This window comes from Hyperoodon ampullatus (genome assembly GCF_949752795.1).
Source record: "Hyperoodon ampullatus genome assembly, chromosome: 4".
In the NCBI taxonomy this organism is placed as follows: Eukaryota; Metazoa; Chordata; class Mammalia; order Artiodactyla; family Ziphiidae; genus Hyperoodon; species Hyperoodon ampullatus.
The window spans coordinates 170,919,270-170,991,358 of record NC_136917.1 but is presented as its reverse complement, the minus strand read 5'-3'; the positions used below and the strand labels follow the sequence as shown (position 1 = coordinate 170,991,358).

Below are 72,089 nucleotides of genomic sequence, written 5' to 3'. Positions count from 1 at the left end.
CGTCCCCGCCAGCCCTGCGGATCCCAGGCATCGGATGCTCACCCTCGTCCATCATCGAAGGAGCCTCGGAATGCACCCACCCACCCCTCCCCAGGCAAAGGGAACCAACATGCTCCTGGCGCATCCCTCTGTCCCCAGGAACAGCCCGAGGTATCTGGGCGCCCGGGTCCCTCCTCCAATCCAGCCCATCCACAGCGACTCAGAGCTGCCCCCTGCTGTCCCCTTGGCTGACAGCCCGGGAGCCCAGCAAGCCTGGGAAAGCCGAGCCATGCGGGGACCGGAGTCGGCAGCGCGTTCGCCTGTGCGGTGTGGGCAGCCTCTGCAGCTCCTGGGGCCGGTGCGTCGTTTGTCCCCAGAGATCCGAGGTTTGAAGATGCACCAGTTACAGCTGCACAGACATGCTCATCAGCGGGGTGAGGCAGTGGGTCTTTGCACGTCAGTTACAGGGAGGGACCACCCCCCCGCCAGGGCAGCACGTTTCACAGAAACGTGGAAGCGTTTGCCCTCGAGGTATGCACTCCCTTTTGCCCCTTCCTGATGGCAAAGAGGGAGAGGAGAACAAGGGCTCAGGGACGTCTGAGACCCACCCGGCCTTCTGGTCCTGCAGCTCCAGGGGAGCTTTTAAAATCCTGTGGCTGAAACTTGGCATCTCTCCTCTCACTCCCCCTCCCGGAGACTCTGATACTATGCCTACATGGGGGGAGGTGCTGGGAGGACCCCAGGCTGGGAAGGGGGTCTTCTACATAGCTCCACCTGCCACGATTCAGATGAGCTTAATTTTCTGCAGTTAATGATTTTTTAATGCTGTTGGTGTCATGTTCCAAGTGTAAAATTCATATTCATAATGCTGAATAGATATGCTTTTTAAGCTCCATCCACACAAGACTGCACGAGGGGTCTCTCCTCCCTCCGCAGGCTGCCCTGCGAGGCAGGAGAGAAACCCCAGCTTTGTCCCTGGGTAGAGCCCTCTGAGAGCTTCCTCCCGTTTCCTCGTCCTGAAACGTGCCAGGCAATGACACCCACCCACCAGGCAGCGTGTGTCCATGTGGGAACAAGGCACAAGCATCCAGCAGGTGTTGGCTTAGGAGATGAATCGGAGATCACGTGGCAGTCGCCCACCAGGTAGATGCTTCCCAAGCACCTGCTGGTTCAGGTTCGGCTCCTTGAATCTCACAATACGCTGGTGTCCCAGGGGTGGGGGGATGGCGGCTTGTTTAGCCCCTTCCCTGAGTCCTGTGACCAGCTGGGCAAAGCAGACACACACACACACACACACACACACACACAGGTGACCAGAGGGCCAGTCTCACTTCCTCCCAAACCGTAAGCCTGAGGGAGGGACAGAAAAGCCAGTGTCCCCTCGAGAGGCTGGCATCCATCACGCAGGACGCCTGCCGCTGGGATTTGCTCACCAACACCAGGCCCTGCCAAGAGTGGCAAACCTTCCCGTCCTGGTGGAGCTTGCTGTCTAGAGGGAGGGAAGCAGACAGAGAGCGAAGCACACTAGCTGCTAGAGGCCATGTGGAAGCGCAGGTGCCAACGCGACCGTGAGGGTTTATGACAACAGGTGAGCATCTGGGCGGGGCCCGCGGCTTCAGATGATGAGAGAGAGGGCTTGGGAGACATCTCAGCTCCCAGACTCTGGGTGACACCTGACGCCACCGCTGTGGCTTTTATGCACATCATGCCAGTGAAGACCTCTACTAGGACTGTCACCCCTGGAGGGTCACAGCCAGCCAGGCAGAGGCTAAACACCCACACAGACACACCTGGCCACCCTTCAGCCCCGTGAGAGAATAGGGAAGAGCCTCATCCGCCTGACTCCAGGGACGCAAGTCCTAGAGCAACAGAGATCCACGGAGATCCCCGCCCCTAACCCAGACCTACTTAACCCGAGGTCACGTCAGTGGTGCCAGCAACACAGCCTCTCCTGAAATCTAACCGGAAGCACAGGGAAAGCCCACCTCCCAAGATGATGGCGCTAACCTGAAGGCACCCACTTGCCCACCACCATCACCCCTTCAACTTTGGTCCCTCTGAGGAGTGAATAATCAAAACTCCTTGACACTTATCATTTCTCATTTCTTAAGTCTGCGTGGGGCTGTCTAGTGGTCTCTTGCACATCTTTTTCTGCAAATTACCTGCGTCTCTCCTTTGCCTACTTTTCTCTCAAACTGTTCATCTTTCTCTTAGTGATTTGAAGAAGCTATTTACATAGCATGGAGGTGATGTGTTATCTGTTATACATACAGCAAATATTTTCTCTCAGTGTGTCACTTTGTAAAAATCTTTGTTTATGATGTCTTTTATCTTTATCAAATCACTGAACTATTTAAATAAAAGTTTTTTATATACCTGTCCAGTTCACTCTCTTGGATTTTCATACATAGATAATTATCTGACCTACAAATGATGGCAGTGTTGATCCCTTCTTTCCCTCATTTCTTCTCTTGTTCTCACTGTACTGACCAGGACTGTCGATGTGGACTAATTGAGACAATAGTGGACAATATCTGTTAGTCAGTTCTGGTTTCTAATATTTTTACCGCTAAGTATGATGTTTGATACAGGATTTCTGATAAATACCCTTCATGAAGTTAAAAAAGTTCCCTTCTATTCTTAGCTTATTTTTACTTTTAAGGTAAGGAATGAGTCTTGAATTTCATTAAGTCAATATTTTAATTTTTCTCCTTTGATTTTAATTTTTCTCCTTATGATTCCTTATGTAGCTGTATTAAATGTATACATTCATAGTTTATTTTATAATGTAAATATATAATAAATAATATCTACAGTATATATAATAAAATATATAATTATATAGAGAATGTAATTCCTTATGCCCCGTGAATACATCATAGCACATCCCTTATTTTAATTCCCGGCTTGTCTTGTCTCACTAATGTTTTACTCAGGTCTTTTCACATCTGTGGTAGTGATGTGTCAGCAGCAGGGTTTCCTTTTTTGTATGTGTCCTTGACCACTTGGGGCCTCCTGGGTACGCCCACATAGAATGATGGGGGAAATGTCCTAACTTTTTCTATAAAGTGAATTTAACATAGGAAAGAGGTGTTCCCTGAAAATTTGGCAAAGCTCACCTGGAAATCCCCCTGGGCCTCGTGCCTGTTTGGGGCGAGGAGGTGGGTGCGTCTCCAACCGCCCTTTCCCTTTGTTTCTCTCCATGTCTTGGAACAAATCTGGTGATTTCCTGTATGTTTTCATTTCACCCATGCCTTCCAGCCCATTGTCACGAAGAGGGATGGATGTGTCCTTGCACACTTACGAGTCTCTCCAGTAGCGCAGGTGCCTTCTCTCACTGTCTCTTTCTTCCTTGAGCAGTTACCAGAGATGTGCCTGTTTTACTTGTCTTTCCAAAAGCTTCTGAATGATCGGTCACCCCTAATGAGTATGTGTTCTATGTCATTACTTTGTGTTTGCTCAGGCTTGTTAATTGATACTCAAATCCCTATATTCTACTTTGCTTGTCAATTTCTGATAGATGTTATTATTAAAATTTCTTAATATGACTGTGGATTTGTCAATTTCTTCTTCTACTGGTAATATTTTTTGCTTTTTTAGTATTTTGTTGTAAGGTGTTTTAAGGTTAAAGGCTGTTATATGTTCTTGGTAGATTATTTCTTTTACGAATATAAAATATATAAAATATTCCTGTTTTTCCCATTTAATGTGTCTTACAATGAATTCTGTTTTATTTGATATTAATATCAACACGCCTGATATCTGTCCTAATTTAAAATGCACATATTCCCTGACCAATAAATGTCACTGCTAGGAATTTATTCTAGCCCACATGCCACGTGCAGTATTTGAAATGAAAGGTACAAGGTTATTCTTGCAGGCTTCTGGGGTAGTAACAAAGGACCGGAAACAACCCAAGTATCTATTCACAAGGTTTTGGCTAAATGGGGGATCCTCTGCCCGCTAAGAAAGAACGAAGCTCCAGATGTACTGATATGAAATCATTTCCAAGCTGCATTATTAAATAAAAGCAAATGCTAGGAGCAGAACACTCTGTATAGAAGTCATATGTGTGTAAAAGGGAGAAAATACCTGCATGGAATATCTCTGGAAGAACATGCAGGAAATGACTGATGCTCGTGGCTGCCATGGAGGAGACAGGGGGCCGGGCGAAGGTGGGGGGAGGCATCTTGCTGATCTGAACCCCTCAAATACTGAACGCTGTAAATGTTGGACTCTTCCCAATCACATTAAAGTAAAACACCCACACCTCCATCTTTGGTTAGTGTTTGCCTGTGTCCGTCTCGTTTCAATTGTTTGAGCTGTTTTGTGTTTCTTGTGTTTTCTTGTTATTTCTATCCGTTTCCCCCATTCTTTGCTCCCCTTAGCTGATAAAATTTTGTTACCTTTTTCCTCTAGTGGATGGGAAGTCATAATTCCTATTTTTATGTCTCTACCACGTTGACAAACACGTGTCAGTTGTGTAGGGGATGCACCATGCTTGGGCACACAGCCCAGCCCTGCTTCCTTCCCTGGGCCTAGCGTTCTGATCCAAACTTCCTGCATGCAGATCTCCAGCCCGGGGCTGTTTCCCAGGGAACCTAACTAAAACATGCATTGCTGAATCAGCCTTAGAGAACTGTCACCTCCCTCCCAAGCAGGACAGGCCCTCAGCACACCTCAACCTTCCCTCACCCACTGGACTTGACTTGCTGATATCACTGGGAAGCAGACCGCTGCCCACTTCTATATTTATATGTACTTTACGTCTCTGCCTTTCCAAAGATTGGGCCGCGCAAACGGTCCAACGCTACTAATGAGAGATCGGTTATTAAAAGGCGTATCTGAACGTCGGCGCTGGTTGCATCCCATTAGTGCATGCTCTGGACCCTTTATACCGTTTGTACTTCTCATTGTTTAAAACTGGCTTAAATATTTAGACATTTTGTTACTGGGAAATGCTATCTGTTGCAACCAAAATCCACCTGGAAAAACAAACCACAGATATTTATTTTTATTTTAAAAAGTGTAGCCATTCTCCTGACACCAATGACAATCTTATAAATAATCTAATTGGAACACAAATTTCCCAGGTGCTTGGATACTTTTAATGCAAGGCCGATGTTTTCCAGGTTTTATGAGTTTCTCATTCGCTACTTTAAAACTATCTTCAATACTGAAGTTTGACTTTAAGGATGGAAGGAGCTGGTGATGGAAACTGGTGCTTGAAAATCAAAGAATGGGGTCCACTACACAGTTCCGTATTTCCTGCCGAGACCAGTTCCTGACCTGCTACTCTTGGCGTGAAACACCCCCTCCCCGAGCCCATGAAAAGAAGTGAGAGCAGAAGCATATGAACCAGGTGGTGCTCTGTGGTTCCCGGGCTTTCCCTCCGTGTCTGACTGCCTTAGTCACTCCTGAGACTGAGGACCTTTGCAGCAACAGAACCTGTGAGCAAGACCACAGTTTAAGCTGCATGTACTTCACCCAGCTGATCTCTGTCTGCCTGATCAAAAGGTTTTATCCAAGAGGGAAAAGAAACAAGGGCTACGGACTTCCCTGGTGGTGCAGTGGATAAGAATCCGCCTGCCAGTGCAGGGGGACACGGGTTCCATCCCTGGTCCGGGAAGATCCCACATGCCACGGAGCAACTAAGCCCGTGCGCCACAACTACTGAGCCTGTGCTTTAGAGCTCGCGCACCACAGCTACTGAAGCCCACATGTCACAACTACTGAAGCCGCATGCCTAGAGCCCATGCTCCGCAACGAGAAGCCACTGCAAGGAGAAGCCCGCACACCACAGCAAAGAGTAGCCCCTGCTCGCCACAACTAGGGAGAGCCCGCGCACAGCAACGAAGAACAAATGCAGCCAAAAATAAATAAAATTAAATCTTTAAAAAGAAATAAGAAACAAGGGCTTAGCAGTGAATGCCTTGTCCTAGCAGCCTAAAGAAATCAGCCTCCACGTTGAAACACTTGCTGTGAAGTGCTGTCCCCAGTGTGTCCCACTCTGTCACAACTTCAGCCCTATCAGGTGGGTGCCGTCATTATGTCCATTTCACAGATGAGGAAATGGAGGCCCAGAGATGTTAAGAAACTTGCCCGAGCTCACACAGTCAGACAGTCAGTGAGTAAGTGACTATATCAGTTATCTATGGCTGCATAACAAATCACCCCAGGATTTAGTAGCTTGAAACGTTTATCATCTCGTGGTTTCTGTGGATCAGTAATTTGGGTCTTTTCTGGGTCTCCATCTTCAAAGTGTCTCACGAGGCTCAGTCATCTCAAGACTTGACTAAGGACGGACCCACTTCCAGGCCTGCCTACACAGCTGTTGGCAGGATTCAGTGCCATGTGAGTTGCTGCCCTAGGGCCCTCAGCTCTTTGCTCCTTCAACACAGCACTCACGTCATCAAAGTGAGTGAGCCAGGGCAGAGGTGTGCCAGGAAGAGCTAACACAGCAGGGCTGAGACCACTGTCCTCAGAAAGGCCTGAATGCAAGGCTGGCCTCTGGGAACTTGAATTTTGGGAGTGTTCCGCCCACCCTAACTGATTGGGAGGGTTTCTGTGCCTCGACTGTTTATGCAATGTCCTGAACACCTGCTTTCCTTGTGGAAGGCTGGGATTTTGAGTGTGCCAGGTAGGGGGTGCCTACATGACCAGCCCTGGTACAAACCTTGGGCTCTGAGTCTCTGATGAGCTTCCTGGTGGACAGCACTTCACACGTATGTCACAACTGGCTGAATGATTCTCCCAGTCCACTGGGAGAGGACTCTTGGTTTCCTCCCGCCTTTTTGATGGCGGGAGTGTTCCTCTGCACGGTTAGGCATCATTAATTTCACCAGTGCCCTTGCCATGGGCTTTGCAGGTCTTTCCGGTTTTGTTACCATGAACGATGTTGCATTGCATGATGTAGACACATCATTTTGCTCACTTGCAAGTGCAGGAAGTGGACTTGCTGGGTCAGAGTTATGTATATTTGTCATTCTTTTTTAGGAACTTTATCATCTTCTCTAAGGTGGTATTCCAAAGCTCAAAGGAAACAGAGGCTTTTAAGTGAAAAATTTGTCTCCCAGGTTGCCTCACCTGCCACCAACCCACCGCTATTTCTGGACGTGTGGGTCTCCTTCAGAGATGCCCTCTAGGCAAATACGAGCGTATCCGTGTCCTGGCGAGAAAACGTTCGTTCTTCAGCCAGATCAGTCTTTTCTCCTGCAACGCCCTCTTTTCAGAGCTGAAACCCCTCACCAAATGTTGATTAGAACTGGAGAGAGACCTTCAGTGTAAGTGTTCATGTTAAGAACATCCTTGTCAACTTTTATTTTTGGTTTTTAAACGGTCTCATCAGGCTTAGCCATACACCATCCTCCTCTAGCTTATTTTTTAATAAAAGGGATTTTTTTTTTAAGAAGCTTCCTTCTCCCTGTAGAGTCTGTGCTTCTTCCTAGTTGCTTTGTCCTGTTTGCTTTGATCCCTATATTCAATGACAGAGACTGTTTCCAGGTGTCTGGGGAATCCTTGGTTGTCTCCTCTTGACTACGCGAGGGCTCCAAGGCGTCTCAGCTGCACTGCTGGGGAGAATGCCACCTGAGGGGGACTCTGGGCGGCCAGCTCTAGGAACCCTGAGGCCACGCTTTAGATCTTTCCCCTGGAGCTGGACAGGTTCCAGAGAAGTGTCTTCCAATAATCTCCCACGGGGAGACCAGCTGCCCCAAACATTCGGGAACCCAGGGAAGGGCTGCCTGTGGACGGCTGCACAGCCGACTGCTTCTCGGCTGTGCTCACCACTGATTTCAGGGCTCACTCTCTCAGTTCTCTTATTACTACCTTGCAGTTTGCTTTCCAGCTTCTGAAATTGTGTTGCTTCTGTACTGCCCTCTGTTTCTGTTTGTTAAAATATGGTTACTGGAGCTTCCCTGGTGGCTCAGTGGTTGAGAGTCCGCCTGCCGATGCAGGTGGATGCGGGTTCGTGCCCCGGTCCGAGAAGATCCCACATGCCGTGGAGCGGCTGGGCCCGTGAGCCATGGCCGCTGAGCCTGCGCGTCTGGAGCCTGTGCTCCACAACGGGAGAGGCCACAACAGTACTGAAAAAAAAAATATATATATATATATATGGTTACTGTAGTTTTACTAGGGCTTGGGGGGCAGTGAAATTAGATGCCTGGATTCAATCCACGTCTCAAACCAAACCCTCCTAATTATCCTCTGCTTCGAGAAAAGCTCATAAATTTACATTTGACAAAAAAGCGTAGAGGTTTTAAATAGCCTTAATTTTAAAAGAAGCAAGAAAACATATACTCATACATCACATTTGCTCCTCTGGAGGTTCACGCCTTACTGGCAATTTTGAAAAGCTGCTGAAACCATGACAATGTGCTCACTGAACAGCAGCCCTTGCAATGCACCTACCCCTTAAACGGGGAGGTGTCCTGCGATAGGGACCCCACTCACAGCTGCACTGCCAGCTGTGCCCCTGCAGGTCAAGACTTGTGTAGGAATTGGAATCCTGTGAATTCAGGGAAGGAGCAGGAGGTCTGAAGAAAGAAAATTGAATTTAGTTTTTCAAAAGGTAACGAAGCCTTGCGTATGTAACTAATAATAATAAATGTTATATACCAAGTGTTGTACCCCTCCTTAGGGAATCAGGGGAAATTCAAATTCAAAGTTAAATTTGAATTCTTTTATGTTTTGGTAACTAAAGTTCCCGTATTTATCAAAACAGCCTACCTGCAGGCTGCTCATAATGTGATAAAAAAAAAATAAACGACTGTGTTTTAAAGAAAAAACACACATACAAAAACAAAAAAATTGGAATCCCGACTTTGTCACTTACTCTGTGTGATGTCTGGTAGTTACTTATTTTTGCTTCAATTTCTTTATCTGTGAGTAGGGGTGATAATACCCGCCCCCCCCATTAGGCTGCTGTATTGAATGAGTCACATATCACTCGTCAGTTTATTGTCTCATGGCTCCAGGTTCATCCATCACTGCCCTCTCAGCCAAAACGGATCTGGGTCCTTGAAACAGTTCTGTCACTAGAGGGCACTAGAGAGACACTGCAGGAAGAAGGGATTTGGCCTCAAGATTCTGGTGTCCTTGCTCCCCAGCTGCCCCACTGTGTGCAGCTGCCCCATGTCCAGCTCCTGCGGGGTGCAATGGTCAGCAGCGCCCAGCGGCCAGCAGCCTTCCCCGGCACCCTAGAGGGCAGATTTCCAGCAAGTTCCACCAACGCAGAGCCGTAGCAATGTCCCTGCGGTCACACCCTCCTCCACAAATCCCGGGGTGAGGAGTGACGGGCTCTTCCCAAGGTGCCCTCGCGCAGGGCTAGCTGCTCCTTCTGTCATTCCCACACCCTTCACCACTCTCTTTACTTTTCACCAGCCAAGCCCTCATTACCCTGACCCCACTACCGTAAGCCATCCTTCCTATTAAATTTCCCGTTCCCACAAATTACTATGTGGTTTCTCCTGGTCACACCTGACTGATACGAGTCAGTGTAAGTAAATCACTTCAATATCATTGGCAAAGGCCCGACACTGTCCTGTTAAATGACTGTTATTACCTAGGACTTGGTTTGCTTATACATTAAATTGGGATGAGATCTAAATACTCAAGGGTGTTTTATCGACTGCGTGGGCCCACCGTAACTATGATGCAGTGTGGACAGACCCGGGTTTGAATTATGGCTCTGTCATTTAATATTGGTCGTGACAATCTAACCATGCCTATAGAGACTACAGTTACACAAAATGTTTGTACAGTACCTCAACTGAACAAATGTTAGCCATCTTTACTGCAAAGAAAACAGCAAGGGTTCTCATTTGCCTTTAAGGTTATATAAACCAATGGTCCTCAACCTGATCACAAGTCAGGCCATATGGGGTTTAGACTCCACCCGGTCGTAAGAAATAAGAGTCTCCGAGCTTCCCTGGTGGCGCAGAGGTCGAGAGTCCGCCTGCCGATGCACGGGATGTGGGTTCGTGCCCCAGTCCGGGAAGATCCCACATGCCGTGGAGCAGCTGGGCCCATGGGCCATGGCCGCTGAGCCTGTGTATCCGGAGCCTGTGCTCCGCAACGGGAGAGGCCACAACAGGGGAGAGGCCACAACAGTGAAGAGGCCCACGTACCACAAAAAAAAAAAAAAAAAAAGAAAGAAAAAACAGTCTCCAATAATAGGGCCAGAAATCTGCATTTTAAAGAAGCTCTGGAGAAACTTGAACAGAACTAAGAGCTCCCCCTTCCTTTTGGTTGGTGAAGTTGGCCCTGGCACAGCCGGTGGGAATTGGAAGGGCCAGGGTCTGAGGCTTTCAGCTCCAGTGAAAGAGGGGATTAGTACCTTCAAATGTTGAACAAATAGAAATAGGAAAATCAGGGCTATGCTGCTTACGTGGGAAAAACGGGGAGATAAATATGGTAGGGGGACTACAATAGAACCCAGGTATTGGGTTGGAATCAGAGGTATTGGTGTGACATGGTTTTAAACAACGTACAGGTAACACATACAGATGTACAGATGTAAGGTGTGTGCACACACACACATTTACTTCCTAGCTCTCTCTGCTGAGAGGGTCTGTAAGAAACAACACCCCAGTAGCCGTGAGCACACCTAATACCAGATGTTGGTTTCTAACTACCGGGTTCCACTAAAAGGATCCGGGGTGGCTCCAGGATTGGACCATCACTGTGCCAGAAAGAAGCATGATGGGGACATGTGGAAGGATGTTAGAACCGACTAGAAGCAGCTCCCATCAGCATATCCTGGGACAATGACAGTAACATATAGCTTACTGAATAAAATAGGAATCCTTGAGTCCACATGATATAAATGAATAAAGAAGTAAATAGGGGAGGGGGAAAAGTGTTTAGTGTAGAATGCAAACTAATAACGTAGAGGAGTGATAAAATCGCAAATTATCATTTTGCAGATCTCATGGTAAATACTGGTTCAGAAAAAATTACCAAGAAATGCTAAAGCTGGTAAAGTTTGACAACAAAGATATACATAGTCAAAGTATCTCCCTGCAAAATACCTGTTATGGTTTTAAGTGAAGAAATGTGGAGGCAGTTTTACTCAAGTAAAACTTAGCTAGGAAGCGACAAATCCACATCACGAGCCTCCTGATATGCTCCTGGTGCCCTGGTTTTTAGCAAAGACATGCTGAAGTATTAAGGGATAATGAAACATGTCTGCAACTAACCCAAATGGTTCAGAAAAAAAATTAGTTACACACACACAGACACAGGAATGTAGGTGAAAGGTAAATAGGAACTCTTCACACTACTGAGCTGGAAAGTATTTCAAAATCAAGAGACTCAGGAGACAAATCAACCGAACACAGCGTGTGGTCTATTTGTCCAAACCAATTTAAAAAACAAACTGAGAATAAGCAAATGTGAACATTCAGTAAGCTATCTGTGGGGTTTTTTGGTCTTTATTTCTTCCCCATCTCCCAGCAACCACTTTTCTACTGCTTTTTTCTGAGTTCAACTTTTCTGTTTTAGATTCCACACATAAGTGACACCATGTCGTATTTGTCTTTCTGTCTGCCTTATTTCACTCAGCACAACGCCCAAGGTCCATCCATGTTGTCACAATGGCAGGACTGCTTTCTTTTTTACGGCTGAATAATATCCTGTTGTATATATATGCGCCACTTCTTTACCCATTCACCTGCTGATGAACACTTAGGTTTACCCGTTTCCGTACCCTGGCTATTGTAAATGGCATTATGACTAACATGGGGGTGCAGATATCTCTTGGAGTAAGTTTCATTCCCTTTGGATAAATACCCAGAAGACTACTGAATCATCTGGGAGTTCTATTTTTCATTTCTTGAAGAACCTCCAGACTGTTTTCCACTCCCACCATCAGTGTACCAGGGTTCTCTCTTCCCCATGTCCTCACCAGCCTTTCTTCTTTTAGATAATAGTCATCTTAACAAATTGTGAGGTGACATCTCATTGGGGTTTTGATTTGCATTTCCCTGATGACTGCTGATGCTGAGCACTTTTTCATGCATCTGTGGCCATTTGTCTTCTTTGGGAAAATGCCTACCTAAATCCTTTGCCCCTTTTTTTAATTGGATTTTTTTTGCATTCAGTTGTATGGGTTCCCTGTATTTTTAGTATTAACAGGTTAAATTTTAGTATTAACCCCTTATCAGACATATGGTTTGCAAACATTTTCTTCCATCCCATAGATTACCTTTTCATTTTGTTGGTTTCCTTTGTAGTCCCACCTGTTTATTTTTGCTTTTGTTGTCATACCCAAAAGAATCATTGCCAGGAGCCATGTCATGGAGCTTACCCTTTATGTTTTCTTCTAGGAATTTCAGTTTCAGTCTACATTTAAGTCTTTAATCCACTTTGAGCTGACTTTTGTATATGTGTAAGATAGAGGTCCAGTTTCATGCTCTGTGCATGTGGCAAATCCTCTTTTCCCTGCACTATTTTTTGAAGAGACTGTCCTGTTCTCATTGTATAGTCTCAGTTCCTTTGCCAAAAATTGACCATATATGCATGAGTTTATTCCTGGGCTCTCTATTCTGATCTACATGCCTGTTTTTCTACCAATAGCATACTGTTTTGCTATAGCTTTTTAATACAGTTTGAAATCAGGAATATGATGCCTATAGTTTTATCCTTTTTCTCAAGATTGCCTTGGCTATTCAGGGTCTCTTGTGGTTCCATACAAATTTTAGGATTCTTTTTTCTGTGAAGAATGCCGTTGGAATTTTTTAGGGCTTGCATCAAATCTGTAAGATCACTTTGGGCAGTATGGACATTTCAACAGTATTAATTCTTCCAATCCATGAGCATGGAGTATCTTCCCATTTATTTGTGTCTTCAATTTTTTCATCCATGTCTTAATAGTTTTCAGTATACAGAATTTTCATGTAAGTTATTTGACGTTAAGGAATTGTTACCGTTTTTGGTGTGAAGTTATTGAGGTTTTTTTTTTTTTTTTTTTTTTTTGCAGTACGTGGGCCTCTCACTGTTGTGGCCTCTTCCATTGCGGAGCACAGGCTCCGGACGCGCAGGCTCAGCGGCCATGGCTCACGGGCCCAGCCGCTCCGCGGCACGTGGGATCCTCCCGGACCGGGGCACGAACCCGTGTCCCCTGCATTGGCAGGTGGACTCTCAACCACTGCGCCACCAGGGAAACCCCTGAGGTTATTTGTTATTTTTATTTTTTAAAAGATTTTTTTGATGTGGGCCATTTTTAAAGTCTCTATTGAATTTGTTACAATGTTGCTTCTGTTTTATGTTTTGGTAATTTGGCCGTGAGGCATGTGGGATCTTAGTTCCCAGACCAGCAATTGAACCCACGCCCCCTGCACTGGAAGGCGAAGTCTTAACCACTGGACTGCCAGGGAAGTCCCAAGGTTATTTTTTAAAAAGAAAAAGGGTCCTTATCTTTTGAAATGTTAGACATGATTTACTTCAAAATAATATAAAAAGGTGGGTATTAATAAGACTGTATTCACTGTGAAAGCCAGATGACAGGGCCATGAAGGTTCACCACACCATACTCTTCTCTTCTGAAATTTTGATTGTCGTGATGTGTCACCCAGAACCCCGCCTGACACATAGCAGGGACCTGGTAAGTGGTTAACTGAAATGGCTGCGCAGCTCCTGCCTGGTCAGCACAGTGCCCGAGGGAGCCCATTCAGCACTGGAGACGGTTCCCAAGCTGCTAAGCAACCCTTTACCCACCCAAATCAGGCTCACTGTAGCTGGAGGGAGGGTCAATACCGCCCTCTGGAGGATAAAAGGTAAACCCACAAGAAAGCCCTTCAAGCGCTTTCAGGCCTAACTACTGACTTTATTCAAAAGCTGTGTTCACATTAAAATTCCTTCCACCAGCTAAGAAGGCTTTAGTCCTAATGTTTCCATTTACCCCAAAATCAGTTAGTTCCTTCTGCCTCATGAACTGGAGTAAACACTAGAGTCGTACACATACCCATTTTCATTAATGACTCTTTATTTAAACTTTCCAAGGATCCCAAACCCCATTTAAAAATTAAAATTGCAGGGTACTCCAATAAAAGCACATAAAACCCTCATGACTAATATCACAATTCACAGTACAGCTCTTACTGTGAGAAAGTTTATTTTACCTTTTATTACAAAGGCACAGAAGTCATCTGAGACCTCAGATATTAACCCCACTGCGTATTAATGTTGCACTAATGGGCAACTTAATACAGTTATTAAAGTTGATAGTACAGTTTTCCAACAATCCACACGTAGTTACAGATTCTCTCTAAAAAAAAATGCCTAAAAGAAGCACTAGGCCTTAAGACCAATATAGGCATAACAAAAGGGACCTGAAATTTTCTGCCAGGGCAGTTATATTTCTTGGTAGACTTTAACAACGAAAGTCTATTACCGGCAACAGGCATACTGGACCCAACTTTGCCAAAGAAATGGGGAAATTCTAACAAGCTAAAAAAATACCTTCCATACGCTCCACGTGAAAGAGTCCGGGGGTCATTCACAGACCTAACCTTCCATCACTTCCCAGTCTTTACAGACGTGTGCCTCACCAGTCAGTAGTCCTGGGTTTCGTCTCAGGGAGACGCCGAGGTGGAGGCCCCTGCAGCCAGCGCACTGGGGCGGGCCGGCCGCTGGGTCACTGCCTGTGGCGGCATCCAGCTGGCCGGCTACTCTGCCCCTTGCTCAGCACCCACCTTGTCCTCCGGAGCCCCAGGGCTGGCTGCACTCTCGCTCGTTGGAACAGCCCCCTCTTTCTTCTTTTCTGCCAACACTTCCAGCCCCATCATCCTGAGATAGTGAAGCCGTTCGTTCTTTGGCACAAAAGTTCGAATTGAGGCCTTTCCCCGCCATCCACACAACACGATGGGGCACTGGAGCGTGTCTGGCTTCCTGTGAACAGAACGGCTCCGGGTAAGTGTTAAACATCCTCCTCACTGCACCGTAGGCAGTACTGACACACAACTGCTCCCCAAAAATACCCCCAAGCCACGGGGAAGGCATTTTAGTCTGTGATTCTATGGAGGCTTCTCTCAAAGGAAAACCAGCTTCCTTCTTCCTGTCCTGAAGAGTATCAACGCCCTCAGGTTGGCCAGTTTTTCCTTCTAAAAACTCACAGTGGAATAACCCCCAAATCTGCAGATTTCAAACACTTTCAGTGTTAGAATCTCCAAATACTTGCGTCTTCGCCAATGTGAAGACCTATCTGTATGCCCACCCTACCCACCAACAGGCATCTGTCCTGTCCTTCATGGCTCCTTGCAGCTCCTGCCCATGTCTACAGGTGAGCAAACTGAGGCCCCGCGGAGGCCGGGTAACTGGGTCCAGAGTAACAGCGCCAGCCGCATGGGGCGCCAGGACCAGGAGCCAGGACCACCATTCTTTGCAGACTCAGTGCTTCCTGGAATTGGGTCTGGTCACCCACCCCCACACCGAGCCTGCCTGTGTCCGGCAAGCAGTGCCATCCGGGTCCAAACACCCTGCCTGTGCAACCGGCTTCCCAAGTGGCATCAGGTCCCCTTTCCTGCCTGGGAGGGCGGCTACTGTCTGTATTACGCATGTGCCCCTTATCAAGCACTGTGCGTATCAGCGTGTACCATGCATACTGTTATTTACTTTCTTTCAAACGTGACTCTGGTCTAGTTTTTAGGCTCCTAAAGCCCTCATTTAAGTAAACATGTGTCCCAAGCCTACCTGATGCCAGGCATCAGTGACACAGGCTGTGCAAGGAACAAACAAGCGTTTCAATCATATTTCTTAAAAAACAAACAGAAAAAGAGAAGAGAAAGGCCTGAACCAGGAAGAGAGAAACCACTAAGAAAAGGAGATGGAAACACATCTCCTTTTCTTAGTGGTTTGGTAAAAAAACGATGACAGGAAGATACCAGAAAATTCCCATACTCCCATTGTCTTCCTCTTTAAAAAATCTAATTCCTGAAGCTGTCTTCTCCCCTGTCTTTTTTCACCTGTGTACTTCAACTAGTAGAAACCAGCATATGTGGAAAAGCAGACCCGCATCTTAAAACAGCCTACAGTTTTCTATGTGGGCCACACGAGCACTGTTACCTTAAAACCCACCTGCCGTCTTACTCCTAGTCCCCGCCCCCCCAGGCTGCTCCCCGCAGACGATGCTGGGTGCCGGGACCTGGCCTCCTGTGCAGACTCCACCCAGGCTGCTGTCCAGCTGGGTCCTGCCTTCCAGAGAAGCTGCCCAAACCCCTCTCCAGCCCAGACCCTGTTCTATCTCCTCCTTCGGAAATGGTGCTTTACTTGACAGAGGCAGCTGTTAAATGTAAACCTGTCTGGGGATGCCAACGCTGACCCTGCCACCCCCTTGCTGAGGACCCCTGGGCCCGACACCCAAGTCCTCTGTCTTGTTTCTGGCAAGTGCTGACCATGCGGGACCTGCTCCCCCGTGAGGGGTGTCACAGAGCAGGGGTCCCGTGCTCCCGAGGTGGCTGTCAGTCTAGCTACGGGGGCCGGGGCGCCATGCCCCGGCCCAGAGCAACACCGCCCGATACCTAACGGGTGATGCACAAACACCAGCCGAACCAACAGCAGAGCTGGAAGAACTCCACCTCTCTTGACTGTCCTATCTGTACACTTCCTCTGTTTAAGATAAAAATCAGAATTAGGTTTCTGGGGCACAGAGAATAGGACTCTGCATGTTATCTTCTAAATAAAAATACACGTGGCTTGAAAGGAATGTTTTATCAAGAGTATCTTCATGATATACGAGAATATTCCAGTTCTAAAATTTGCGCAGTACTGTTTGAGGGGAACATCATAAAAGGCTTCTAAGACCACCCACCATCCCCCCACCACCAAGAACACGGAGGCTCCGATGGCTGGAGCATCTCACTTACGTGGGGTCCGGTTCGTACTTCAGGACGACGCTGCCCTTGGCTGGAAGAGAAAGAGACACACACTGGTCGAGCTCTGCCAGCAGGGACACCTCTGCTGTGCACGTTTATGTGCCCAGAGAACAGTAATCTAGACTCTTGGTCTCAGGGGTCTTGAGGCAGAAAAGAGGCCTTTCCGTCCAAATTCACAATGCCATCCGCAAGCCAGGCACCAAGTGGGGTCACGGGGACAGTGTAGGAGAGGCTCACGTCAGACCACTTAGAGACTGAAACACTCAGCAAGCCTCTCTCAGGAGCAGGGAGGTGGGGATTAACTACTGCTTAATTCTCAGAACTCAAGACTAAATAAATACCTGCTCCAACTCCCAGAAAGAGCATGGAATAACACATTAAAAACTGTCAAAAATTATGCTGTGGTCGTCCAAATGTAGGATTAAAAGATAAAGAGAACACACGTCCCCTCATCCTTTAAAGCAATCCCTGATTTGAACGCAGCCCTGCCTGGGGAGACGAGGACGCCTCGGCACGGCGAGCTCCGACTGCTCAGGCTTCAGGCCGGAACGTAAGGCGTGAGACCACGTAACTTCAATGACTGATTTGTGCCCTCTTCATCCAATCGAGCCGGAAGTAAGGAATAAGTTATAAAAAAGCAAGCAAGAATGAAAAGAAAAACAGAAGAGAGTCCCAGGTGGAATTATTTGTATTCTGAGGAGGAAACGTCACTCAGTGATTCGAGGTGGAAGTTTATGAAACAGAAAAGCAAGGATGTGACCGCTACCCACAGAGCAGCAGGAACCTTGGGCAAGGATAAGGATGCACATTCTACAGCCGGGGGCTGGTCAAGGTGCCAAACCAAGCCGACAGCCTGTGCTCGTCTCTCCTGGGCCTCGAGACGCAGACACACCCGAGCGCGAGGACCTGCCCTCTGGCTGCCCGAGCGACAGCGGGCGGCTTGGGGCTCTGGCAGGTGGGCTGGCCGGGCCCCGACACCTGCACAGGTGACCGTGGGAGGCTGGCTCGGGGCAGGAGAGCAGCTCCAGCAATGCCCTTGACCCTCAACGAAAGGGGTTGTCAGGTGTCTCCAGAAATCCCTGCGAAATCGACACAGGCAGCAAGAACAGAGTCACAACGTACATAAAGGTGGAAAAGCTCCATCAAGCAGGAACACCTGCATCTTCACTATGCGTACGACGACAAGTTACGTCTCTGCGCCAGTCAAACTGCTTACCCATGTCCTTGACTTGGCCGTATGCCTCACTGCTGAGTTTTCTAAAAAATGGATTTTCCTGGGTTAACAGAATTTTAACATCTTCCATCGAGACGGTGATAATTCTTGAATTAATAAATGGATACAACGTATATATTCCCTGTGGGGATAAAGAGAGGTGGCCATTACGAGTGGCAGCAGTCACCGCCCATGCACGTGAGGTGAGCCGCCGGCATCCGCGGGGTTTGGCGGGTCCTCCCCTCACGGCAGCCCCTCCCCCCTCCACAGCACCTGGCAGGCGGGACGCCAGTGACACACACAGGACACACGCCAGCAAGCACAGCCCCACCCTGGCGCCCCGGGAAAGCTCAGTGGCTTCGAGAGCCCCCCTGGCAGAAGCCGGCCCGGTGCTCCGTGGTCCTGACCCGCCGGGCCGGCTCAGAATCCCCCATCCACGCCTCCGCGGCTCGCGCCGCCCCACCGGCTGCGCTTACCTCCTGCGCCAACCGGAAAGCACAGTCGAACTCTTCACCGCTGTTATTTCGACACCAGACTTTAACCCCAGTGTTAATAACCTGGGATGGAAAATTTCAGATGAAATGCACGTAAGTGAAAGTCAGGATAATCGACTAAAATACTCCTTTCTAGCACAAGGAGACAGAGCTCTAAGTAGCTGCGGAAAAGAAGGAAAAAAGGAGTGGAAAATACTTCCAAGAGTCATCTGACTAAAACAGACGTTCTCTTGGCCCAACGATACTCTCACACGGCTTTGGTTTCTGTGGCTTATACGGACTGATAATTACAATAGACGTTAAAACCAGGAACCTCTGAGAACACAAGAATAGGTCAGCACACCTTCCACGGGCCATCGGGAGCAAGGACACCGTCAGCCTGGAAGCCCCAGCGGACACCCAAGAGAGGACAGGAAAGACGGCACCTCATGGCCTAGCACTTCCTGAGAACACTCTGACCTCGGGGGCCTCCAGACCACACAGAGATGAGCTGCGGTAAACAAGCAGGCAAGAGGGAAATGAGCTGGGAAAACTGTAAAGCAAATGAAAAGAGGGCCCAGAAGTGGAAAAATTCTAAGGAAAATGGAAAAAAACAAATAAAGCCAAGCGCCCACAGGAGCAGCAGGCAGACGTCGGTCCCCCGTGACACAGACGGCGTGAGCCCAGCGGGGCGGACTGGACGTGGCCGGGCAGCCTGTGCCGGGCAGCGGCTGAGGCCCCCAGGCAGCTCGGCTCGCCTCTGCCCACGGCGGACAGACTGGCAGGGCCGCATCAGGGCCGGCCCCTCCCGACCGAGTCCGGGCAGACGCGAAAGCACGGCACGCTGAGCGCGCGGGCCCCGGGGCTGGGAGAGCGGTACCTTCACCCTCTCGCTGTTGTTCAGCAGCACGTTTCTCAGCTCCTTGGACACCATGTAGAGCTGCCTCCTCTTCCCCTCCACGGTTCGAGTTAACAAGTTCATCTTTGGGAAGGAAGGGCCCAAAGCATAAAATTTCCTGCGAAAAAGACAGGGCTGCTTACGAGAGTTCCGTTCAGAATGTGACGAATGCCTCTCGGCGGCCTGCTCTCCCCGACAGACCCCACTTCTCACAGCTGCTGTGGTTACGGGTGCTGGCGCTCTGCCGTGGACGCCCACCTGCACCCGCTTCACCTGGGCCTCCGGGAGCTTCGCCTGAGCGCGGCTAGACCTGGGACCTGCGTCCACAGGTGCAACTTCTCCCCTCAACTGCTGCTCCAGCACCACACCCGAGAGCACCCACCTGCCTCATGGGCTTTTCGGGAGGGATTTTTACAAACACCAGCAAAGGACCCGTTATCTACAAGACGATGAAAGTAAGTGACCATCTGGTTTATAGATACTAAGTTCGACAAACAAGGAAGAGATGAACCCAAGACTGTTATCCTGAGCACCTTGTTCCACCTGGAAATCCCACCCAGACCCACTGCTCCTCGTTTCCTAGCCGGGAACAAGGCGGGGAGCCCTGGCCGCAGTCCAGAGTTCTCCATCTCTCTATCATCTACACCTTTGGGTGGTTTAGGTTCTCTGATTACTGCTCACCTTAAACTGAAGGGTTCAGTAAACACCCTCTAAACTTTCATCCAGCTCTGACATGCGTTGTTAAAAAGGGGCTAAATGAAAAACTACAGTTAAATGTGACCACATGTGCACTGAACCCTACGGTAAATTTAAAAGAAGAATTTAAAACGTTGAATTCATCCTTACTGGATAGGTGGAAATAATGGGTCGTCTTCAGGAATAAATACAAACGGATCTTCTTTAAATCCAAATAACTTCATTTTCTTAGATGGAGGAGGACTGAGAAGGGAATGGAGACGAGGTAATCTGTCATTGGAGGAATACTGCTAAATCCCAACAGCACATCCCTCCTCCCACCCAGCCCTCATCCCAGCTCCGTGCCGCCCGGGCTCTGGAGGGAAGTAGGTCTCTTCCCTCCGGAGGACAGCCAGCGGCATCCACCACGGGGGTCATCAGCACTGAACCGTGTCCTATACAGCAAGGACCTTCTCACCCCTGCAAAACCACCCCCGAGAGAGCTCTGGGTTCCTGTTTAATCTACGAGGGCTGGGGAGACACAAGAATGTGAGGATCAAGACACAACCATTGAGCTTCCCTGGTGGCTCAGTGGTTAAGAATCTGCCTGCCAATGCAGGGGACACGGGTTTGAGCCCTGGTCCAGGAAGATCCCACGTGCCATGGAGCAACTAAGCCTGTGTGCCACAACTACTGAGCCTGCGCTCTAGAGCCCGCGAGCCACAACTACTGAGCCCGTGTACTGCAACTACTGAAGCCCGCATGCCTACAGCCCGTGCTCTGCAACGAGAAGCCACCACAATGAGAAGCCCGCACCCGCAACAAATAGTAGCCCCCGATCTCTGCAACTAGAGAAAGCCTGCGTGCAGCAGCAAAGACCCAACGCAGCCAAAAATAAAATAAAGACACAACCGTTTCTTACCCACACACACCATCTTTCTTATTTCCATTATTCTCTAAATTCTCAGCTCTTTCAGTTGCTCCTGTGTCGCTAATACCAGCGGCCGGTTTACTCTCCAGCTCCAAGGGGTGGGAAATGCTCCTTCCCATGGGATCTGCGGGGCCCGGCTGCACAGGCCCCCGCGGTTCTGCAGACTCACCCTGCAGCTGGAACAGGGGGTAAGCTTGTTTAAACTCAGACAACCACCTCCTCTGCCCTGATACAGGAAAAGAAGGAACTCAAAACGTCGCAAAATCCATCCAAATGAATACAGCATCTCATGTACAAAAGAGAGACCACAGAATTTTTTTAAAACAAGTGTCTTAAATCTATCTGCTATTTTAAGCAGAATTCATGGGCACTGACTCTAGTTTTAACTTCCTGTTTCCTAGCAAAGGCCAACAACGCCAGCCTGTCTTCACTCAGAAATGCTGCCGTGCATCTGCTCTGCGTGATGAGTTGCACGCTGCCCCAAACATACTATCTGGGGCCGAGGAGACAACGACATACATAAAGGACAGTGGGAACTCTCCCAGGACCCCTGGATAGACCGCTGTGGAGATTAGAAGAAAGACAGTAGAAAGATAAAGTGCACCTCTAGGGACCGAGAAACTACCTGTAGAAAAACGAACTTCTGATCCGGGATAAGAGTATAAATTTGGCTTTAAGAATGTGCAAAACGTTTCACTTACATTAATTTTTTATGTATATTTTATATAAGATCTTATATTAGAAAACTATTACATAACACATAGCACAGCGACTACAGGTAATAACACTGTTGCATATTTCAAACTTCCTCAGAGAGCAGATCTCAAAAGTTTTCACCATAAGGAAAAACATTCTGTAACTATGTATATACAAACAGAATCATTATGTCATCCATCTGAACTAATATAATGTTGTATGTCAATTACACCTCAACTTAATAAAATTCTTTAAAGCTACACGTCCTTTCTAACAGGTCACAAGATTGGTAAAAGTGATAATTCTCAATCCCTATGAAGTGAGTTTACGAATTAGGACACTTGAACACAGAAAAGTTCAACACGTCCCTCAGTTCACAAAGCTATTAAGTGGATAAGTTGGTAAGGTTCTAAAGCTATTAACACTAGGCAACACTGCCTCCCAGAAAATGTACTCTATTTAATTGTTTTTTTTTTAAAAAAAAGGCAAAAAAGAACAAACCCCCAAACCCTTTGACAAGGCTAGCAATGGTACGCATCCTTTCTATGCCCACCTGGGCCTGCTGGTCGGAGCCTGTCTCCCACGCCCCTCTGTGCAGGAGGCTTTTTCTGTTCCATCGCAATGACCCAGATCTAATCCCGCCCCCTCACAAGGATACCAACAGCACTTTGTCAGCATGGCTCTCTCTGGCTCCAATTCTGACTGTATTTACAAGCTCCATCACTTCAACCAGACAAGGGCGTCCTGAAGACTGAGAATCTGAGTTATCAATGTGGCCCCAGCAGAGTCACGCTGGGCGAGCTCACAGGTCAGGCCGCCAAAACAGGTTTTCTCAGCTAAATGAATGAGGAACTGACATACTCACAGGAGACAGAAGAAGCAGTAGGATTTAAATGAGCAAATGATACCAAGTAGTTCTAAAAAGTAAGATGCCACATCAGAGGTGGCACACTGAAGAAAAAGCTCAAAACCACTTATGAGACAAAAATGTCAACACAGCCCCAAGTGCAAGTGAATCTGAAGTACACATATGTGACAGGCTCTGACCAGTACCCTTGTAGTACAGCACCAGTCGTGCACTTTGACCATGTCAAATGTGACCGGTGCTACGTAAGATGCTTCTTAGAGTGAAAGTTCACACTGCTTTTAAATCTCGGAATGAAAGCACGAAAATTATTTCACTAATAACTTACTTTAATTGCATGAAAATCACACTTTATTATAGTGTGATAAATACAATGTCATTAATCTCACTTTTTCGTTTACTTTTTAAAATGTGGCTGCAAGAAACTTTAAGTTACCGTGTGGCCGGCGTTCATGTGTCAGGCAGGGAGCACTGCTCCGGGCCCCGTGGCCCCACTCCTGACTGGGAGTGAGGGGCTGTGACAGCCAGGGGCTCCGCCTCTGGGAAAACCTCTCCAACCTCACAAGCGCCGTGGCGACGGCCCGCAAATGCCACATCGCTTCAGTGTGAGGCTGTGCCCCAAGCTTTCGTCTGGATTAGCCATACCCCAGAAAATGGTTTCCTTTCTGTTTCTCCAAAGGCCAAGCATTATTTGTCCTCGTTTTCCAGCATGGACTGTGACTCCAGGCCATGTTCCACGGCAACGGAAGGAAGGCTGATGGACACGCTAACAAAGTTCCCCATGTTGAAAAGGGGAGGAGAACGCATCACACGGCAACTTTGTGTCAAGACTCAAGGCTGCCCTCTCCAAACCCCTCGGCTTCATGGCCTCCCTTACATAACCCAGGGGGCGGCTGAGGTTCGTTTGACAGGTCAGGCCCTATCTACGTCCACTTCAGCCAGGCCTGGACAGCCTGTCATTACCTCTCATGGCCGAGGCAAAGACGGGCTGGCCTGAGGTTGGCAGAGTTGTTCCAACTGAAAACTACCCACAGGAAGGCAGACACAGACACCACCGGCCTGCGGGGGTTCCTTCTGATACTAAACCACAGAGCAGTCGTCTTTATGACTTTCCAATTTTTATTAAAGAACTGGATTTAAGATAAAGAAGAAATGCATTTCCCAACTCCGCCTTTTCCACCTCCCTTATAAGACACGGCTGCTTTCTGGAAAACTCAAAATTTAAATTTAAGAACACCACCATCACCGCCTCACACACAAAAACCCTCCACTGACCTCGGACAGCTTCTGCCCCAACTGCACAAAAAGACCGCACGGTATGCTACATTGCTCTGGAAGATGTTTACCTTTGGGGGACGTTTATTCCATGGCATTGAAGACTTTTTCACTAATACTGCCACGAAGAACCCTCCAGTGTTTTGATGATGTGGTAATATCCTAAGACTGAAAGAAAAAAAAAAAAAAAACCCACACAATTTACCCTTTTTAACTGATCCTAATACACTCTTTTGCTGTAAATATTCACCCAACCCTCACTGACAGAATCGTCAACGTGTGATGTGTAAAAAGTTAACGTAGTGGCCAAGTATTACCTAATCAGGTTCAAGCCATTTATTTTGTTATTTACAAATGCTCAACGCCTGCAGCTCAGGCCCTGAGAACCTTACTTGCTGAGAAGTTCACACAAGAGGGGTCAGCCATGGGCGCAGCCCAGACCACGCAGAACACGCCAGAGGTCCCACCTCCCCACAAGCTCACCACCGCTCTAGGTGCATCGCCTGTGACTTCTCGGGGTCCTTCGGGGGGAACATGGTAGGCCGGATTTGGGTGTGTCTGCTGTGCGGAACATCATCCCACGCTGCAAACCACTGCCCATCCTTCGTCATCACCTGCAGAACGAGAGGGTGGGATTCTAGATTACCAGCCCCACCTAACAATAGGAAAAGTCAGAGTGGGAGATTCTTATTTCTCTCCAAAGTGAGGACTGTTTGCAAAAATAAAAATGAGACAACCTTTTATTCCATGAAACAGGACAATCATTCTATAAAGCAGCATTTTCATTTTCCATGTGGTTTTTTTTTTTTTTTCTCTTTTAAAACAAGCCTCAGATTGTTCCTCGTTTAAAACTGAAAAGTGAATTGTTTCATATTGGAAACAAGGCTTGAATTCCAGCCAGTTAAAAAAAAAAAAGCAAAACTATACTTATGGGGATGAGAATAAACAAAGCTGACTTCTAACTGCAGAATAAAGACAGAAAAACCTTTCCAGTGCCAGAGAGAAATATTTGCGTAATCATACCATTTGTCATTAAACATAATTTTGAAATTGATTCTAAGCTGCATAACCAAATGTACTATTTATTCAAGTTACCCAACTATGGGTGCTTTAAAACATCCACAAGTCTAACAGGTCTATCAAGTTGTCTGCCCTTCTGAGTCAGAGTCCTTGCAGAAAGACTACCTTCCACTGTGTGAGTCCAGGCATCCACTTTAGTCCTGGCAACTCAGAGGACACATCAGCAAGTTCCAAGGCACCTATGTATCAAACAAAAAACAAAACAAAAATTCACATCATGCCCAGTGAAAGAAGCTAATTATAAAAGATCACATATTGTATGATCCCGATCACATATTGTATGATCCCATTTACAGGAAATGTCCACGGAGGGCAGATCCACACAGGCAGAGAGCAGATTCGTGGTTCCTGGGGCGGGCGGGGGTGGGAACAGGGAGTGACTGCAAATGAGCTCTTCTCGAAAATGCAGTGAAGCCACTACAGATCACTGAACTGCACACTTAGAACAAGTGAATGTTACGAGCGTAAATGACAGCACAGTAAAGCTGCTGCAATAACGAGCTGCAGAGTCCACACCACGTCCGAGACAAAGTCCACAGCAACAAGAGAAGCCACCGCAATGAGACGCCTGTGCACCAAAACGAAGAGTAGCCCCTGCTCGCCACAACTAGAGAAAGCCCGTGCGCAGCAACAAAGACCCAACGCAGCCAAAAATAAAAAAATAAATTTATAAAAAGAAAAAAAAAACACTGTGTCTACAGTAGCACTACTACAAGAAGCTGTAAGTTAGGGCCATTACAGGAAACCTCTCAAATGAACTACCATCCACAGACCACAGACAGATCAGACGGTCTCAGGAAGAGGAAAATCCAACATAAGCTCCCTGGAAGCTATGAAAAATGCAGGCAATCGTGAAAATAGAGCGAAAGAATCCCCGAGGTGGAAGTCCAACGGTAAGAAACCTTTGACAAAAGCATCATACTGACCTCCACTAGTACATCCAAATAGTCTGGCTTTTAAAAGCCAACACTAAATAATAGTGCAAGTGTACGAAAACTGGTTTTCTCAATCAAACACTGCCCTGGGCTCAGCAGTGACTTTCTGCCAGCATTTGGGTCAGAAGCTGCCAACAATGGCCCAGCGCGTGTAGACTGAATGCGTATCGGCCACCCTTCCCCCAGCTGAGTCTGAGGACTTCCAGGTGGGGACCACAGCCTCTCCAGTCAAAATCCCCAGCAACTGCCGAGTCCAAGGTCCAGCCAAGGCCTACTGTCTGATGAAGCCACGTCTACACATGATGCCTCTACGTGACGTCTACACATGACGGAGGACAGGGATGAGACATCTACAGTGTGGTCTGTAGCCACCACGTGCAGAGATGGCTGTGAGAGCAAAGCCGAGACTGGAAACCCACCTGCCTGGTTAGAGAGTAATTACAGAACAGGACACTAAGAGTTAAATTTACTATCAAATTACATCACTCACAGCTCTCCTCCTCCAATGCCTTTCAAAATAAAGTACCATCAAAAATGTTGAGCTCATAACCATGCAGGAAACACTGTTCAGAAATCACATCTTTATGTAAGTATAGCAAAACAAAATAAACACAACATAGTAAATTCAGGTCGAAAAGACCCCAAAGGTGCGAACGATCAGAGGGCTGACCACACAGCACAGAGATCACTCGGCCACTAAGAATGCAACGGAAGCCTAGACGGTCTCGGATACCGCCTCAGGAAATGCACACCTGTTTTGACATCTGCATTTCAACTTGCTTCATACACAAGTAGAAAACTCGGAAGCATTCTATTCTGGAAATGTAGTTAGTTTGAAATGTCCAATTATTTCTCTTAAGGAGAAACTGATGGAAAGGTTAACATTTCAGCAAAAACATGAAAACATTATGAAATGTTCTTACAACCTGTCTGGTCCCTCAGTATAAAACAGTGTGATAAGACCTCACACCCATTAGGATGGTTACTATCAAAAAACAAAACAAAAAAACAACCACAACAACCACAAAAAAAAAGAAAAAAAAATAACAAGTGCTGGCGAGGATGTGGAGAAATTGGAACCCTTGTGCACTGCTGGTGGGAATATAAAATGGTGCAGCTGCTGTGGAAAACAGTATGGTGGGTCCTTAAAAATAAACACAGAATTACCATCTGGTGCAGCAATTCCACTTGTGTGTACGCACATGAGAACTGAAGGCAGGGTCTAAAAGAGTTATTGGTACAGCCATGTTCAAAGCAGCATTTATTCACAACAGCTAAAATGCAGAAGCAAAACCAAGTGTCCATCAACAGATTAATGGATAAACAAAATATGGTCTAAACATACAATGGAATATTTTCAGCCTTAAAAAGGAAGAAAATTCTGATATATTATATAACATGGGTAAACTCTGAGTACAATATCCGAAAAGAGGTAAGCCAGTCAGTCACAAAACAACAATACTGTAATGATTTCACTCAAAGGAGGTATCTAGAGTGGTCAAAGTCACAGAGACAGAAAAATAATGGGGGGGCGGGGGGCAGAGGGGGTACTGGGGAGTTGTTTAATGGGTCCAGAGTTTCCGTTTAGCAGGTGAAGAGCTCTGGAAATTGGCTACACAACAATGTGAATGCAGTCAACACTATCGAACTATACATTTTTAAATAGTTAAGACGGTACTTTTTTTTTTTTGCGGTACGCGGGCGTCTCACTGTTGTGGCCTCTCCCGTTGCAGAGCACAGGCTCCGGACGCGCAGGCTCAGCGGCCATGGCTCACAGGCCCAGCCACTCCGCGGCATGTGGGATCTTCCCGGACCGGGGCACGAACCCGCGTCCCCTGCATCAGCAGGCGGACTCTCAACCACTGTGCCATCAGGGAAGCCCAAGATGGTACATTTTTAAGTTATGTAAGTTTTACCACAATTTTTAAAAAAATGCAACAGTGTGGTAAGGATCTGACATAACCTTTCAAACTCAGAGAAACAAAAAGGGCCAACTGCATAATTCACAAAATACAAGAAACCCATTATATAAGCATGTTTTTAATCAGGGATACCTCATTTTAGGGTTTATAGGCTAATCACACAAGCAAACGTAGAAAAAGCCTACAGAAAAATACACTATAGCAATAAAGTTTTGAAAAGTACATACTCTTATTGAAAGATCATCATGCACTTACCTTCACTCTTTTCCAGTAAAGATGCTATGACTGCTTCATCTTCAATGGGGTTTAGTGAACACGTAGAATACACCATCCTGCCGCCTTCCACTAGCTGTTCAGCGCCCCGAGTTGCAATCCGCAGCTGTAAACTAAGGGCCGGAGACTAGGTCACCCTATGTGCCGAGCACATCCGCATGGCATATACGTCAGAGGCACTGACTGTAGCACATATTCATTACAAATTTTATGACAGACATAATAAAATATAAAATACTCTGTGTAAGGTTAGCAACTCCCATATAAGGAAAAAAATAACAAAAATTTTGAGATTTTAAGCGAAGTTAGAGTAACCCTATATAAGATGTTCCCTGTTTATCTAAAAAGTACCTATTTATAGATGTTGTTACTATATGTTGTTACTACAATGTTGTTACTGTTCTGTTAACCTTTCCCAACATGCCAACAAGCAAAGCATAAAGCTGATTAACAACTGAATTCAATACATTAGCTAAATTTCACTATTAAAGTCTCCATACTTATAGAAATATTTGTTTTTTCTTTCCATGAGCAGTTTGTATCTCTTAGTACATTATAATCCCAATTTCCTGTTTCACAAAAACAGTAGTAAATTTTTAACAGAGAAACAAAATTTCCTGAAGTTATTTATGGTAAATATTCATTAGTATCCTCCAGATCACCCATAGTTCTATATTTGTATAATTTTAATGTTAAGTGAAAAAAAGAAAGCAAAGCTCTGTAGACAGTACAATCAAAACAGCTATTTTAAAAATCCCTCTGAATGGAAAAACACCGTAATACACCAGGCATGACAGAAATTATCTTTGAGTTATAAGAGTTTCTCTTTCCTTTCACTGCTAAGAACTTTCCAAATTTTCTTTAAAGACAACCAAAACATACTTCTGAGAGGTCAAAGTGTTAAGCAAAATAATTCAACACAAAAGAACTGAAAACAGAGAGGAGAAATATTAGTAAGAAATGGTCATTTCATGGAAAACACGTTTGAAATGTTACAGGAAACTTTTATAAAAGGCATTCTCAATAAATGTATACCTGAAATGTATACAATCTTCAGTTTCCTACTCTTGAGAGGTTTTAAAAGCAACTACTTCTGACAAATAAGCAAACTCGCATGAAGGTGGCCATTAACATTCTGAGGATTACAGTCAGTCGGCTGAAGCTCTGGATGCCCAGGTAATTCAACCATGAACCTTCACTAATCTCTTAGTCACACAGGGCTACCAATTACACAGTTTATTTACCCATGCAGCTGCAAGCTGTTTAAGGTGCTCCACTTTTTCCAGACGTCAATGTTTTTTCTCATAGTGCCATCTCCACTGCAAAGAAAGATATTTAAGAACTTAAAACTCTGTACGGGTAAGATGATCACAGCTTAACAAATATGTCATATTCAAGATAAATCACAAAATAGGTATCATTATTATTATTATAAACGCCAATTAGAAAACGATCTAAATTCTCACAAGCTACAATAAACTTTCTATTTTTGTTTTGGGGACACTCTAGTACAATAAACTAACTGCACTTCCATTTCAATGCGATAAGGAAATAAAGATTTGAAAAGAACAAACACCTCTCTCAACAAAAAGGTAGTAATCTGTTTCCATTTGAGAAAAAATACTAGCAAAACTAATCTTCAGACCTAGGACACAGAACCTTTTGATCCTGCTACTTAGAAAAGAAACTTGGCTAATCAACAGTAACGTTTTAATCAGAATTACAAGAATAATGATAAACTTACACTCATAAAGCATTTCCACAGCAAATTCAATTAAGCCAATTTAATTTCTTTACCAAGATTTTTCTATATATCACATTTAAACGTTTTTTAATTTCTGCTTTTACTTAATGGAAATCATTTACATGTAAATTCCATAATACAGAGTTGATCAATTAATCTTTCTGTCTATGTCGAATTTTATCTACTCAGAATTTGAGTAATTCCTGTGTCTGCTGGCTTTCTCTGTAAAATTAAATTTTCCTTGATGGTCTAGTCACATGTCCTTGAGGCAAAGGGTCTGCAGGATGGAAACGTCCTATACAATATAACTGCTTTCAAATGACATCCCTTGCTTGTATGGTGGTGGCTTAAATTCTAATTCCCTCAGCTTACAACTCGGAGCTCATGAGGTCACATCTTTCTCACTGTATGATATCTGTGATCGAAAGAACACAGGGGTGGGAAAAATCAGTTTTCCTGACCCAAAGGAAAACTAAAAAGCTGCAATCTGGAAAGAAAGGAACGTAGCTCATGACCTATTTCAATTTTTTGAAGGAGAATTCTTTTCAGTATTTGACAGGCAGTCACACTCAGTGCTAATGAGTTCTGCCACCAGCACTAATCTGCCCCTTGTTTAAATAAGACAGGATTTAATTCCGATGTGTCCTATTTAAACACTGTGTTTAGTGCTAACAAAGTTCTGTGGCAGCGTTTGTACTAAACTTTGTTGAGACAAAGTTTGTGCTTTGTCTCAACGAAGTCATGTGCTCAGAAGGTATTAAACATGTGTGACACCAGTGCCTATGTCACTGCCTCCAGGAAATTAACAGACATTTTAAGTTTCATTCTCTTCTTTTTGGAAAAACTCAGTTATTCAGCTATGCCATGAGATTCTTTTATAGGTAAACTCTAAAAATCTAAAATTTGTAAAATTTGAAGAAAGTCATGTGTACAAATACACGAGCTTCCCAAAGGTTGGAACCCCTGAGTTTCACTGTGCTACATAAGATTCACCACAGAAGCCCAATGTGATCACGTATTATCCTAAGACAAGTATCCTACATAATCACCGGAAGTAAGCACAAGCAAATCGCTCCCGGCACTAACATCCTGAAAAGCCTGTTAACGAGGCTTTATGATGACGCTGCTTGCCTCTCAGGTATCTTCTTCGTGTCCCTTTTTAAGACGATCAAAACCACCCCCTTTCTGATCTCTTCGTTCTGTTTATCACTAGAATTGAGTTTCTGGCTTCTGATTTACGCTCACAGTGTCTCTCTCTTCAAACCAGTTGCCACAAGATTCACACGTGTGCAATTGCACGCGCACCATGTGCAGATTCACTTTAGACTGTATCTGATGTGATTTCGAGTGGACTCTGGGCTTTCTGGCCTCTTAATCGTACCTGCAAGGGACGTCACATAAGATGCGGTCATAGAAGAGAATCTCCTTCTTCCCGTTCACATCCATCTGGAGCCGAGGGATGCAGGACGCATCATGGTTGACCACCATGATGCAGGGACTGCTCAGCCGCTTGGCCTGATGCACAAGCAGGTAGCAGCGCTTGTTGTCCACGTCATTCGCGATGACAAACCCCTCTGGGAACATAAAACTGTGCGTCAGGTGAAAGGTGGCATAAATGGAGCAATTTCCTGAAATGTGTCACCTCTAGGCTGGCAGGTGAGACTGGCAACTGAGCAAACTTAAGACCGAGCTTCAGGTTTGCTAGAACTGGGGAAGTGGTCCAGAAAAAGGAACCAGGTGGCTCAGCATGGATTTTACAGTTACTTAAAATGTCAAAACTTCAAGATTCATCTGTTCAACAATTATTCACTTTGTACCAATTACTGTGCCAAAAGTAACGTTTCCATTATTAACGATTAACTAAAAAGGAGGGTGAGGGGAGAAAGATGTAGAAAACCACAAAATCCCCCAACAAGTGTTTAAAATAGTGCGCGTGTGCTGGGCCTCCATTCTGGGCCCTGCGAATCCGCTTCCTGGGGAGGGGCCGAGGCTCCTGAGGGTCAAGTCAACCCGCTCCCTGGGAGACTCTGACCTTTGCAATCTTACATAAGGTCCTCCAAGTTCAAGACAGATGTCCCATTTCGTATGTGATGTCTGGTAATGTCACAGAACTCACCTATTAAATGGCGGTGGGATTTGAACCTAGGGAGTCTGACAGCAGCTCTGAACAACTACACTCTCCTGCCTCTCACATAGGTAGTAAATAGTCAAAAGGAAACAAAAACCCCAATGTGAGACTGTTACTACCGAAAACTCAAAGGGCAATCTACCTACTATGGCTTTAAAAAGAAACACCACTTGCTTTTATAGAAAATACACATAATTCTAAAGTAAAGGCCCTCCCCGCAGTGCACGTGCGGGTCTGAGGACACGTGACAGGTGTGCACAGCGTCCAGCTCTACTTTCAGAGACACAAAACCCATCTGCCTGATGCCTCCTGTGTTATGCTCTTTTCCTTGTCTACAACCCACCAAAGTAGCACCCCCACCCTTCAAACACCAGCCCAGTGCATACCTGGGAAAGGCACGCTCATGTCAGCATGCAGCATTTCGATTAGCTGTGTGGTCTTTGATCCAGGTGCTGCGCACATATCTAAAATCTACTGAAAAGCAAGAAAATGTCTGATGTTCTTCTTTTAATAAATCAATCATCCTACATTTAATTTAGAATGACATAAAACTAGTTTTTCATTTCTATTTCACAACCCAAATACATTTGTTTATAGAATGAATCTATAGCATGTTATACTGAACTTCCAGGGGCCTAATATTATATAATGTCCCCAAACCACAGAAGGATAAAGATACTTACTCCACAGGGGATAGGAACAAAATGGCACTAGGCACCAGTGAAAGCAATAAATTTAGCGACGATGAGTAAAGATGCTAAGTGCGAGAAGCAGTATAACAAAATCCTAAAAGGCAGAGCTAGCTGGGTTCAAGTCTCAGCTCAGTCACTGATGACTAGTTTGTGACTTCGGGCTCCACTTTTCTTTGCCTCCTTCCCCTCATCTGGAAAAATGGGGACAGTGATAGCATCTACCCTCACAGGGTATGCGGATAATAAAGTGAAGCGATTCACAAAAAGAACACAGAACAATCCTCAGCATTCAACACGTGCTCAATACATGTTCACTATGATTTTCAACCGATTTAGTCTATCAGGAACACTGAAGATTATCTGAGTAGTAAGTAAAGAAACTGAGTTCTAAAAATTGCAAAAAGAACCTAAAATAAAATATATGTCATTCTCCACTTTACCCAAAGTGAGAAGAAAAACAGAAATGATTAACTATATAAAGAAAAAAAGGTCTCAACAGAACAGAGAGACACAAACACTGATAGTAGCCTACCCACCAGAATTTTCTCTTCAATGCACGATACCTTATGGTGAGGGTGAGCATTAAGCAACAGTGGTGGAATCATGCTAACGGCTTCTTGACGACTGATGTTTCCCTTAGAAAATAAAATTTTTAAAAAATCAGCAATGGCATTAAGAAAGGCAGAAAAAAATTAATACTGGGCATTATTTCCAATGCAACAGGAAAATACCGTATAATTATACACAGAACACAAAAGTTAGTACTATCACATAGACAGTAAGTAAGACAGATTTTTATACTAGTGGATAAATGGTTGCTACCAAAAGACTAAGTAAGGATGACCATAAATATCAAAACAACATTAGAATATGAGAAATTCAAGTATAACATGAGCACAGGACAGGAAAGTCCCCGTTAGAAGTTTCATAGCGGAAACTGTAAGTTCTATCTCTTAGTTCTCCTGTTTCCAGAACAGCCCACGCCTGCTCTGTATTCCTGAGAACTGTCCCCATCAACCACTGCCCCCATGTTTCCTGTGGAAGAGAGAGAATTAAAACTCCTCACTAAACCAGCCATCCTCTAGATCTTCACTCGTGGGTCAGGACATCCGTTAAAATGTACAGCTGTTCAGATTCAGACAAGTTTCTTAGTGAAATCCAGCACTTGTGTCAATTACAACCCTATTTTAACAGCTTAGGACTAAATGCTTAACAAAAAGCCAAAAAAGCATCGGCTACCAGGAGGCTTCTGCTTCTTTACAGCCTGGGGCCCCCGTCCTGGAAAGGCACCCAAGCAGCCGTCACTCATCTTACACCTGCGCACCTGACCGTCAGAACCTAAACACAGGCCTCCACTCACACCTGTTCCTTTCACTTCAGGGGCTTCCGGCCAGCACTGCATCTGTGAGGACTGCACCATGACTGCGTCGCCAGGGGCACGGATCCCAAGTTCTGGGTTACACCTGTGATTCTGATGAGCCTGCCTTCTGTTTTCACCCGAGTTGTCACTCAGAGCATTCATGTAGGACAAGGATGTCAGGCCCTTGGCGAGACACCCCAGCAGGTGGTCCCTGGATTCATGGACACTCCTTGCAGTCAACTGTGAACAACCCAGGGGGTATGGCACCCTGCTGACTCCTGATCAAAAATCTGGACTGGTTCCCTACCATACATGCCACCAACGCTAAACTCCAGGGTCCTCTACCTTTTGAAGCTGCCAAAACCCAGCTCTTCACGACCTGCCGGACTGCGGATCCCTCCATTCCCCACACACCCTCTGCTCTGTTGAAGTGCGAACCTAAACTGCTCTCTAACGCATCCACACAGATTAAAAGCTGAGCCAGAGAACCCCTTCTTGTATGAGGCCGAGCACAGAACTGGGCCCGTGGTGGTGCTCAGCTCTGTTTCCTCCTTACCAGGGTGGGGACGGGGGTGGGAAACCAGGCAAGCGGAGCCCAGGTTGCCAGGTTACCGAGCTGGACACAGAGCCCCAAGAGGGAACAGCTCTACCCTGGACTGAGGAGCTACTAGAAAGGAGCGAGGTGAAAGGTTTCTAAATTGGTTATGGCTTCAAGGCAAGAAACATGGGAAGCACGATAATCCTGTCAGCTGGACACAGAAGCTCCGGAGTGAAAAAGAAATAAAAACCATCTGGTGGCACACAGAGGCTTCCTTGGCTAGAAAAAGGAGATTAGAAAACCGGAAGGGGCAGCTTCCGATTTTAAACGTGAGACTATTAAGAATGTCAAAAAAACTGAAAGTAAACTGCAACGCTCACGACATCCCAATTTTATGGGCATTCACTCAATCATGCGTTACACGCGGGAACAGCTATTTTGTCGGGGAAGATGTGAGGCTAAAGGTTACAAGTCCAGTGACTGAACCGCCATCAGGGAACCTGGGGAGGCTGAGGGGCTGACAGGGCGAAGGCGAGGTCGTTCTACGAGAACCAAAGCTGTCGCATTTAGGTCTTGTTTGTCTGCCTGGCAAAGGCGGGGTAAAACACTTTAATAAAATACACACGGCCGTGAGAGCGTATCGCTTTCTGCGCGGGGAAAGGCGCGTGGCACGCGCACCTCGGAAGGACGTGAGAGCAGACGGGGCAGCTGCTCCTGAGCGAGGCCCGTGGAGCACGGCGCTGTGCCCAGCCCACCCGCGGCCCGGCTGCGGCCACCCCAACCCGGAGCGGCCAGAAACAAGGAGCCACGCCGGCATGTGCGACGGTTTCACGATCACACGGACGTTTCACGGTCAGAGGCGCCGACACAGCAGCCACGTAAATTACCAGAAATTCAGGGGGCGCACACACACTTCAGCGGGTTTTTCTCCCTGCCTCATCCACCTCGTCACTCCCAGAGGCACGTATGGTTAAAATAAAACTACCGGACTGATACTAAGGCCCATTTAAAGTTTCAAGGAAACCAGCAAATGTAGGGGTATCTACTCACAGATTCAGTTTCGCTAACCAGAAACTGGTGAAACTTTTCCAATTGTGGAGACTTCCTCAAGATTTTTCGACTTAAGTTTGTGTGCCAGGCAAGTTCTTCAGGATACCTGACCGAAAAGAAAGCAAAGCATTTGTGGGTTATGTTAAAGTGGCCTCTTCACAACTTCTTGCTTATACAGGTCATGAGCCAAACGAGACACCAGCTGTGTTCCGGCCGCTCAGTCCCGTCCCCACTGACGGCCAGCAGCCCCGTGAGAGCTCTGGGACACACGGGCGCACTCTCACTGCCCCGCGGCCCCGGCACAGGCGGCCTGGGCGCTCTGAGAGACACGCGCACACGACACCACTGAGAAGTTATGGTGACGCGTGTCCACGATCTGAGCTGCTCCCCACTGCGCTGAGCTAACGTGACGGCACGGGGGCCAATGGAGGACACGAGGTGACGCATTACTTACAGGTCACACAGAATCAAAGTGATGCCATAGGGCAGGTATTAGAATGTTTGACAAACGTTTGATTACAATCCTTTTTACTATGTTTTTCACTATTTCCAAAACAAATCAGTCCAATAATGTACTGAAATGTTTTACATACCAAAAAACCTTGGAAATCACCAGTGCATTAATTTGAGCTCCTAGGCCGCTGCTTATACAGACCTAAGAATGAAGCTTCTCCTGCCATTTCTGGGAATATATTTGAACTGTCTATAAATCACGCCACCACTGATTAGGAAGTGTGTGCTTTTTCATCGCGGCTTGTACCTGCCCACCCACTGAGCTCCAACTGCACAGGTCAGTACACAGATAGGACACGGGGGGCCACGCTCAGCGTAACGTGGCACTTGGTGACAAATCATACCGAACTCATTGTTAACTCTGAGGGACAATAATGAGCTCAACTTAACAATGCAGGGTCACAATGTTTCCACGTGTCAAACTGTGGCTAAGGTGACAGCCATGAAAACGAAGCCAGAACGTCTGAAAAACACCCCATCTGACTGCTCTGAGACTCTGATTACTTGACAGACACAAACTCAGGCTTAAGATCTGAAGACACTGCTCAACTGTCCTGTTTCCATGAGATACATCTGAAAAATACTTTCCACAAAATAATGAAGATTAAACTGGCTGAATCTGTTCACGGCCACCCTCCAAATGTCCCGGTGCTTTGTTTCTATCTCTTATGCCTGCTTCTCTCTTCAATATTTAACCTGTTTCAAAAATACAGAACCAAAATGCAATCATACTTATCAGACAATTTCAAAAAGTTTAGCTTTAAATACTCCCTTTGGCCCCACTAGAGGTGAATGGCAGGGGTTCACTCAGGTTGGCTCCAGCTGTAGAACTGAAGGAAACCTGCTGACCCACTGCTACCTTTGCTGACATACAAACGTCTACTGGCAACCCCAAACTGTCTATGACTGATGACAGCACACATGCCAGTTACTACTTTACCAAGCCACCAAACACCACTAATTTGAATGCTGCCTGCCACTATTTATTGTACATTGCTGAAGTTTCATTTTCAAATAGAGACAGCAGTCTCTAGATATAACTTGAGGGAATATTTCCTTATGTGCCTTACAGGTTGAATTTCTAGTAGTTAAAATGTAAATTTACTATTACAAGAATAAAATTCGATTGTAAGTTATTATGATTGTGAAAGCTCTTACTCATACGAGAAAAATATTTAAGAACTTTTAGACAGTTAAATACAAAGACAGACAATTAAAATGAGAAAGTATGTTTCTTATATAGCTTTAGGAACAACTCTTTTGAGCTAACAAATATTTATGAAAATCTTCACAGATTTCAACATCAAACAATCTTAAAAAACTGTATTTAATTTATAGTTATGTAATTCAAATTTAGCTCCTGAGTCTTTAAAGTCCTATTTTGCAAACTTGTCGTATATTTTAAGGATAAATTAAAAGCACCACTGTCCCCTTTGTCCCTAAAAAATTCTTAAGAAAAACAGTCTCTAAATATATACAACACCTACGATAAATCATCTTCAACCCAGACATTTAAAAAGAACACAAACTGACAATAAGGTGTTTTCTCAACAACTGATTGTCAAAACAAGGTCTCTTAAAAAATGCTTTAGGATAATTCCTTACAGTTCCTAGTCTATGAAAAGGATAAAAATAAAATCTGCCCAAGCTATAAGTCCTATACATAATAAGTCCTATACCTTCTAGAAAACCTGGTTCCCAAAAACATTTCTCCTATATTATATCCCACGATGTCCCAAAAGGTTAAAAGAATACATGATCTATTTCATTTTGAACAATATAGAAAACCACCAGAAGTACTTTAAGTTTCTGCTTTACTTGCTTACTGATTTATGGGTTTCCCACACTTGACAAGTGAATTTGATTGATTAAATGTTTATACAATGAAACTTGATTAAATATTTATACAATATAACTATCACACAACTGTCACTGATAATGGAAAAAGGTTGAATATCAGAAACCCAAATCTTACAACATGCTGCTCACACCCTTCAGCCATGTTCAGAAAATTAAAGCAAACAGTAACGTGCAGAGAATGCCTGGCTGTTACTGGAGTGACTCGCTTGTGTTCTTCACCCACAGGATACCTGCAGAGCCTTTCCAACAAGTCTGGGAACAGACTGGTCCTGTACCCATACCCCAAATTCAAAAATCGACAGCAAAAAATAGCCGTTAAATGTTCAATGAGCTGGTTAAACAAAAGTATGACCACAGTTTGCAGAGAACAATAAAAATAGCAAGACTAGGGTTTCCCTGGTGGCGCAGTGGCTGAAAGTCCGCCTGCCAATGCAGGGGACACGGGTTCGTGCCCCGGTCCGGGAAGATGCCACATGCCGCGGAGCGGCTGGGCCCATGAGCCGTGGCCGCTGGGCCTGCACGTCCGGAGCCTGTGCTCCGCAACGGGAGAGGCCACAACAGTGAGAGGCCCGCGTACCGCAAAGAAAAAAAAAAAAAAGCGAGACTAATTCCCGTAGTTGTTGGAGCTGTGGAGGAAAATCCCACAAGGACAGGCCAGAGAAGAGGCGCCTCTTTCCCACAGGAGCACGTGCTGAATTTTCACCTCCTCTTACTGCCCAGACCCAGAGGACGCTCAGAGACCTCCGCATCCGAAAAGCTGCGCCTCTGAACATAAGGCTGAAGGAATAAAAATGTTTTCAGGTGATTGCGAGAGGCAGCAAATGCAGGCAAGATGATTAGAAAACGTGCACAACGACAACCTTAAACCTGCTTCTGAAAACATCAGGTGACCCCTACTTAAGTGCCAGGACATCAATCACATCTCCAGACCTCGGCACGGGAGAGTTAAGTCTATACCCCAGGTCCTCTGAGAGGAAGGGCAGCTCACCACGTGAAGCCACCTCACACGGCAATGCTGTAGGTCCAGCAACTGGACAAACATCTTCCTTGTCGACTGGCCTCAGGACAGCGGGCATGCAGTGAGTGACCACCAACAGCCACCTAGCACCTGAGTCCTTTTCTGTCCTCTAACAGTCAAGCTTTTAAACTCTGACTAAAATCGTTTAACGAAAAAAACCATCATGAAATGTTCTGGCTTAATATTGAAGGTTTAGTCCTGTGTCCCAGAAATGCATTCTATAATGCTGACATTTGGTTTTGATCTGATTTTAGCATCTGGCCATTCAGCATTCATTCTAAAGGTGGATGATGTGCACATCTGTGATACAGACACTGAAAATCCCAACGGCCAACAAAAGAATGAAAAGCAAGCAAATCCACAGCCCATGATTAATGAGAACCTGACCTTGGTTTGTGATCACTAAAGGGTATCATAAGGGTAAAAATGAAAGGTAACATCACATACTTGAAGAGTCAAAGCTTCAAAAGTTGCCAGGAAATGCTGGTTGAATTCAGCTTTTTATAGCAATCATTTAAAATGTGTTGTTGTTGTTGTTTTGTGAGAACTCTCAATACTGCAAAGTTGATCATCTGAAATGTGGAACTACAGCAATGTAACGAGTTTTCTGTTTATAAATTAGTCCAGGGCTTGGCATTGCTATGGTTTGTGCTCGAGTACTCCAGACATTTTACGAGACAACATTCTGTCTTCACACATCTGAGCCCTGAACTGGACCCTGAGAAACAAGTAAGCCACAGGACACCTACAGGACAATAAGATAAAAGGGCGGTAAGCAGAGAGGGCAGGAGTGTGCTTGGGCCCTGGAGACGGCAGACACACAGGACGGCTGAGGCGGCCTTGCTGAGCCTTTGCCAGGTGAAGGGCTATGTTGTGATTTCTAGTCATGTGATTCCTACTCTCTCTCTTTTTTTTTTTAATAAATTTATTTTATTTATTTTCTTTTTGGCTGCGTTGGGTCTTCATTGCTGCGCGCGGGCTTTCTCTAGTTGCTGCGAGCGGGGGCTACTCTTCGATGCCGTGCACAGCCTTCTCATTACAGTGGTTTCTCTTGTTGCGGAGCACGGGCCCTAGGTGCATGGGCTTCAGTAGTTGTGGCACGCAGGCTCAGTAGCTGTGGCTCGCAGGCTCTAGAGCACAGGCTCAGTAGTTGTGGCACGTGGGCTCAGCAGTTGTGGCTCGCAGGCTCTAGAGCGCAGGCTCAGCAGTTGTGGCGCACGGGCTTAGTTGCTCCGTGGCATGTGGGATCTTCCCGGACCAGGGCTCGAACCCGTGTCCCCTGCATTGGCAGGCGGATTCTTAACCACTGCGCCACCAGGGAAGCCCCGATTCCTACTTTCTTGTATGACTTTCGGCGGCGCTGAGTAGTCTGAAATGGAGTCACAGTGACCAGTGTGAGTCTCCGTGGTGACTGTTCGGAAACATCCCGTGTCTGGTAACATCCTCAGAAAGATGGCATGGGAACAGAAGGGGCGACAGATAGAGAAGAGAACCCCAGGTGCGTAACTCTTTAAAACATTGAGACAGTGGCTGGAAGGCTCATCGTCCCAGGACCTCAGGCTCCGAGGCCGAGGGGCTGCTTGACAGACAGAGACGCTGCTGGAGGCACTGTCAGAGCAGACAGGGACTTCCCGCTCGCTCACACCCCAGGAAAGGGGACCAACACTCATGCTGAGACGCCCCCTTCGTCACCCGCTTCCTTCCCTCAGGTGCATGATTACCTTCTCTTGTGCAGTGTGGTGTGTACAATACACCGAGCGATTCACAAACTGAATATCGGCTACCCTCCATGTTACCTCCCACGCCGCGATTCTTACCTGGCCTGACCGCTGGGCCCTGCAACAAAACATTAAGTCTGCAACGCTTCTGACATGAAGACAAGGGGTGTAAATGGAAATGATGGAAATGGTGGAAATAGTAACGTCAAGGAAGGAAGAAGGCTGGACTGACTTGGAAAAATTAACTGAAATCAAGACTTCAACACACTACGCTGCAAATCACATAGGAAAACTTGCACACCAGCGTGAACTAACAGCGATTAAAAAAAAAGCACTGGGAAGAAGAAGAGGAGAATGCCCGGAAAGTATATTCAGGTTCTTTCACGCCAACAGCAAACGCACTACCAAGAAATACATTCAAGTGAGAAAGATTAAAACCCCAGAGAAACATCCAATAGGATGAAGCCTTGTTATACCTACCAGCTCAGGGGCTGTGGAACTTCAACTTTCTGCCCGTCCACCTCCAGGTCCTCCAGTTCCTTGAAATACTTGTTCTTTAAGCAATGGAGAATCTCTTTTGCGTGGCTATTAAAAAGTAAGCAAGTTTCAAATCCATCTGGAAAGCTAATTTAATAAATTTTACCTCTTTGTAAATTCAAGATTGTTTTAAAACTAAAACCATCGTTGTGTGGAGAGAACACATTCTTTAATTACTGCCTTTTTACTCTATTCTTTCAAAGCTTAACAATCCTCATTGTCTGACCATACAATACTACTGCGTTCCTTCCCTCCTAAATATTCCTCGAGTTCCCATTTCACTTTGCAGGTCATCTTCAAAAGGTATAACTGAAACCACACCCTGTAACTTACACACTCAAGGCCCATAAGGCAAAACACAGTGATGAACTGAGACCTCTAAGCTTGTTTTGCAAAAGACCGGGGATGTGCAGACATGGAAACAACGTGCTAAAGGCCCCTTCGCGTGGCACAGGCGCGTTTAGGGACTAAAATAACCCACGGTAAACTTTAGACATCACAGGCTGAAAATCCACCGCATGTAACAGACAGGACGCCCCACCCCGAATCTGCACATGTGACCCATAAACAGGCATGAAGAACCGAGAACCTGTAGGGAACTCCTGAAACTCCCCCCAACTTTCCACCCATCATCTCCGAGCCCCCTCCTCCTCATACTGCCCACCCCCCAGATAAATACCCCACTCGACAGCTGACGGGGAGAGCTGAGTACTGCCTCCTGTCTCCTTGCTTGGTTGCCCTGCAGTAAAGCCTTTTCACTCTCTGCAAAAGCCCCTTGCCTCGGTATTTGGTCTTTGTGCAGCGGACAATGGGCGAGCACTTGCTCACCTACACGACTACAAAAAAAATTTTTTTTAAGGAAAGAGAACACCGTCCGTTTCACTAAAAGTCGGTAATGTCACAAATTCTCATGTGTTCCAAAGGGTGGGCATCCTCAACTCACGAATTCCCAGGAGTCAACCCTTCCTCGGACTGCATTTTCCTTTCTCATTCTGGCCTCCCAACTTGCAATCCCTCCTTTTCCTGCGCCGTAGAACACTTATGCTCCCTCCCCTCAAGGCTTCCAGGATCTCCAATCCGCACCGCTGACATGCGCTTCTTGGGGGAAAAAATAACACCCGCGTTTTAAACCTGGGGCGTTCTAACCCCAACTTTCCAGGAAATACGAAAAGCATGACCCCCTACCTTTTGTAACCCGTAATTCTTAAAGTGGCCGGGAGAGGCTCCCTGAGCGCTTCCATGAACTGGTCCCACTCGCCTTCGGGCACGATCTTGAGTTCCTGATAGTAGTGCTCGAACAGCTTGTTCTCCTTGACGATCTCGGGGTACCCGCCTTCCCAGCCCTGAGGAATAAGAGGGACGTGTGCCCAGGGCCGGAGAGCCCCCGCTTCGCCGCCTCGCAGGCCTGGGGATCGGGGAGGGGATCGGGGAGGCCCCCGCGGGGCCCCGGCTCTTACCGCCCCACTGCGTTTCTCGCCGTCCTCGGCGCCGTCCTCCGCGCTCCCGGGTCGCTGCTGCTGCTGCTGCTGCTGCTGCTGCTGGAGCCGCCGGCCCCGCGACCGCCGCCCCATGGCCCACGCGGCAGCGCACACCGCCCGCACACAGCGAGCCGCCACCCTCGGCCGCGAGCACTTCCGGGCTGCAGCTCGAGGACCCCGCGGGTCCGCGCCTGCGCCTCTCCCGGACCTGCAGGACCCTTCAGGAAACAAGCCAGAGCGCCGCGACCCGTGCTCCCACAAAACGACGAGCAGGAGGAGCCGGGGACAGCCCTGAGTGGGAAAGTGGCTCCAGAGAGCAGGCCGAGAGACGCCTGCTGGCCGAGGGCCTGGGTTTCCGCGCGGGCTCAGGCGGAGATGCGGACAGCCCGAGGTCACGCGTGCGCACCAAGGCGACGGGGGGCGAAGCGGGCCCGGAGTGGGCAGGGCTCTAGCTTGTGGGCGGGGCGAGTGGCAGACCCGCCTCCCGCCCAGTCCGCGGCGCGCCCCTTGGACTGGTGGAACAGGCGGGGTCAGCGTACCCACTGCTTCCTGGCCGCCAGGGCGGCGTGGATCCCGGCCCCGGATTTTGACAGCGGGCCCCGACCTCAGGTAACCGCGCCTCCCGCCGCCCCCGCCGCCGCCCTATATGTGGCGCGTCGCGGCTGCCGGGCCATGGAGCACGCCTGCCGTCCCCCACAATGGAGCTGGCCGAGCGGTTCCTGCTGGACGCGCTCGCCTACCTGGAGTGCGCCCTGGGCTTCCTGTGCTACGTGCTGCTGAAGCTGGTGGGCTCGCCCTACGGGCGCTACGCGTCGCCGCGCTCCGCATTTCGGCTGCCGGCGCGGGCCGCTTGGGCGGTGCAGGAGCTGCCCTCGCTGGCGGTGCCGCTTCTCGCGTGCGCGCCTGCCGAGCGCCTCAATCGCTGGCCCAACTGCATCCTCCTGACCATGTTCCTCGTCCACTACGCGCAAAGGTGAGGGCGGGCGGCCCCGCGCCTCTCCCTGCCACCCCTGATGCGCTGCACTCTCCCTGCCACCCCTGATGCGCTGCACTCTCCCTGCCACCCCTGATGCGCTGCACTCTCCCTGCCACCCCTAGTGCGCCCCCTTCTCCCTGCCACCTCTGGTGCCCTGCCCTCTCCCTGCCACCCCAGGCTGGCTCCCTCCGCCTGTGCAGCAGGGCCTGGCGCCCTCTCCTTGCGCCTCTGATCCCTCTCCCAGCATCCTCTTTCTACTTTTCTAGTTCCACTTTGGGCCCTTTGCTGTGGGTGGAGGAGCTCTCTTCCCCCAGCCAAATGGTCACCTGCAACTTGGGAGCCTGGTTTCCTCAAACTCCTTGTGACTTCCCCTTTACAATGCACGGACTGTATGGGCTTGAATGGATCACGTTCAGAGACTTTCACCTCCACATTACGCAAGGGCCCCCGCACCTGTGGAAGTGGCTTTCCAAGAAATAACCTTAAACACACATAAGGTCTTTACATTGACTTCCAAGTGTTTCGTTTTTGTCAAGAATGCTCAATGGCTGTGTCTGAACTGTTCGGGTCTCGTAATAAGTTGCGACTTTCTCCAGCTCTTAGGTTTTGGCTTTTACACCGCTAAACCAAATGGCTGGACAAAAGTTTAAAATCAGAATTTGAAAATGTGTATTCAGACTTCAAAAGGCTGCCAAGTTAAAAAGGGCGTTCCCTGCATGCGAAAGACCTGGGTTCACCTGCCCTGTGAACTTGGGCAGGTTACTTGACCTCTGTGATCGTGGGTCCCACCCCACTATGCCCACTTCATAAAGTGGGACAGGAAGGAGGTGTGGGTGTCTCTAAGCCTCTCTTGAGTCCCTGACACAGCTGTGTCCCCATCTGCTTTTAAGCAGGCACTGGAAGTGGGCAGAGTCAGTGTTCCACAAGGCTTTCTGGGTGCCCTGTTTCTGGCACTCCTAGAGAATTCTAGTAAGCAAAGTTGTTACCAGACTCATGGAGGTTCTGTAATGGGATTGAGCATTACTGCAATTTGCATATCAATAGAATTCTCATGACTACATACATTTCTCCATAAATATGCCAGAACCTGTGTCTGTCTGTTTTTGGCACAACTAAAAGCAAGCTCTGGAGTCAGACTGCTAGGTGTTATCTCAACCGCATCACTGGTGACTGGTGAGGTAAGTTATTAAGCTGCTCTGCAGCAGATTGCCCCATCAATTAAATTGGCATAGCTATGGTACCAGCTACCCACCAGTGGGATTCGCATGTGTATTAAATAGTAAAGGCAACTCTATAAAGTGCTTGTGAGGTTCTGGGAAATCTGAATGCTCAATGGTGACAAATAACACCACTTTATATCACCATGCAAATGGGCATATCCGCGTACACACTCTGCGTGACATTTGTGCACGCTGCAGCCAGCTTCAGGTGCCAAGAAAAAAATCTGAAGACATTGAAGGCATTGGAAAGATGTGAAGGGAGCTTTGTCTGAAAGCCTGGAGTTGAAGCTTTTTGACGTAAGGTGTCATGTGTAATTGCATCGGGGCTCACTCTAGTGGGAGACTGGATGCAGCCTCCCAGAGGGCCGAAGTCGCTTCTACAGATAGAACTGGAATAGATCCTTTCATACAGATGAGGCCACGGAGCCACAGAGTTCAGGTGTTTCATCCAAGGTTGTTGGATGAGCGATCGCCGGGACTAACACCCTGCCCCCCTCCTCGGTTTCTAGACCAGTGGCTTCAAAAACTGCTCCAAAGGATTTGCCGGGTCACGTGTCGTTTTTTAAACTGCTGGGCTATTTTTCTTTCCCCAAGTCGTTCATGTTACTATACACATAGCCCATGTGGTTTGGGGGCATTTAAGTTTTTCCAAATAGAAAAGATAAACATCTTCCATTCTACCCAAGCAACTAATTTATTAAACGGTCATTTGACCTAAGTCGGTGAGCACTTGGACGAGAACGGAAGTGCAAACCACATTGAGCGCTTGTTCCAAACCACTGAACTCCTTGACCCAGAAGCTGTTTCCTCAGCCCCTCATTTGTCAGGGCTCTGTAGACCAGACAAGACAGTAAGAAGGGACACAGGTGAATCCAAGCCTGAGTCAGGCTAGTGGCGGGAGAAACACAAACCATGGGACATGCTTGGGAGACACGAGACCGAGTGGGCAGCAACTTCCAGAACTTGGCAGACGTGTGCCGAGGCCCTGTGCTAAGACGTGGGCTGACACAGGAGGGAGGCGGGGCCCCGCCCTAGGAGAGCCTGAGCCTCTTGAGGACTGAAGCCAGAAGGAGGCTTCCCGTGGTCTGTGGGAAGGGGTGTTTGCCTGTGTGTTTTCATGTCTTCGTTCGGCACACACTGACTACGGATTGTTGGATGTATTTGGCATTCTACTCACCGTTGGGTGTACAGAGTTGAGATGTTCTCTTGAGTCAGTGAATACAGGACAGACTGGAGAATCAACAGGATCTTTGGGGCACGAGAGCCAGGGATGGGAGGGAAGGCCTGCCTAGGAGGGCAGGAGGGGACAGCTGTGGGACAGAACACACCAGGGCCCTGACCAGCTCCCCAGGGATGGTGAAGGATGTTTGTAGTAACTTTTTTTTTTTTATTTTTCGGCCACACTGTGTGACATGTGGGATCTTAGTTCCCTGACCAGGGATCGAACCCATGCCCCCTGCAGTGGAAGCATGGAGTCTTAACCGCTGGACCACCAGGGAAGTCCTCGTAGGAAGGTTTTTTTAATCTATGGCAAACCACATGGTTGTCCCGCCAGCGGCCGGCGGCCTTTGCATCCTGTCTGCACTGAGGTCACCTCCTGTTGGTCACGGGCTTCTAAGTTCCCAAGGGCACCACCGCATCTTCTCACACCGCCCTTGGTTTTGTGGGGGGAGGGGCGTGTCCGACCTCTCGCCTGCTCACCTGAGGCAAGTGTATGCCGGAAATGGGCAGTTGCCTGTTCTCAAGTCAACTGAGAGCTGCTCTGCATTTGTCAGAAGCCCAGGTGTGGCTCCCTCAACCCCGTCTCACCTTGTGTTCTGCTGCTTTCTGTCCAGCCATGCGGAGATTCAATATGACCCGAACCCAGGGTACCTGTGTCACAGATTTTCCCTTTCCATTCAGCAGTGAGTGAGTGAGTCACTGATTATATTTCTTACCAGCTCATCTGTTTAGCAATAGTTACAAACCAAAGTCCCACTTGAGCGCTGAGTTGTTTTTTTACCACTGGGGCCCCAGTCACCCTGAGGCCACAGAGGAAGGGTGCCAAACACCCCCCCCCAAGTATGCAGACTTTCAAACACCCACCCCAAGGTCTGTGCTCACCCAGATCTGTGACCTTGTGGCACCTTGATTCTGTTGTCATCCTTGATTGCAATGCCTCAAAGCACCTCACCTACTTCAGGCTCGTCGTTCCTCCTGCTGGGGCCTGTTGATGGTCTGGGGAGAGCCTGGCCCAGCCTCTCTTTTAACTGTGTCATAAAGCATGTATAACATTAAAACACAGCAGAGGACTGGAGGGGGTGAAGGGCACACCAAATCCTTGGCCCTTGGCTTGTGGATTCAAATAATTTGAGAAAAGGAAAACTTTTATGTCAAAGTGTAGAATGACAGAAAGTAAAGTATTCATTGTGTCTGTCACCTTGCCTTGAAAGAGCCAAGTGCTTATTTAAGTATGTAGCTTTACTGCAGTTTAATCACCACCGGGAAAGAGTCTTTTACAGAAGGAAAGAAAAGCAAAGGGAACTGATCCAAATCTAGGAAGTGCTGTAGCTTTCAATGATGTCAAATTGTGGAGAAAAAAGTAAGACAGTCAAATATTAAAATCAACAACCACTCTCAGTTGTAAACATTTAAAAATGGTTAAATCTACCATTACCTAAATTACTGCCAGATCACCAAGTTGGTTACTTAGTGTTCCCAAACTTGGGTGGGCGACACTATAGGCTGTCCTAGGAGATGATGTCCAACTGCTTCCATTTCCAGAGTCAAATCATTTGCTGAATGATTGCGTTATTTCCCGTTGCAAGAAAACTGCAGTGCTGTTATTGCAATTGGGAAAACATTTTAAGAGAGAATTCTTATACTTCACTATGCAAATTAAGCAGTCATGGAGCTTGTGTCTGGGAGCCCAAAACTTGAAATCTTAACTTTCAACGATTAAAGAATTGTCATTCCACATGGTTGCCGGCATGTTGACCTTTGAAAGGAATGCTTTCGCTTGAGTCTTTCCAGCAGATGGGCGCAGTGGTTATTTGCCAGTTACTTGGGTTTCGTGTAGGCATTAACCCTACTGGCTTGAGTGGTTCAAGAAGCCATGTGAGAGCTGCTTGGGAGGATGAGAAGCTTGGGTCTCTGGGCGCTACTTTGCAGTGAGTAGAAATGTGGGCTAGCTCTGGGGACTTTGATCTTTTCTGTCATCCATTTTCCTTCATGGGTGCTAATAGGACACTTCCTTGTTTCCTTAAAATTCAGGAAAAAATTTAAGGAAAAATTTGTGGTTTGCTTTATTAATTTTGCCTGATTCTCTCTGAGCCTTTTCCAATAAGCAACTGCAAGTCTTCAGCCCAAGAAATCAGATTTCTCCCTCTCACTCATCAGGTCTGTTCTGAATGCATTAGGTTCCAGGACTTAAAGTACATGTGTGCGTATTGCATGCAAAAGAACCTACAACTGAGGTGCGCGCTCCTGTAGAAAACTTAGAAAACGTGGAGGAATTGAAGGAAGAAAATAAAAACCACCTATAGTTCCATCACCCAGAGATAACACTGACGATATTTTGGCATATCTCTTTCCCATCTCCTTCACTGTCTTTAATAAGTTTTTGATTACCTTTTTTTTTCTAAGCAGTAAAGATAACACATATAAACACGCATAAAACCTTATATCCCACTTCTGTCACTTAACATAAGTATTATACTGGCCTACTAGAAATACTTACTAAAGATGACTTCTAAAGACCAATGTGCCACAGAGTGGATAGACAGAGCCAGCCCTGCCTGGTCCTGTTTCTCGCCACCACCTTGCGATGTGTTGGATGGCACACCTGGGACATTGCCTCGGAGCCTGCTTCTTCCTAGCCTACTGTCTCTCTCCATCACCCAGGGCACCGTATTCCTCTGAGCCTCTGGGTCCTGATCTGTTAAATAGGGTAAATAGTAACAGTTCTGAAAGTATAAAAAAAAATGTTGTATAGGATTAGGAATTATTGGGAACATTTTTATCAGGAACTACAAGAAGCACTTTTATGCTTTCTAAGCATGGAAACTCACCCAAAACGTAAACAGGTGGCAGACTGCCCTGAGCATCAAACCCCACGGAGTTTCCGGCATCTCAGGGCTTTTGGTTCATCCAGTCATCAAACATTCCCTGCATTCCTGATTGTCCTACAAACACAAACTTTTGTAAGTTTCCCTGGATAATAAAAACAATTTGATGGAAAGTACATATTCTTTCTTTACATGGAACAGAAAGAAAATAAAATAAGGAAACTGTAACACAATGAGGAACAAAGTGTCAAATTCAATCCCACATCTGCTTCTGATGATGCAGGAAACAGAATTCTTCCTAGCTCCTTGGGACCTGGCTACTGTGTATCCAGAAGAGGAAATGGCTTTATAACCCAGTACCTAAATAAAATACTTTTAAGTCCAAGTGCTTCATAGTTTCTCAAAAGATTATTTCTATTTTAAGGAATTTTCAACCTCTGACTTAATACCATTTTTTTTAAAGAGGGGTGGTATTCATTTCCCATAGGTGAGTGTGAAGATGAGGCGATGTCTGAGAAGAGCTTTTGAAGATGAGTGTCTGTTGTAACCAAGGTGGCCTGGGTCCCAGACCCTGGCGTGTGACTGGTGCTGTTTCCATCCAGCAGGTGTACCTGCCTTCCTTACTGTCTGAGCCTGGATCCTTCACCATGATAAACAGCTGGGGTCCACGGCAATCCTTGAGCTGCTCTTGCCCCTCCAAAGTCTGGATGAAGACTCAGATGAAAGCCATGCCCAGAAGCCACCACTCCTTGCTCCCATTCTGGTTCCTGATTGGCCCAAGTCAAAGGAAAACACTGCTGACAACAGCTGCATGGATTTTCAAGGAAAAGATGTAAAGCTAAAGGGAATAACCCAAAAGAGAAAAATAATCGAAAAGATGCCAAGAGGAGACAGAGCCTTCCCCTCTGGAAGGCATGTCGCATTTGGACATCTGGCCCCTGAAGACCCTGGCCGGCATGTCCTCAGAGGCAGTCCTAGAGGTCTGCAGGCATAGGTGGCATTGCTCCGCATAGCTTGTTCTGACTTCGATGGTTTCATGGCCAGGCCTGTGGGCATCAGGGTCACTGCTGTCCCCTCCAAGGGCAGAGAGCCGAGAGCAACAGAAGAGGCCTGTGTCAGCCTTTATAAGGCCCTGTTTCCAGTCGTTGCCCCTTTACTGACCTTCACGTGAGACCAAAGAGGTAAATCCTCTCCCCAGGTCCCTTATGACTGTCTTCCCCAAGTTCCCCCCAGGGCATGCATAGGAGCAGAAGTCAGTGCACCTCTCCTGCCTGGTCAGGTAACAGGACACAGGTGTGCAGTCCCTGCCAGCCACCAAGCCACAGTGAGCCCCGGGACTCAGTGGCTGCCTGAAGTCCAAATGCCGGGGCCACAGGCAGGAGTGTTTTCTAAGAAAATCAAAGTGATGGCTCTAGGTTAGATCTCCTGTTTTAATCTAGACCAAGGGCTCTGAACTTTTCGGGAAAGGGCCAGATAGTGCATATGTTACGCTTTCTGGGCCAACGGACAAAATAAGGTACATGGTGTAGGAACTTATAACAAAAGAGAAAACAAGATTTCACGAAAGTTGTATTGACAGAATTTGAAATATGATACCGTAGTGCAATTTTGGTAATACAGGTGTAATGAGAAGAATGGGGTTCCTTTTTTGTTGTTGAGGAATAACATTTAACTTAATTGGACATCAGGGTTAGGGCGCCTTCTTATCATAATCTCTTGTAAGTGTCTACCTCTTACCGCGAGGACAGTTTATCTTGAAAATGTCCTTTCACGCAGGTATGTCCTGCCAAATATTCATATCAGTCCACAAGTTTATGATTTTAATTTAGCACAACCCTGGCTTGAAAGCCTTTTGTGAAATATTTTTAAACTTTATTTTATAAATGTATTTATTTACTTATGGCTGCATTGGGTCTTCGTTGCTGCACGCGGGCTTTCTCTAGTTGCGGCGAGCGGGGGCTACTCTTCGGTGCGGTGCACGGGCTTCTCATTGCGGTGGCTTCTGTTGTGGAGCACAGGCTCTAGGCATGTGGACTTCAGTAGTTGTGGCACGCAGGCTCAGTAGTTGTGGCTCGCAGACTCTAGAGCACAGGCTCAGTAGTTGTGGCGCATGAGCTTAGTTGCTCCATGGCATGTGGGATCTTCCCGGACCAGGGCTTGAACCCATGTCCCCTGCATTAGCAGGTGGATTCTTAACCACTGAGCCACCAAGGAAGTCCCATGAAATTCTATTGCATTCTTCTCTCTTGATATCTGCCTTTTAGTGGGTCATGACATTGTAGATTAATATCTTCCGATTGAATATCAGGTGGCAGCTCCTCGATTACACAGCTAAGTGGATTTTGAAGTATGGACACCAAGGTTTGAGAAGCACTGGTAGAATTAGTCTGGGCTTAGAAAGTGTGTCCACTGCACATTGATGTGAGAAAGTAGATCTTGCTGCTGCTGTTAATTTTAACAGCATGGAAAGTATTAATATAGAGAGCAGTCTGACATGACTTGTGATTCAGACAGTGTCAGTTGTCATTGAAATAACTAACACAGTGTAAATTTTGCACTAAGTGATTTTTGTCCTACAGTTTTAGGTGGATTCACTAAGAAGGTGAATCGAGCCTGCAGCAAAAGCTAATTTCCAAACCCTTAAAAACTCAGTAATACTGGGCTTCCCCGGTGGCACAGTGGTTAAGAATCTGCCTGCCAATGCAGGGGACACGGGTTCGAGCCCTGGTCCGGGAAGATCCCGCATGCCACGGAGCAGCTAAGCCCCTGCGCCACAACTACTGAGCCTGCGCTGTAGAGCCCGCGAGCCACAACTACTGAAGCCTGCACACCTAGAGCCCATGCTCCGCAGCAAGAGAAGCCACCGCAAGGAGAAGCCCACGCGCAGCAACAAAGACCCAACGCAGCCAAAAATAAATAAATAAATAAATTTAGTAAAAAGAAAACAACTCAATAGTAGTGGTTGAGAGCAATTATTCTCAATGAGAAAATTTGTCTTGAGCTCAAAATAGTGGTCAGGTCCATGGAGGGAATGTCACATGCATTGTTGACACTACTGATTCAGTCACACACAATAGATTTTGTTTGTTTTGCCGAGTACCTGATGGCATAGCTTTAAACACCTTACATTTTCACAAGCTTTGTAAATTTGTAATTTATCTGTGTGTCCCACACATTTTTGCCACCATGAGTAATAACATCCTAGCTGATTCCACTTTAGGCTGTCCTGAACTAGTGTTTCCTCAGCCTCTTTGGAAGTATCCTCACCTTTAGTTGTTCCACGCAGACTGTTTAGAGAGCCTGAGCCTGCAGTCACTCCAGCTTCGGCACTGAGCCCTAGAATAAACAGCTAAGCAATAGCATCCAGGTCCGTGGACACAACAAGAGCCAAGGATGCTCACATGCTGCATCTTCTGCCTCACTTTTTAACTGTAGACGTCTCTCCTGGTGTCCTAACTCCTCAAGCGCTGTTCTCCCCAAAAGGCTAATGATAATGTACAACAAGTTTATATTCCCTGGACATGTTTCTTTGGCTGCTGCGATTAATTGCCTCACCATTGGCATATGGTTTTCCTTGCTTGGCTAACAAAATGAACTGCTTGGTAGCTGCCTGTGGGTCCGTAGCCTCATCTTCATTTCTTTTGTAAAGAAATTCTGTCATGGAGTGCTGTTTTAAATTCTCTGATTTTTTTGATTGTTGCTTTCCTGGGAGTTGGGGACATTGTGGTGATGGCTCAGCCTGGTAGTGGGGACCTCTGTTATATTCTCCTGGCACAGCTATAGTGGCATTGCATCCCAAAGAATGCCTTGCCATCTGATGAAGTAACAAAATAGCCCACACTCCACTGTACCTTCAAAGCACGAAGAGGCCATCAACTTTTCTTGTTCTGACAGGATGGGTATGCACTGGTCATAAACAGCCCAGTGCTGTGCTTGGTACTCAGGTCACTGCATCACGGTGCTGGGCAGCGAGCACACCAAGCAGCAGTGCAAAGTGATAAGATGGCCACGTACAGGTTCTTTCACAGCTCCTGAACTCTGCGCAGGCAACGTGTAAACAGAGGACCATGGTCATGTTCCAGTACTGCTTCATTTATGGACACTGAGATTTGAATTTCATATAATTTTCACACGTCATGAAATATTCTTTTGATTCCCCTATCCCCAATATTTAAAGATGTAAAAAGCATTCTTAGCTCACAGACCGTAAAAAACAGGTGACGGACAGGATTTGTCCCAGGGGCTGTGTTGGCTGACACCTGATCCAGACTCACGTTGATATCACAGGCATAGAACATGAGTGACAGATGAGGAACATTTGTGAAGGCAAAACAAAAGAGAGGTTTGGGTTTCACCTTTACAGTGTGCTGGCCAACGTTTGCCAGTTCAGAATTCAGCCCTGAACTTGAAACCGGATTGGGAGAAATCCATCAAAAGTTTGCTGTACAGAAACGTCTACCACCTTTGCAGAATGTTTCCTCAGAGCTGCTTCTTCAACACTTCATACATCTATAATCTAGAAATTTGTGACATCTAGCCTAGAAGTTTGCCTCCCACCATTTTTTAGTACCTGGTTTTCCTATTCCAAGCTTACTGTTTTTCCCTCCACTGTCTGACCCTGCGTTTCTACTAGCCTGTGTTGAACTCAGCATGTTCCGTTCAGGTCAACAGTCCCAGTCTTTCAGGAACGGAGCATTCTACATGTTCACAGGCATCTTTCTAAACCAAGTCCAACTCCTGCCTCTCCCACAAGTCTTATATCCCGCTCTCTCTCCTTTTTTTCCGTGTTTCTCCAAACTTGGAATTCTAACGCTTTCTCAGTTCAGTCCTCTGATTTCCCTCCTGGAAATTTCCTTGAGACCATAACTCCCCAAGGAGTTTTTTCCTAACTTTCCCACCATACTGTCCCCTTTCTACTTTCCCACGGCTAGAGAATCCCCTACGCTGACTGTGGAAACGGGGCTGCTCACTCATGGTACTTCTGCAGTCTGGGCACTCGGGGACAGGGTGAGAACCCTGTATTTGTATTCTGCCATCGACCGTTTTCTCTGGGTCTCACACAAGGGCCCCTACCTGGCTGAGAAAGAGGGAGAGGCAGAAAGGCACCTTGACAACAGTGCCCAATCACAGCATGTCAGAATCCCTGCCTGTTTTTAAGGGAGCCTACGCCAGTCCAAGATGTGCACACTTACCCCCAATCAAGACCAAGTCCTGATCTTGCAGTGTGAGTGTTTGCAGTTAACCTGCATCCCCAGTGCCAGCCCACTGTACCAACTGTCTGCCAGATAGGAATCATGTTTTCCCAAGGCAGAGAGAAATGGCTGAGATTCCCTGTTCTTTTTGAGGGGCTTGTCAACACTATAGTTTCCAGGTAAATCTCTACTTCACTGATGATGTCATAACCAAATGGATGCTTTGCCCTAAATTTGAATAAGGTCTTCTTTGGGGGACGTGTCATGAACAAGATGAGAACCTTGAAGGCTGCTTGTGATTCATGTGAAAGCTCTCCCAAGATGCTGAGTGAGACTGTTGGGGAGAGAATCCCTTGAGGATGCATAGCCAACATTATAGTACTATTCTCGTGCTATTACTATTACAATTAACAATCAATTACTTTTTACTCTAGAGTAGATGGCCAACATGGAAACAATAAGTGTTTACATGTTTCCTTGTTTGAAGCTATAATTTACATAAATAAAATTCACTCATTTTAAGTCTATAGTTTGATCAGTTTTGGTGATTGGATTAAGTTGTGTAGTCCTCGCCACAGTCTGGATACAGAACTGTTGTACAACAATTCCTTTCCCTGACAGAGGGCTTCAAGTTGTCACTTTCTTCTTGGGTCAGTTTTGGTCACCTTTGTCTTTTAAGAATTTTGTCTATTTCATCCACGTTGTCAAATGTATTGACATAAGTTGGTGAAAATAGTTTCTTATTATCCTCGTAAGGGCTGTAGGTTAGGTACTGATGTCCCTTCTTTAAATGTATTACACACTGATTTTAAAGAGAAAATTCAAACACAATAAAATTTTGCATCCTGTCTTCTTCATACATTTCAAGTTTCTTGTCCTTGTATTTTCCCTCTTTAAATTTTTAGTAATGTGCCCCTACACCAGCGTGATATAACCTAAGAACATGACAGTCAAATTGCCCAGGTTTACACTGAAACTCAGCCACTCTCTAGCCCTGTGGCCTTGAGCAGATTACTTAACCACTCTGAGTCTTAATCGTGTCCTCTGTCAACTGTGCGTAACACTGTCTCCTGTGCAGGTAGCTGGGAGGCCTGACTGTGATGGGCACTCAGGGAATGAGAGCCATTGTGATGGTGGTGGACAACGTGACGGTGGTCCCCAGCTCGTAGTGCTCAGACTAGAACGAGTTACTGGTTTTAGGGTGGTGGGAATTTTGAGAGCCTGTCGAAGCCTTCAGTCTCTCTCATTCAGTGTGTCTGTTTCACATTCTGTACAGTTGGAATCCTGAGTTTGTGCACAGTCGTGTCCATTATTGAAACACGGGTTAATTCTTTAACTAGAAATGCTGCTTTTAACAGATGTAGTACTCTGGGCAAGTATTACTAAGAATGACTTTGGTACAAAAAGCAGGATTAAAAACCCAAGACACTTAAAGTAGAATTGCAGAAATTAGATTCTTTATCGTTGTTGCTTTAAAAAAAAAAAAATATATATATATATATAATGTTTCTTTTTTCCGAAGGGCCTTGATTTTCCCATTTTTGATCCGAGGAGGAAAGCCCATGCCATTGTACACCTTTATACTGGCATTCATATTCTGCACCTATAATGGCTACTTGCAGAGCAGATACTTGAGCCAGTATGCGGTATATGCTGACAACTGGCTCACTGACCCCCGATTTCTAACAGGTGAGTGTCCTTAGTGATGCACTGCATCCTCCTAATCATAACTTCGGTGCTCACCTTCCAGTAGTGTCCAGTTAGAAAACGCACAGTTCTTGAGAGAACAGAGAGTCTGCGTAGGTCCGTGACCTAGCAGGGGGCCAAGCACTGGCGGGAGGGAGGGTCAGGCTGTCCCAGCGCCGCATCAGTAGCAGGAGATGATGCAGGTGCCTGTCACCCTTGCCCACTCAAGCACTGAAAGCACAAATACCAGTTCTTAAGGTGAGACTAAAAATAGCAACCAGCTCCAGCAGAGTGAGCAGTGGATGGAGAGTGAGTTCATTTGGGCACTAATTGACTGTGTAATCTAAGACAGTCGTTAAACCTCCTACGGTTTCTTCTGGAAAGCAAGAGAAAGTCAGACTGGGTCATCTTCCAACAAGGTAATTTGACTTTTATGGTTATACTGACTTTAAACTTTGAGGTTTGTGAGGTTTTTGAATTTTCTTTTATTTTGGTCAATGAATGTACTGTACATTTTCAAGTTCTAATTATAACCTTACAAGTTCTGAACAAAAATGATAGAACATTAGCCATCAAAAATATTTGCAAGGAGGTTAAAACTACGTGATTTGGGAGCTCTTGTCTTCTTCTATATGTTTACCCTCCCAACGTTTAGACATTCTAGCGCATTCAGGTATAGCTTACCCCCAAGGTAGCATGCTAAGAATCTGCAGTTGGTCCATCAAATTCTCAAACGGCCCCAGAGCCCTTCACCCTAAAGTACATAAAGTGACCTGACGTTTCATCTGGCTTTTTCTCCATGTGTATGAATTTGTCATACTAGAGAAAACGAACATTTGCGTAGTACTTTGTTGTCGACGAAGCGGTTTCACATTTCTCGGTCATATTTTTTTCTGTGAATTAAAATTTTGCTCCCAGAGCAGAGTCCTCATCAAACCTGAGAACTGTGACGACAAGGGATCTGCTTCCTCATCTATCAAAGGGGGGACGGATGCGAACATTTTCAAGAGCCTTTTCTAGCTCCACAAGTCTGTGCCTCCGTGAAACACCGGACTAAATGGTTTTGTTCGCACCCTGCCCCCAGATACCATCTTGATGTAGCTGCTCCCTGACGGTCTGATTTTCTTCTGCCACGACTCTCAGAAGGAGACAGGACAGGCTTGGCCATCTGCCAGGAGCTGTACCCATGCTTCTCCCTCTCCGAGGTTCCGAAAAGGGCAAAAGTTAGGTCCTTTTCACAGGAGAAAGAAAGGTCATATGGTTAAGCAGCTGGCCCCAGATCTAAATCGAGTAACAGCAGAGTGGTGGTTTAAACCAGGTCATCACACTGGCCCACAAAAGGCAATGAGGGACAGAGAAAGGGGATTGTTTTCTAAACTAAAAGATAAAGGTTTTAAATGTTTATTTGAGATTCTCATGGGAATCGTTTTTATGATGAATGGTTTGAACTTTTGATGAACAACAAAACAAAAGAATCCTTTGGTCTGTGAATTTCAATGTCATTTAAAGGAGCTCTATAGATAGACCATGTTATCTGCAGGTGCCTTTGAAATTGGTCTAAAATTTAAGACATCAATAAATGGTATACAGACTTCTTGACTTCTCTATGATTGAACAGAAGTAATTGAAAATGAGGAAATATGCCAACTGAGAAACAAACTGGGTTACTTTTTTGATAGTATATTCATTTCATAAAGTTTATAGCTTTTGTAATTACATGAATAATTTTAGAAATCACATAATTAATTATACTTACAATAGTTATTATGAAAAGGTTAAGCAAGTATCAATAGTAATAAAGTCTGAACAAAAAGTTTCCCGGAGGAGTAAGAGTGGTTAAGCTAAAAGAATTTATACAAAGATTTTATGATTCCTAAGCATGGAAGTAAATGTTTAGTTCAGATAAGCACAAATATTAGTTTTCCTACGAACCTAGGCAATAGAGGGGGCTTGTCTCTTAGAAGACAAGTAAAGGAAGCATGGAATTTTGAGAACGTGATGCTTTCTGGAACATCAAATGGGAGGCCAAATCACCTAGAAGTGACATAGTGAAATTCAAAGAAGGTAGTGAGTCAGCCATAAATTGATGGATCCAATAAGTGACTTACAAAACGTATTAGACAATTTGGTACAAACTGTTTAGAAAGGAAGCTGCCTAGTGAAATCAATAGGAAGAAATCTTGAAAGTCTTACTGTAGACCTGAACATGATTTGTATGTCCCTGTTCTAACTGTGGAAAACTATTTAATGCCAGTGGGGTAACTGATGAATAACTAATAATGTTACTCCAAGTGTACGTTTCTTTGAAATTGAATTGAATACCACCATTAAGCACCATCTGCCTTTCACATTTTGTAAATATCTCAGAATAATCAAATTAACTTTTTGTGTGTGTGTGTGTGTGGTATGCGGGCCTCTCACTGTTGTGGCCTCTCCTATTGCGGAGCACAGGCTCCAGACGCACAGGCTCAGCGGCCATGGCTCACGGGCCCAGCCGCTCTGCGGCATGTGGGATCCTCCCGGACTGGGTCACGAACCCGTGTCCCCTGCATCGGCAGGCGGACTCTCAACCACTGTGCCACCAGGGAAGCCCTCAAATTAACTCTTTTTATGAAATGAAGTTATTCCTTTTATCAAACACTATTTTGACATTTTGCCTTTTCTTGTTGGAATTAATTGATATGATACTGATAAGTCTCCTTTAAGTGATGAGAAACCTCTGAAGGCCTTGAAGAATTGGAGAGAAAATGTTCAGATGCTGTGGAATATCTACTCAGAGCTGGACAGCTGGCAGTTGAAGATTTAGTTGGGAGATGAGGTGGACGAACAGACCCAGGAACACCAACTGATGAATGAGCAGGAAATCAGGGGTGGGGGAGGCCACGGATGTGCGTTAAATTGTTCAAATGAGGTTATACAGAAAGAAGAGAAGAGGACCAGAGATTAGCTCCTCAGAACCGCCCCCTGAAGGGGCCTGAATGCAGCCAGTCATGGTAAAGCACGCGCTGGGATTTCCGGTCTCCTCTTCTGCCAAACAGAGGGGCCAGAGGTGGCGTCGTGCTTCAGACAGTGTTTGAGAGGACAAATAAACTTTGTGGGCTGACCCACTGACAATGGTCATACCTCTTCCTAGAAAAGAGCCTTGTGCCTTAGTCATAAGTCCAATTTCTAATCATACCAGTCATCCTAAAAACATAGATTGTGGCCATCAGGTCAAGCTATCTTAAGTAGATTAGATAATTTAATAGTATTATTAGAAAAGCAAAGCCCTATCTGGGAGGCCTAGAGCAGTGCTTATAAGTCATCTTTCTAAATAAAGCATAATATTTATTATATACAATGATTTTTGCTATCAGTCATGGCTAATATGTTATACCAATAATGATAATGTGAAGGGCAATAATACCCTTCATTCAGCCTTGGGTTTGTAAACTTTGTAGTCTATTAACCATAATACTCTTGAATCTTTTATTTTCTTTCTATCTTATTTTCTTTAGGTTTTGTCTTGTGGTTGTTAGGCATGCTGATAAACCTCCATTCAGATCATGTCCTAAGGAACCTCAGGAAACCAGGGGAGACTGGATATAAAATACCAAGGGGTATGTACCGAAAATGGGGAACTTATTCTAAAATTTTATTGAATGATGCTTTGCTGTTTTAGTTTTGCCAGATCGCGTAACTAAAGTGCAGTAGTTTTTAGCTGCAGGTTTTCAGTGTGAGTCACCGTTATTGTTCCTAACAGTGGCTGATTACTGTTTTGTTAAAATGATAGAAGAAGCAATTCTAAGCGAACGCTTATTAAGCAGAAAGGAAGCTCTAGTTATATCTGTGTTTGGAAAGAGAGATCCGTAGGAATTTGTGGTCTACGAGGGGTGCCCAGTACTTCCTTTCTAGCCACAGAATAGAATCGATACCTTGATTGACCCTCCCTCCGAAAACAATTTAAAATGTTGGGTGAAAAATTTAACTGCATCAATGTGGTACCAAGAAAGCAAGTGATCATCAGAGGGCAGAATCTAAGTGAGTGCTAGAGTCCAGAGTGCATCTTGTTTTAATCTGCGACCACTAGCTGACCCTCCTGCTGGTTTTGTGGCCCAAATTCGTGCCACGTGCCTGGTCTGAAAAACGTCCAGCTGTGAATTAGGATCCATGTATTCCTGGGGGTGGTGCGCTCATGCCTGTGGCCAACGCAAGCCGAGATCCCCAAGGAACCTGCCTTCAACTCAGGCCTCCGAGAGCCCAGCAGACCACACACCACAGAATAAGGGCCACAGTCAGAAGTCGCAGAGCCCATGAGGAGTTGGGCACCATGAACAAGAGCTTCACGAACGTGAGCGATCTCAGATCTTAGAACTCATAGACACAAGTTGTGAAGTGAATACTTAAATATTAAAAAAATTAAAAAGGGATTGAAATTGTGAGCAAAGGAGCCATATACTTTAAAAAGTATAACATAGATACAAGCTGGAAAACAATAGAGCTTCTGAAAATTTTCTTTAAAAATCAGTAGGTAAAACTAAAACTAGAGTGAGAGTGAGAAGTACACAGCAGCACTTAGTTTGGAATCTTTCAGCTTCTCTTCCTGGAAACCATACAGGAATAACAGCAGAACAAATGACCAAAAAACCCTGTAAAGCTCAGATGACTTAAACTGTGGCCCTGGGGTTACCCTTGGAGTGTGCAGCTCTGCCCTCCGGCCCGATGACTCCCAGGCCCCCGCGCCCTGCTCGGCCCCTTGGGTGCCCCCCCCTCCCTGGGGTGTAATGGCCCAGATGTTGGGGGAGGGGTCTGGTCCACACAGCACCCCACGTGCTTTGAGAAAGGTCTGGCCTGTCATGCAGACTTGATGAATCTGTGAAGATTTGAGGAGTGAATGAATGAGTCTGTCCTTGAAAATTCTTATTTTCTTCAGCTCTTTGTCTAGGGGTCCCTATAGGTCCATTTTATCAAGTTGGTTCATGAACTGTTAGCCTGTGTTCCCCATCCTTGTTTAAGTTTTGTCAGCTTGATTCATTAACCAGTGAGGTGATATATTGAAGTGTGTTAAAACCGTAGCATTTTAGAGTCAGACACACAGATAGGTATTGATACAGGCGTGTACTTACTACCTGAAGTTGTGATATGAAACGGTAAAAACGGTCATGTTAGATGTGTCTCATGGATGAAAATTCTGTAAAGGTTGTATTTCCCCAGAGTTGCTTTGTACGTTCTCCGAGGAAGTATCCACTGGTATCTCTTAAGTCAGGATTTCATTAGGCACTGTTTCATAGTAAACGCACTGCTGGGTCTCTGTTTTCTTCTAGGGGGCTTGTTTGAATACATCACTGCAGCCAACTACTTTGGAGAGGTCGTCGAGTGGTGTGGCTACGCCCTCGCCAGCTGGTCCATCCAAGGCTGGGCTTTTGCTCTGTTCACCTTCTGTGTCCTGTTCACCAGAGCTCAGCAGCATCACCAGTACGTTTGAAAACACTTTTATTTCTAATTTGTCCTCCGACCTTGGTAGAGCAATTTGCACGTTAGATTTTTGAAACGTTCATATCAATTTGCCAAATCCCAGTTTAGACCAGGCTTTAGCTAAACGAGCATGGAACCACGCAAATGTCTGAAGAATAGCCCAGCTGTAATCGTCAGGTATGCGTCAGCCACATCATTTGCACCACCCTGCTCTGAGCCTCTTTGAATGTCTGCTGCTGGACTCGGTGGTCAAGTTGAATGTCAGGCAGGGGGATTCAGGGTCTGACATGGACTCGCCGATGACAACAGGGGACGCTGACCGGGCAGCAGGCCCTCGGGCAGCTGCACTTGGAAGCATCAGCATCTGGCCCTGGCAGAGCCCCTTCCCACAAGGGCATCCCACTGTGCAGGGTCCCTGATGGACTCCTGGGATACCACACCCCAAAGTCACATTGTTTTCCAGAGTGTGAGGCCTTTATCAGATCCCCAAAAGGGTCTGTGATCCACTTGACCAACAACATAGAAAACGAAGTATGTTAAAGCTGAAGTGAGCTTGAAGGGCATCTTCCCCATCTAACAGGTGGGGAAACTGAGGCTCAGGCTCAGACAGGGTGGAAGTCACGTGTCGCTGAGACTGGAGAGCTCGCAGACCATCTGAGCATTGGGACAGTCCCCTGATGCCACAGCAATGCTGGAAGTTTGGCGTGGCTGGTTCCCCAACGCCCACATGGACAGCTCGTGTCCTCTGAGCTTGAGAGGACGCTGCTCTGTTTCCCTGGCTTCATTCACTCAGAAACATTCCATCCTAATCTCCAGGGCTGCTGACACAGAGGCATCAAAAAATGTATATCGGGCTTCCCTGGTGGCGCAGTGGTTGAGAGTCCGCCTGCCGATGCAGGGGACACGGGTTCATGCCCGGGTCTGGGAAGATCCCACATGCCGCGGAGCAGCTGGACCCGTGAGCCATGGCCGCTGAGCCTGCGCGTCCGGAGCCTGTGCTCCGCAACGGGAGAGGCCACAACAGTGAGAGGCCCGCGTACCGAAAAAAAAAAAAATGTATATCATTGTCCTGCTTCACGGACTTTGCCATCTCTTTGGGGAACAGGACAGAGCTGGAAGGCCAGCAGAAGCGTAGATGATGTCACGGTGCAGTGGGAAACACAGACTTCTTAGAGTCCGAAGTCCTGGGTTTATTTCCCAGGCTCACCATGTATTTAAAGACACAGAGGATTATTATTGGAGGTAATGAGGAAGAGCTAAAAATACCTGTTTAGCTAATAGTTGAAGACATTACAGAAAAGCGTGAGAGTTATTGAGATCCTGAGAGCAGCACCTCTGTTCTTTGAAGTGCCCCCTGCGCTGGTGAGCTGGTGATCTTCCCTCCTGCCAGTGAGGGGAGGAGGGCCACAAAGCCAGGACCCATGTATATCGCGGAGCTGCTGTGAAGACCGGGGTGGGAAGGAAGCCCGTGCCAGCGAGGGCTCAGGAAAGGGGTTACAGCGTCAGAAGTGGCACCAACGCACAGACGTTCAGGAATGATTTGCCGTCTAGGGTTGGATTGAGTCCTAACCCCAGGAACAGGGTCTGTGTAGACGGGCTTAGTTCAGATGAGGTCACCCTGGAGTCAGGCCCTAGTCCAGTAGGACTGGTGTCCTTATGAAGAGGAGACGCTTGGACACAGACATGCACGCAAAAGAAGCGACGGCTGCATGCAGACAGACACGGGGAAGCTGAAGGCCAAGAACGTGGCAGTGATGCAGCCACAAACCAAGGAACCCCAGAGGCTGCCGGAAGCTGGGAAAGGCTGGAAGTGAAACCGTACACCTCAGACTGGGACTTAAACCCACGTGCCGGAACTCAAACCCGGCGGAAGCCCAGATTAGGACTTGAACCCACGTGGCCGGGACTCGAACCCGGCCCAAACCCACAGTCTTCCAAATGAGATCACACACTGGGTTTCAGGACTTACATGAAGCTCAGATTCTTGATGTCTCATCGCAGAATGAATTCAGTGAGAGACAAAGTGATAGGTAAGAAGTGGATTTATTCAGAGAGAAACACACTCCACAGACAGAGTGTGGGCCAAGTCAGAAAGTGAGAGAGGCACCAGGGTATGGGAGCGGGTCATTTCATAGGCTAATGAGGGGGAGGAGTGTTCCAGCTGTTGCAGGAAGGGGCGGGGATTTCCAGGAATTGGGCCACCGCCCACTTTGGGATCCTTATGGCCTGTCTGGGAACTGTCATGGCGCCTGTGGGTGTGTCATTCAGCGTGCTAACGTGAGCTTGCTGACACTGAGGCTCGAGGTCTAGTGGAAAAAGTCGACTTGTCTGCCATCTTGGCTCCAATCAGTTTATGTCATGTCCTCGGGCTGTGTCATTCTTTCAAAGGTTGTGCCCTGCCTCTTTCCCTCCTGTTTCAGAAAGCCCCTCCCGGGCTTCCCCGGTGGCGCAGTGGTTGGGAGTCCACCTGCCGATGCAGGGGACGTGGGTTCGTGCCCCGGTCCGGGAAGATCCCACATGCCGCGGAGCGGCTGGGCCCATGAGCCACGGCCGCTGGCCTGTGCGTCTGGAGCCTGGGAGGGAGCAGTGGCCCTACCATACCCGGACTGCAGGCTTCTGGCCGCCAGGCATAAATGCTGTGGTTTCAAGCCCTGGGTTTGTGGCTCTTTTTTATAACAGCCCTGAGGAACCAACACCCCAGCCCTTCCATGATTTACAGTCCATGGGGCCGTAAGCAAAGGCAGTGAGTCTGAGGGCCTCAGTTTTCTCCTCTGCTAGATGATTTCCCCAGATCTCATGCCTATGAAACACTTTTCTCAGAGCCAGAGAGATTCATACTCTCAGCAGGCCTGGCTGAAATAATATGTTATTGTCACTTGAGAATAAAAGTATCTAACAACGTCCTAGAAAACGAATAAAGCAAAACGAGGTTCATGTAACAGCAGTGACAACAGCTGCCAGCTATCTTCCCCTCCCCCTCCTGCCCTCCCTCCCCTCCTCCACCTTCCTCTCCTCTTCCTCTTCCTTCCCCTCCCCGTCCTGTCCGCATCTCCCTCCCCCTCCCCCTTTCTTCTCCCCTTCCTCTCTCCCCTCTTCTTCCCTCCCCTTCCCTCCCCTCCCCCTCCCCCTCCTCTCCTTCCCTCCCCTCCCCCTTTCTTCTCCCCTCCCTCTCTCCCCTCTTCTTCCCTCCCCTTCCCTCCCCTCCCCCTTCTTCTCCCCTCCCCCTCCCCCTCCTCTCCTTCCCTCCCCTCCCCCTTTCTTCTCCCCTCCCTCTCTCCCCTCTTCTTCCCTCCCCTTCCCTCCCCTCCCCCTTCTCCCCTCCCTCTCTCCCCTCTTCTTCCCTCCCCTTCCCTCCCCTCCCCCTCTTCTCCCCTCCCCCTCTCCCCTCTCCTTCCCTCCCCCTTCCCTCTCCCCCTCCCCCTCCTCCCCTTCCCTCCCCTCCCCCTTCTTCTCCCCTCCCCCTCTCCCCTCTCCTCCCCTCCCCCTTCCCTCTCTCCCTCCCCCTCCTCCCCTTCCCTCCCCTCCCCCTTTCTTCTCCACTTCCTCTCTCCCCTCTTCTTCCCTCCCCTTCCCTCCCCTCCCCCTTCTTCTCCCCTCCCCCTCTCCTTCCCCTCCTTCTTCCCCTCCCCCTCCCCCTCCTCCCCCACCTCAGCACCAGCACCTCCCCCACACAGCCCAGTGCAGGAGCCTAAGACCACCTTCTCATGGCCATGGGGGAGATGCTATTCCTGTCCATTTGTTATATTAGATATTAAAAAGTGAATATTGGTTGGTTTCTAATAATAAAAGCAAAAGAGATAATCCTGACATTTTAAGAAAGTGAAACAGAGGAAGACTGAACAAGCACACACTAGGTCAATCGTAAAGACGTTTTCTCAGATGAAAACAGGGCACAGGAAAATCCCTCTCAGGGCTGCAGTGTGACACAGACAGAAATAGAAAATAATCCTATTTTCCAAATGAAAGTCTCTGTAAAGAAAACCCAGAGGTGTTCTTTGCAGATTCACGGGTTGAAAGGGCTCTTTTTCATTCATTTGCTGTTTAAATTGATGTCATTGTGAAAGCAATTTTAATTGCTGAACAATTAATCCGGTTCAGTGGAAGTATGTTCAGAAATGTTAGATTTACAAGCTGAGGACAAAATAAAGCCTACCTTTTTTTTTTTTTTTTTTTTAAATCCAGTCAACCCAACTAATGAAACCATCAGATAAATTGCTTCCAAAAGGAAACAATCCCTGGGACTAGTCCTTGCACTATTTGACTTACTGACAATGTTCCTAAAGCCATATTTTATTACAAGGAGCTTCTCTCTGAAACAGGTAGACGTGAAGTATTTAAATCCATAAATGATTGTTATATGGATAATTAAATCTGTAGATCAGAAACTTAGGGTCACCTGTTCCGAGTAGCTAACAGATATTCAGGTTTGAGAGCCAAATTTCAAGGAATGGTTAAGGGGGGCACGTTTTCTCACCGTTTTCTTCCCTGCCAGCCTCCAGCAGCCATGCTTGTTGGATGGGGCCAGGGTGTGGCTGCCCATGATTTCACAACTGTGTGAGAATGAACTCAGGCGTGTGCTCGTTCACACCCGGGCACTGGAGGTTGGGGCCGGCCTCAAGCACAGTCTTTGAGGGCAGACTCTGTTGAAATAAATTATTGCATGCTTATCTATTTGTTAACTTTAATGTCATTTTTAAAAATGAACTCAATGTGTCTTCAAGACACTGGTTGATGACACAATGTTTTTTTTAAAAAGACCCACACGAATATGACATGCTGCCATCTTGTCACAGCCTATTTCATGACACTTGGGTGCATAACCGTGATTTGTGAATGCTTGGAAAGTGTTTACTCAACTGTCAGTGACCCGTCCCTGTGTTCACAAACACAAAGCTCTTTCTGAGCCCGAAACACACAAATGGTTAGGGTTTATTTTGCATTCAACAGAAAGGAAATGAGATGTTAGTTCAGTCTCCACAGTAATAAAATCAAGACAAAAAATTGGTATCCAGCCCTGGTCAGTGTCACATAAGCTTTGATTCTAGGGGTAGAAACATGAATGAGAAAAGTAATAGAAATATGCTGCTTGTGCTTTTAAAAGTATCTATACATACACACATACTTAAAGTACTTTTTTCTTTTTGGCCGCGTGGCATGTGGGATCTTATTAGTTCCCTGACCAGGGATCAAACCCATGCCCCCTGCAGTGGAAGCACAGAGTCCTAACCACTGGACCACTGGGGAAGCCCTTTAAAGTATGTTTTCTTGAGGTGGGTTTGTGGTCTCAGTGTTGAAACAAATGAGAAGTTTCCTGGGTGGCTGCACAGCGCCTGGAGCCTACCCGAGGGCGTGGGCGGCAGCTCCTGTCCTGTTCTTGCTGTCTTTGGGCTGCCGCCTTCACTCTTGCCCATCTGAGGCCGGTGTCCCAGGTCCCCGGGCAGTTTCAGGACAGGGGCTCGCCTCCTGCGCTCCTAGCGTGCCGTCCACAAAGCGGCCCCGTGGGAGGCTCTTAGGAACTGGCTGCTGGTCCGTGTCCTGGATCCCGAGCGGGCTGTCTTCATCTGTTCAGGCTGCTGTCACAAACATGCTGTAACCCAGGGCCTTATAAACAACAAACGATTATTTCTCAGAGTTCTGGAGGTTGGAAATTGGAGATCTGGGTGCCAGTACTGGCAGTCTGGGAAAGGCCCCTTTCTGGGTTGCTTTCTCGCTGTAACCTCAAGGACAGAAGGAGCCGGGGGGACCTCTTTAATCAAGGCACTAATTCCATCCTTGAGGCTGCACCCTCGTGACCTCATGACCTCCCAAAGGCCTCGCCTCCTAATGCTATCGTTGCCTCGGGCGTTAGGTCCTTCACATGACTTTTGCGGAGGTCACATTCAGACCGTAGCACAGGCTGACGTGAGTAAATATGTGGACTGTACACATTCTTGGCACCTCTGCTGCCCGTAGCCCTTCTTGTCTCCACACATATCACTGATCTGGAAAAGTCTGTTGTTACTGTGGCCTCATGTCAGGGGAGGTGCTGCTTGATCTGAGGTCCAGTGACCAGCTTCTGTGGGTGTTTCTCATCATGTGCTTTTGGGGAATACAGAACAGCGCATGAGACCACCATGGTATCCGCTATGTTGTAATTCTGTATTTGTGGATGACAGTGTTGAGTTGATCTAAAATTGACAGGATTTTGTTGACTCACTTTCAGGTTGTTGTTTTCATGTTTCTGCCATCTTAACAAATGAGCTAATTTTTTTTTGAATTTTATTTTATTTATTTTTTTATCCAGCAGGTTCTTATTAGGTACCCATTTTACACATATTAGTGTGTATATGTCAATCCAAACCTCCCAATTCATCCAACCCCCACGCCCCCACCATTTTCCCCCCTTGGTATCCATACGTTTGTTCTCTACAATAGCTAATTATTTTCCATCATTGTTTTTAGTCTGTTTAGCACTCTTTTGTACTTATGGAAAGGCTTTTTCTGCCTATTTCTCCATTGTGTCAAATTATTTTTAATCTTTTTCTCCACCCACCTAGCTGCCACCCTTCCCAACGGGCTAGTACCCCACAACAAATGAGTGTGCCTTTGTTGATTTAATTTATATCAAAGCTGAAAATACCTGTTTGAGTGCAGGGCCGAATTATGAACAACGCATGTCACGTGTTCCTAGGTTTGTTTGAGGGTCACCTGGCATGTAGCTGCGTGCCCCTGCCACAGACCCTGGGTCTGGAGCAGTAGTTCTCTTCTGGGAACTGGAGAAAACTCTCGGGGTAACTAAGAGATATTCAGGATACACCTACGTGGTTCCTCTCCCCTCCCCCAGTCAGCCTGCTTCCCAGGATCTGCAAAGATAGCACCCCAGTATCCTGATCTGCGTGTTTATCACATGCCTGTAATTTTTCCTGCCAATATAAAGGTGAATTATATGAGTCACATCTTCGTGAATCATGCTGTACAGTCTGACATGTTTATTCATGATACAGACAAAGTCAAGCTATGTGTCTGAGATGCCAGAATTTTTGTTACTACTTCTAAAAAGCTCAGTATCCCTTTATGATGAGAAATATTGTCCGTTTTGTTAGCAACTGTTAAATGTTTCAGTGAGAAAATTAAGGTTTTTTTGATGTATTTTTTTTGTCTTATTTCAGGTGGTACCATGAGAAATTTGAAGACTATCCAAAATTCAGAAAAATTATGATTCCATTTTTGTTTTAAGTTCGTTGTCAGTAGGGTTACCTTCTACTTGAAGCTTGTCGACCATGTTTCTCTCAGCATGATATAAATGGATTTAAGTCTGTAATTTTTCTGCTCCTTCACCTTTTTCAAGATGTGCTCTAGGATTGTGTAAATGATAAACTATCTAATAACAGTAGCAAATGTGTAAGCTACCTGATAGCAGTCTAATCAAACTGAAATGGCAGGTGGAAGTATGACGCTGCATACCAGGTCACGGATCTGGAGCTCTGTAAATGCAGCTTGACCCTCTTCTCATTTCTTTGCCTCTTTGGACCAAAACATTCTCTAGCCCTTGCACAACTCCCTACAGCAATGGGTTTAAGGTCCAAGGTGATGTTGTCCCCTCCGCCTATGGAGGCGTGTTCTGTCTTCATGTCCCTCTCATCCCCCTAGGTCCGAGAGGCCCGGGTCCCCACAGAGTACCCACCACAGCCTCTCACTGTTGGGTGCTGGGCAGGCAGAGAAGCTGGGCGTAGAGAGAGGAGAGGCCCAGCAGAGGCCGGTGCAAAAGGCCTCTGGTCCTTGCTCCAGCCCGGACTACCAGGTGACTTCACTGGCAGGACAGGGCACTGGAGGCATTCCTAAGGAGCAAGCTGCTGTGTCCCCCATGAAAGGGACTTACTTCCTGGAGGCCCTCAGCTGGGAGCACGAAGGTGCTGCGGGGCGGCCTTCCCATCTCGGGTCACTCGCCGTGAGCCATTAGGAGTCTCTGGCTTGGGATGATTTTTCTTCCTCCTTCTAGGTAGAATTAGCGTTTTTTAAAGGCACTTTTTCTTTTTAAGTACCTCTCAATATTGCAAAACTATAATTTGAAGCAGAATTTCTTATTTTAGATGCACTGAAAACCTCCACGGAGATGAATGACAGTACTAAAATGTACTACTTATTGCCAGATAGGTAAAAGAAATCTCCCCACTGGAAGGCTACCTACTGAGTCTCTTGCCCCCTCTGTGAAAATCCAATGAACACATGGTACAGACCCCTCCTCACCTGGGACAGCGCTACCTCTACTGCTCCCGCATTTGCAGGGGTGGGAACCGAGCAAGGTGTAAGTGGAGAGAGTCCGTGTTCACTCGTGATCGCTAACGACGCTGGGTGGCAGAGGCCTCCGGGACACGCCTGACGTTGTGTCCTGTATGTTCTCCGACCGACTGCCCCCTTTGGGTAGGGAGCGGGCCCTCCTGCCCCCTGCACCCCGGGGCCCCTGGACACCCCATCGGCTCCCTCCCCCCTTCTCCTGGCTCACCTTCCCAACCAGGGGCTCCCTCCCCATGAGGCTTCGTATAGAAACTGTGTTCTTGGTGTTAGTGGCTTTTAGAGTCCCTTAGGGTTTTAGAATTACACGGACAACTTTTCCTGATGTGGTTGTGCTTCATTTTTAACTAAAAATTGAATGCTTTTGTGGGGAAATTTTATGATCAAATAGACTTTGGCCCTTTTTCTGACTGAATAATTACTTGAAACCACAAAACAATAAATATTTAGGATCTCCTCCAGAAAACTCAAAAATCTGAGCAAGTCTTGACTGATTTGGGCCCCTGAGCTCTGGAAGGTGTACCTGGCCAGAAAGATGCTTGTCTGAGAGCTAGAGATGCTCACTGTGATTTTTACTTCTGTTGGTGCTTCTTTTTTATTTGAGTGACCAAAAGTTTGGATTAAGTGGGGATTTGATGCATGGTTGCTACTTCACTACCATGCGCTGGGTGGATGATTGACAGGATGAAATCTTGTTCTATCTTGTCTGCCTGTCTTCCCTTTGCTAAAAACTGTAACTAGCAAAGTATGACAATTTGTTATTGTGTTAGTTATAATAATTAAGGAGATTAATAAAATTACTGGTAAAAGTTCGGTTGTCTTGTTACCCTTCTGTGTGCACAATTCTTCACGCTATGAGTTCAGACAGCCCTGAAATCCCTTTCCCACCCATATTAATATTTCATAGTGCTAAATATTCTCTTCTATCTCTCAGTAGAGCCGTGTGACATTCTTCGTATACATCTTGTGCATTTCTGCTAAGGATATTTTTATTTTTATTTATTTAATTTTTTTAACATCTTTATGGGAGTATAATTGCTTTACAATGTTGTGTTAGTTTCTGCTGTATAACAAAGTGAATCAGCTATACGTGTACATATATCCCCATATCCCGTCCCTCTTGTGTCTCCCTCCCACCCTCCCTATCCCACCCCTCTAGGTGGTCACAAAGCACCGAGCTGATCTCCCGGAGCTATGCGGCTGCTTCCCACTAGCTATCTGTTTTACATTTGGTAGTGTATATATATCCATGCCACTCTCTCACTTAGTCCCAGCTTAAGGTTATTTTTAGATATATGTGAATGAGAATATGTCCCCAAATACATTTTATAACCAGGATAAATCAAACCTATTGATGTTTGTATATTTGTCACATCCAGCCATGCTACTAAGATTATGAATTCCAACCTTTTCTTGCTGTTATTCTTAGGTTCTCTAGCTTTACAGTCATACCATTCTCAACAAGTAGTTCTTATTTTGCAGTATTTGAAGCTGTTGCTATTGTCGTTTGCTGCTTATATTAGCAAGAAATTCAAAAGCAATATTAAATAATAGAAGTGATTGCTAGGATTCTTGCATAATTTTAACAGGAATGCCTAATTTGAAATTATTATTTTGAGCACTCATTTTCTTGTGTGGTTATTGTTCTGTTTAAGCTTTAGCCGTTGGGACCTTGTCTTTGCTTTTTTTTGTTTATCTTTTTATTGAGAATTTCAAATGCAAATCAGAAATGAAGACAAGGGTTGGCCAGCAGGCGTAGAGAAGATGGCAAACTAAGAACAGGCCCACTTGGACATTCTGATCTTGCAGGTTATTCATTAGATATTCATGAAGTTTATCTTTTTTCTGTTTTACTCTGTGTTTTTTATGGTCATTTCCTCTGTATTGCCTAATTTGTTAATATTCACTTTGATCTTATTTTCACTATTCTAATTTCACTCCTCTAATTTGGGGGAGATTTTTCTTTCCATTGTGTTCCTAACTACTGAGAAGGAGTGCTTCATTTCTTTTCTTCTGAGCATGTGTATTTTGGGCTTTTATTAGGGCTCTGTGTTTCTGCTAAGTAACATTGACCACAATTCCTTACGTTTAACCAAGTTCCTGTAATTATGATCCTGAATAGTCCCAGCTATACTTCTTAGATTTGCTTTGATCCAAATATTTTTAGGAAACTAGTTTTTTGTTTGAAATGGTGCTTTTTACTTTTCAGCCATTTGGGGGGATTTTATTTAAACATTTTTTGTTCTTTTCACATGTGTGGGTATAGTAGAGACCACTTTCTGTGAGATTTCTCCTTTGTGGATTTTGAGTTTTCCTTTGTAGCCTCAGACCTTTTTTATAAAATAACAACACCATTTTTTTTTTATTTATTTTTTTTTTTTTTGCGGTACGCGGGCCTCTCACCGCTGTGGCCTCTCCCGCAGCAGAGCACAGGCTCCGGATGCGCAGGCTCAGCAGCCATGGCTCACGGGCCCAGCCTCTCCGCGGCATGTGGGATGTGGGATCTTCCCGGGCCGGGACAC

General features: G+C 46.5%; 2 protein-coding genes across 2 annotated transcripts; one reads left to right on the top strand and one right to left on the bottom strand.

The window, feature by feature from the left end:
* Positions 1-13,941: 13,941 nt before the first annotated feature.
* Positions 13,942-42,815, bottom strand: NSUN2 (NOP2/Sun RNA methyltransferase 2; the record flags this gene model as incomplete). Its single annotated transcript, XM_079702377.1, has 19 exons — positions 13,942-14,868; positions 16,842-16,881; positions 18,067-18,205; positions 18,540-18,620; positions 19,417-19,552; positions 20,281-20,373; positions 21,032-21,216; positions 23,948-24,044; positions 24,360-24,490; positions 25,062-25,135; positions 28,069-28,199; positions 29,331-29,405; positions 31,212-31,404; positions 32,345-32,429; positions 33,214-33,285; positions 35,599-35,704; positions 41,188-41,292; positions 42,430-42,587; positions 42,702-42,815. 19 exons carry the CDS (start codon positions 42,813-42,815, stop codon positions 14,646-14,648), a joined length of 2,238 nt encoding a protein of 745 aa, XP_079558503.1. The 3' UTR covers positions 13,942-14,645.
* A 605-nt stretch (positions 42,816-43,420) lies between these two features.
* Positions 43,421-68,596, top strand: SRD5A1 (steroid 5 alpha-reductase 1; the record flags this gene model as incomplete). The annotated part of the gene is made up of 5 exons (XM_079703973.1): positions 43,421-43,695; positions 55,679-55,845; positions 59,340-59,441; positions 61,146-61,296; positions 68,445-68,596. The coding sequence occupies 5 exons, from the start codon at positions 43,421-43,423 to the stop codon at positions 68,509-68,511; spliced, it is 762 nt and encodes a 253-aa protein (XP_079560099.1). The 3' UTR covers positions 68,512-68,596.
* Between the last annotated feature and the right edge of the window lie 3,493 nt (positions 68,597-72,089).